This window comes from Notamacropus eugenii, chromosome 5 (genome assembly GCF_028372415.1).
Source record: "Notamacropus eugenii isolate mMacEug1 chromosome 5, mMacEug1.pri_v2, whole genome shotgun sequence".
NCBI lineage: Eukaryota > Metazoa > Chordata > Mammalia > Diprotodontia > Macropodidae > Notamacropus > Notamacropus eugenii.
The window spans coordinates 289,544,987-289,617,075 of record NC_092876.1 but is presented as its reverse complement, the minus strand read 5'-3'; positions in this window follow the sequence as shown (position 1 = coordinate 289,617,075).

Here is a 72,089-nt window from a genome sequence, read left to right as displayed (position 1 = left end):
AAATGAAGGCTGGAAAATCGCACATAATGACTTAATCACGTAATTAATCTGTGAGAATGAATGTCTAATTTCTGCCCATCTCTATTTCTAGTATTCAGAGATTATAGCCTGAAATTAAGAAAAAGAAAATACTATTATTTTCTCTGTCTTTAAGTATCTTGAAAAGTGGGATGTCAATAACTTCAACCCTAGCTAAGACAGAGGATAAAATTAAATGTTCTTGTGACTTCATTCTTTATGTAGAGGAGTTATTTAAATGTTACTGTAATTTATTGAAGCACTTTTTCCATTAGAATATTCAGTGTTCAAAAGGTCGGTATGATTTTTACATACAATACTTTAAATATAAATTCTTCAAAGTGATCCAACAAGCCTGATGCTCATAAGGTTCTGGGCTAAGAACTGAAGATGTGAAGACATGATAATAAAATAATCTCTGTCTTCCAAGAGGTTACTTTCTCTGAGGGGATTTTATCACATAATTGGACAAAGTACATCTATGATAATTTGAGGAGAGAGAGAACAGAAACAATTAGAGTACTGCAGAAAGGCTTCTCCTAGATGGTGGCACATGCATGGACTGATGCTAGAAGGAAGACAAGAATTCTAAGAGCTGGAGCTGAGTCTTGAGGGCATTCCAGGTATGGATGGAAGGGACTTGAGGGCAAGAGTAGAGAGGTAACCTGTAAAAATACACAAAGGTGGGAAATGGAATGCTGATCTGGGGGGGAAAGCAAGTAAGCTAATTGGGCAGAAACAGAGTCCAGGAAAGAGATTAATGCGAATTAATCCAAGAAAGATAAGCTCCACAATGAAACCCCCACCTAGGTCTCAACAGTGCTTTAACTCTCTATATAAAGTAGTGAGAGAAAATCTTGTTGTGAAAACTTTAATTGTCCAATTAAGGACAGGATGCCCTATGAGGTGATCTCACAGAGGTTAGTTTGTTCCCTGTGTACGTGTGATATGAAAAAAAAAAAATGACTTTGGTACCAAATTACCTGCATTCTTAGATAGCTCTAATGTGATTTGGATTTTTTCTTAAATTCTAGCTTTTGATAGTTTAGTAATAAAAGACTCTATGTTCCCACTTTGTATGTCTCATGCCTGCTATTGCAAAACTGAAAATTCTTTAATTGAACTGTATATGCCATGGGACTATAGACAAGGAAGATTAAAAAACAGGCTGAAAAACCAAAGGGCACATTCCTGAAAATGAAAAAATATATATAATATATATTAAAAGATTTCAGGAAAACATTCACACTGATGGAAATTAATATGAAGAACAGACTGTCAAAGTTAGCTGTAGATTACTACCATTTTCCAAACAGAAAGACAGTAAGGCTACCAACTTTTAGAGAGGTAGAGAAAATGTTACCTTTTATTACTGTCAAATGCAGCAGTGAATATAATGAGAGACTATTGAATGAGCTTTTTTTCAATAATGGAATTTTAAGAACATTCATTCCCTGTTGAAAAGAAATTAGAAATATAAGGAAAAGGTACACACTCTGTATGTATTTACTTCATATAATGAATGAATTCTCCCTAGAAGAGATGACCTTTCTTTCTATTGTCTGATTGTCTGGTAAAAAAAAAAAAAAAAAAAAAAGGAGACCTAATAGTGTACATTTAGATTATAATGAAATGTGGAAAATTACATAATTATGCTTTGTCATCTCAGGAAGCTTCCCACTGTTTCGGGGCATACAAATTGGCATAGATAAGGGGAAATGTAAATGGGGTGGGAGATAAATTCCAATAACTTTTTGTGCTTGGTTACTTGGGAACCTAGTTGCTACTGTCTTATTGTGTATTCACCACAATGTGACCCTGTAACACATCATCAGACTTTGTGTTCTTTGCATTCAGAATGAGTACTCTGCCTCTGCAATGGGATAATTCATAATGTTTGATGACTTTGAGAAGATAGTGCTTATATGTCCTAAACAAAATGGTTAAGCAGGCCCAGGTGCTCTGGGGAAGGGTTTCTTAACCCTGTTGTGTCATGGACCTCTTTGGTAGTCTGTAGAAGCCTATAGAATCCTTCTCAGAAGAATGATAAAATTAATTGTATAAGATTATGTAATTATCTGACATAATTACATAATATAATATAATTATGTAATAGTATATAATTATAAAATGCATTATATAAGATTGCAAAGTAAACAAATTATTTTGAAATTTTAAAAATGTTTAAAAACACAAGTTTAGAAAAGGGAACTCCAAGTTAAGACCTTATGCCTTGGGATAGCTAGGTAGCACAGTGGATAGAGCACCAGCCCAAGAGTCAGGACGACCTGAATTCAAATCCAGCCTGAAACACTTACTAGCTGTGTAACCCTGGGCAAGTTAATAGTCGCAATTGCCTTTCCTTCCGCCCCCCCACCCCCACCCCAAAGAAAGAACTCGTGCCTTGTACAGGTGAATTAAAGCACATATTTAATTGGGATGGCATTTAATATATAGATTAGTTTAGGCAAAATTTTATACGAAGGAAGATACTATCTCCATCCAGAGAAAGAATTGATAAACAGAGGCATATAAAGCACACATCTATCAAGTGTCTACTATGGACCAGGCCCTAGGCTAAAACTGGGAAGACAAAGACAAAATAAACCAGCCTCTGATCTCAAGAAAACTTTATTGTATAGGTGACAATATGTACATACAAAATGGATACAAATTGATGACAGAGACAGCACCAGAAACTTGGGGGAATCAGAAAAGATGTCATGGAGAAGGAAAAGTATAAGCAGAGTCCTGAAGCCAGCTAAGGGGAGGTGAGATGAGGAAGAAATGTCTTCCAGATATAAGGTTCAACTAGTGTAAAGGCACAAAGGTGGGAAATGGAGTGCTCCTATTTGGGAAAGAGTAATAAGGTCAATTTGAGTGGATCAATATATAACAAGGATAGAAAGGTAGATTGGCAGAACAAGATTGTGAAAGACTCTACATACCAAACCAAAAACTTTATATTTGATCCAAGAGGTAATAGGAAGATGCTGGGGTTTATTGAAAAGAGAAGCCAATGGTCAAGCTTGCAATTCAGAAAACACACTTTAAGGGCTATGTGGAGGACTGATTGGAATAGGGATTAACTTCAGGCAGGAAGGATAATTAGTGAGTTCTTACAAAGTCAAACTGAGAGGTGATGAGGGTCTAAATTAGGGAGGTGGTCATGCAGGTACAGAGAAGAGGAGAGATGCAAAAGTTGTAAAAGTAGATACAACACGATTTGTCTACTGATGAGTTATTTGTGGTAAGTGAAAGTGAGAATTTAAGAATAACACTGAGGTTGGAAACCTGGGGAACTAGAAAAATAGTGGAATAAAATGGAATAAAAAATAAAATAGTGGAAAAATAAACAAATGGAAATATGAAAGTTCAGAAATGTGGTTGGGTTTCAGGAGAGACATAATGAATTTTGTTTGGATACGTTGCATCTGAGATGCCTACAGAATTTCCAGTTTAAAATGTTCAATAATTAGTTGGTGTTGAGACTATAGCTCTCTTATACACACTGGTGTACTAGTTTAAAATGTGGTTAACCTCATCCTCATTCTAGACTCTGTGACTTTCTGAATATGCCCTAAGATAGCACTAGAATTTTTTACTGTTGTTGATTCATTTTAAGTTTCCAGTGTACTAAAACTCTTAGATCAATTTCACAGGAACAATTTATTTGTTGTCCAGTGATGCCTACCCAATACAGTATTTATGAAATTGATTTTTTAAAAATATATGTACTAGTATTCATTTATTTGTGGAAGGGTGGCAGTGATTGTGATATAGTTCCAGAAATGCCAGACAAAGGTCATCAGCAACAATTCCATTTTTCTAGGTGGTTAAAGGAAGCTTCTAGTTAAACTCTATGGCACTGGTGTTAGTAAGGAAGGTTATCATCAGCAATTTGTCCACTTTAAAAAGAAAATTAGGTTCGTCTAGCATGACTTGTTCTTGGTGAAACCAGTGGGTTTTGTGTTATTGCTTGTTTGTTTTCTTTTGTTTTGCTTTTAGAAAAACTACTTCCCTTTCTAAATATCTTAGACTTTTTCATGTTATGCAAGGCTAGTTTAGCAACTTACACTTTGAATACTCCAGTTTTTTTTTCCTTTTATCAAGAATTTAAATGATATTTGTCAGCTGCTAGTCCTGAGGAAACATTTATGTTTCCCTGGTCTTCTGAAGGTCACTGATAGTGGCTCAGTAACCACCTCTGTCAATTCCTTCAAAACTATAGGATGTAGTTTGTATGAGCTTGATGACAAGATCATTGAGGATAACTTCACTTCATCACTTCATCAATTATCTTGCTCTCCAGTTTCTTATTACCTATATTTATCCTATTCTTCTCTGTCCAAAAAAAATTATATTTCCAAACTCCTATGGATCTATGATCTTATAAATTTCAGTATTCCCTCAACATGGCAAATCACAGTCCAACCAGGTTTACCCATCTTTTTCAAAACAGCTCCATATTCTCTGACTAATCTTCCCAAAGTTCACCTAATGTGTTTTCTCAAGTTCTCCGGATATTGCAAGGATACCAATGGAACATACCAACATGCATATATTAAGTATTTACTATTTCCACAAACTGCTAAAGTGTGGAGAAGAGAGAAAAATTTTAAAGTCTTGTTTTAATTGGAAAGATAATATATATGCCTGAATACACAGTATAAATACTGAATAGACAGAAAGTAACATTAGAGAATACAATAATAGCAGCTAAAGGCAGCCAGAAAATGCCTCCTATAGGAGGTAGTACTTGAAATGAGTCTTCCAAACAATATAATAAAAATTGCAATTTTAGTCAAACTAAAGTATATATTCAACACTATCCAAATTAAATTATCAAAAAATTACAGAATTAGAAAAATGAAATTCATTTGGAAAAAAACAAAAATCAAAATATCAAAGGGAATAATAAAAAAAATGTAAATGAAGGAGGTTTAGCAGTACCAGACCTTAAACTATATCATAACGCAATAATTATCAAAATCATCTGATACTAAGAAATAGAAAGGTAGATCAATGGAATAGAGTAGACGTACAATTTACAGAAGAGATACACATAACATCCTTGTATTTGAGAAGTAAAGGGCTTAAGATTTTGAGATAAGAAATTATTTGGTAAAAACTGTTGAGAAAAATTAGTAGAAACTGGGCATGGACCAGTGTCTTACACCACTTATCTAGATAAGGTCAAAATGGGTACATGACCCAGATACAGAGATTGTATAAGAAAATGAGAAAAACAAGGGACATATTATTTAACAGATGTATGGACAAGTAAACAATTTATGAATACATAAGAGATAGAAAGCAAAATTAGTTCTAAAATGGATAATTCTGATTACATGAAATTAAAAATGTTTTGTACAAATAAAACAAATATAGCCAAGATCAGAAGAAAAGTAGACTTGTGCGGGGTGGAGTTATAGAAAGTTTATCAGATAAAGGTCTCATATCTAAATCTCAAACCTATAAGAATATGAGTCATTTGTCAATTATCAATTGACAAATGATCAAAAAGTTTTCCAATGAAGAAATCAAAACAATTTATAGTCATACAAAAATGTTCTAGATCATTGATTAGTGACATGCAAATTAAAACAACCAAGAGACATCATTTTCCACCTAACAGATTAGTTAAAATGATAAAAGGGAAGAGTGACAAATGTTGAAGGAAACATGGAAAAAATTGTGACACTAATTCATTGTTGATGGAATTGTGAACTGATCCAACTATTTTGGAGAGTAATTTGGAATTTTTTTCCAAATTGTTATTAGACTACCTATGTCCTTTGACCCAGAAATACCTCTACTTGGTCTATTTCTGAACATAATTAGGGAAAAAGGAAAATAACCTATAAGCTTTAAAATGCTTATAGCAGCTTTCTTTGTGATAGCAAAGAACTGGAAATTGCAGGGATGCCCATCAAATGGGTAATGGCTGAATAAATTGTGGTATATGATTATGATGGAATACTACTGTGCAATAAAAAATATTAAGTTCAATGATTTTAGAAAAAACACGGAAAGTCTTGCATGAAATAATGAAGATTGGAATGAGCAAAACCAAGATAACATTGTATATAGTAATAGCAAAACTGTTTTAAGAATGACTTTGAGTAAATAAGTTATTTTGACTATTATCAATACCCAAATTCACTACAAAGGACATATGAAGAAAGGTACTATCTTCATGTAGAGAAAGAATTGATAAATAGAAGTATGTATAGAAATGTTTTGTCTAATAGTAACCATCTCTAGGTGGGGGGAGGGAAGAAAATAAAAGAAATTAGCATGATCTTTTTGTTGTATATTTGAAAAGAATAGTAAGCTGTACATGGTAGATTTACAGCTTCATATGCAATCCTCTTTTTTATTGTGGCATACTATAGAAATGCTTGTTTTATTCCATAAATTAAAAATAAAATTTTAAAAGCAAGGAAATGAGTCTTAAAGGAAGCCAAGGATCCTAAGAATAGGAAGTTATAAGGAAGTGTGTTCCTGCCTGGATAACAGTCAATGAAAAAGACAAGTAATGAGATATTGTATGCAAGGAACCTCAGGGAGGATATTATGGCTGGACAGCAGAGTGTGGTGGTGAATTATACATGAGGAGACTGAAAAAGTAGGAAGGGGAGAGATTGAGAAGAACTTTAAATGACAAACAAAGGATGTTATATTTTGATCTCGAGGGTATTATGGAAATCCTCAAGTTTATTGAGTAAAGACATTGCTGTTACCATATACAGTGCTCTCCTGGTTCTGCTCATTTTACTCTTTATTATTTCATGCAAGTCTTTCCATGCCTAAACTCATATGAAGATATGTGAAGACCTATGCTTTAGGAAATCACTTTGGCAGATGAGTGAACAGAATAGAATAGCGAGAGACTTGAAGTAGAAATACCAACTAGAAGACTATCATAATAGTCCAAGTGAGGTGATACAAGCTTGAAGTAAATGAACTAGATCTGAGGTTGTGAGTGAAGAGTCTGCAGAGGTGTTATTAAAAGGAAAAAAAAAAGGAAATTTCAAGACTCATGAAGAAATTGATTACATGAGGAAAGTGAGACGAAATAAAAGAAGATGACATTAGAATTTTGAACCTGAATACCTGGGAGGATCATGGTACCCTGGGGAGCTATTGTGAAGTTTGGAAGAGGGAGAATTTTGGGAGAATGATGACAAGTTCCATTTGAATATGCTGAGTTTGAGAAGCCTATGGGACAGAGGAAATATCTACCAGAGGAAACTGAAGGCAAATAAGAATTGATCACATCAATCTTCCCATGATTATCCACTGTCATCATACTATGCACCCTGAGCAATGAGCCCATCCCTTTTTTGATTTTCCTCTTGCTTCCAATGTATTTTTTTTAATGCCCCCTGCTGTTCTCTGCATTCAGCAGGAACCTTTGCCCATTCTGGGCTTTAGCACTCGAGATATTATTCTTTGAAGAAATAAGTATTTTTGGAACATTAGGATGTCCCTATAGGCATTTTCAAATATGCTGAATTTTCACAAATTCAAGACAAAGAGATTTTGAAATGAAATAAGACTTCTCATAGCATAAAAGAAACTGACATGAAAATGTTGGGTAGAAAAAGGATAGAACTGTCAAGATTTTTACTTAATAAGGAGCAGCAATATGAAAGTGATGTGCTCCTTCTTACCTACCCCCTGTCTTCTTACTCTAGTGGAAGCACTTTATAATACTGACAGATGAGGACAAGACTATAACCTAATTTTGCATAAAGCTACTTCTTTCATAGACTTAAAACACATTAGATCAGGTGCTTTTCTCAAAGCACTGATGTTTAGAGCAATATGTTTGACTGATAGTATTTACACACCAACTTCACACATCAAGAGAGTCTACTGTATTGGGATAGGAGGAATTTGCATTTGAAACAGTTAAAAATAAGCATATAGGAAGTGAATAAGCATTTGTACAATACCTACTATGTGCCAGTAACATATTAAGTGCTTTACAACTATCCCATTTGATCATCACAACCACCCTATGAGGAAGGTGCTGATGTTTTTCTCATCTTACTTTTGGCAAAACTGAGGCAAAAGAGGATAAGTGATTTGCTGAAGGTCACACAGCCAACAAGTATCCAAGGTTGACTGGATTTGAACTCCAGTGTCCGGACTTTCAGCTCAGTGCTACATCTATTGTACATTGTAAATGTTCCTGTGGAAGGATTCTTATTTCCCTCAAATCTCTTCCTAGCATTTGTCCTTTCTTTCAAAATCCCCTTCAAATATAATTTTAAAATTTGATAGATCAATATAAAAAAATTCATAGAGTGATCAATAATTATAGTTAGACTCTCTCCACTAACATCTGTGAACTGATATATCCAGTGAAAATGCAATGGTACGATACATATATTGTACCACTTTAGAATGTAAATTAGTTTACCATAATCCTGCTTATTGCCATAACACCAACGGGCCAGTCATTCTCCATGGGCTACCTTCCCATGGTTACCCTCAGTCAGAACCCTAGCCCTGTGACTGTCCACATACTACCTTCTGTCTTCCAGCTCTTTCCCTATGTCACCATAGTGTATTCCTTCAAGACTATCCTTCTTGATGCAATGACCATCAAACCCTCATCTACCTTTGAGCTGCTGAGCTCAGCTTCCATTCAGTATGGGAGAAGGGGAAAGGGAAGGCTTTTTACAACATGGCCTTGGTGATGAGCCCTGCAGAGCTGTTGACCATGGAGCCTGGCCTAATTTCTGCCATCCAGGCTGTGGAGTGGAGAGTACTTCTAAATATGGGCACGCCATCATTTAAACTGATCCTGCTCCTGACCTGAGACTGAGAAGCCTGAGGTCAAAGCACTCATCCTGGAGATTGAGTTGAGGACTGAGGAGAAGGTTGTGGCCTAGGTAGAAGAACACTAACAACAGGGGCACAGCATGGGAGCTTAGCACCAGGAGACTCATTCTTTATTTGGGATTTTAATGGCTTGTTCATTTTTGCCACTGTCTTCATTTCCACATATGATTTTTGTTTTGTTTTGCTTTTCCAATTAAAAAAAAAAAACTTTATGTCTTCAGTGAAGCAACATTAGAATGCTAAGTCTGAATTAGACCTAAAAGATAGTTCGATCCAATTTCCTCACTTTATAGATGAGAAAACTCAGAGGACACTTTTCCAAAGCCATGCCATCATTTGGTGACAAAAGCGGTACAAGAAACAAGGTATCCATGGAATAATTTATTACCAAACAAGAGAGAGAGAACATTATGAAATACAAACTGGATAATTTTGATTATGTTAAATTTAAAAGGTTTTGCACAGACAATGCCAATGAAACCAAGATTAAAAGGAAAGCACAAAGTTAGAAAACAATTTTTGCAGTCAAGGTTTCTGACGAAGGCCTCATTTCTAAGGTATATAAAGTACTGAGTCAAACTTATAACAGTACAAGTCATGCCCCAAATGATAAGCAGTCAAAGGATATGAACAGGTGGTTTTCAGATGAAGAACTTAAAGCTATCTCTAGTCATATGAAAAAATGCTCTAAATCACTATTGACTAGAGAAAGGCAAATTAAAATAACTCTGAGGTACCACCTCATAGCCATGAAATTGGTTAATATGAAGGAAAAGGAAGATGATAAATGTTGGAGATGTGGGAAAATTAGAACACTAATGCATTGTTGGTAGAGTTGTATACTGATCCAACCATTCTGGAGAACATTTGAAACCATAACCAAAGTGCAACCAAACTCTGTATACCCTTTGATCTAGCAATAATACTGCTAGGTCTGTATTCCAAAGAGATCATAAAAACGGGAAAAAGATCCGCATGTACAAAAATATTTATAGTGGCTCTTTCTGTGGTAGCAAAGAATTAGAAGTTGAAGGGATGCCCATCAATTAGGGAATGGCTGAAGAAGTCATGGTATATGAATGTAAAATTGTATTACAAGAAATGATGAGCAGGCAGATTTCAGAATAACCTGTAAAGACTTACGTGATGCTGAGTGAAGTGAGCAGAACCAGGAAAACATTGTACCCAGTAGCAGGTAATTGTGCTTAAGTAACCTGCTCAGGATCCACTGCTTGTCAGTGTCTGAGGATGGATAAACTTAGGTCGTCCACTCTCCAGGCCCAGCATTCTATCTATTGCATCATCCAGCTGACTCTAAATGAGAATAATAAAGCTTATACTGCAGCAGTTAGGTGGCATAGTGGATAAAGCACCAGGCCTGGAGTCAGGAAGATCTAAGTTCAAATTCAGCCTTAGACACTTATTAACTATGTGATCCTCAGCAAATCACTTAACCCTGTTTGTCTCAGTTTCCTCATCTGGAAAATGATGTAGAGAAGAAATTAGCAAACCATTCCAATATCTTTGCTGAGAAAACCCCAAATGGGATCAGGAAGAATCAGACACAATTGAAACAACTGAACAACAAATGCTTACACTACCCATGTTGCGTAGTTGTTGTAAAGAATATACTTTGTAGACCTTTGACTTTTTTGGGGGGTGGGGGTGGGGGTGTGTGACTAGATCTGTAAATTCATTGTTATAAGGAACTACCAATGAGGAGTTTTCTTGTATTAACACAGATTGGCAACTATCCTACAATTTACAGTTTCACAGAGTCACCCAGGATACATTGAGGTTATGTGACTTTGCCTAAATCTCTCTACTTATATATTACAAAGCTGAAATTTAAACCCAGTCCCAGCTCTGAGGCTGACTCTTTATCTACTATGACATGCTGCTTCTACAAACTCAATAAAGTATAAAAATTAAACTTTCTGGACTTTTTGGATGGCCACCAATTCCTTCTTTTTAACTGTGCTCCTAATGTGTGCCAGAGTCCTTTCAATGCCCTTCTCTCCCTCTCTCCTTTCCTTTATGGGCATCCTTGCTGCTTTCCAACTCCTGCTTTCTCTCCTCCCCTTGACTCTCTATGCAGCTCAAGCCCTGCTAATTCAATAGTTGCCGCTGTGCCCCTAAATGGTAACTTTCAATATTTTATTAGAAAATGAAATTGAGAGCTGCCTAATGATCCCAGGAGAAGACTCTCCCAGTTCAGGGTAACCTCTAAACAACATTTGGGGAGGCAATTTAATAGGGCCACAGTGGGAGGGGTCTTGCCAAGCACTTGCTGCAGCCAAGGTTTGAAGAGATGCCCATTTTCATTCTTCCTCTTTGCTTTGAGCATAGCTGTGGGGTTAGCAGTCATTTGCTTCAGGTGCAGCTGGCTTCTCACTTTCATTTTTTATTAAAAAACTAACAAGGAGCATTAAGCAGCTCCCTGTTTAATTTCCCATAGAAAAGCAATAGTTTCAAGCAGCCCACTGGTAGAAAGCTATTTCAATGTGCAATTGTGCCAAGTGTATGTGCCAGAGTAAAAAAAAAAAAAATTAATATTACAGGTTAATACCATGGCTTTTTCTTTCATTTGCCAGTGAAACAGCTAATCAGAGCACGCTGGGTTAGTGGAGGAAGAAGTGAAATGAGTTAGCTGGTGAGAAAGGACAGCACATTTCAGCTTTCTTTCAGGTTTAGTGTTATTTGAGTGTGGCATTGGGGCCCTACAAGGGTCCCTGTCCTTTGCCTTCCCCATCTTCCAGATATGCATTACTCTGCTCTAGTTTACCCTTAATATGGAAGTGTTTGTTTCTCCCCAAGCATAATGGTAATTTAAATGATAAGATTTTTCTCATTCATTAATAGGCCCATGTGACCTTCCTGGGTCACAAGGAAGCCTGAACCACTTGAATCTGAGTCACTTGGAGCCTGTGGTGGGAGGCGTTTGCTGAATGGGTGGAACAGGAGGAGGAGAAGCTAGAGTAGAGCTGAGAGGAAATTAGTCAGAATCTAGTAAGAGGGAGGAAGGATGCAGGTGAGCAGGCAGCTGGCTAGAGTGAGTGAGAGAGCTTTTTTGTGATTTTGTTTAAGGGATCTGGACTGTGGGAAGCCTAGCTGGGGAAAAGCATGGGGCTGGTATCGTCCTCTGCATTGTTATTGTGTATAGATTTTTGTTACTATGATGAATTTGGGTTTCTGGTGTCTGAATAAATGTTTTGGTTCTGTCTTCCATGGGGAAAGTTTGTTGGGTTTCATGATTTAAAATGGTGCCGGGATATTCATGGGCATTGTAGGCATTGTGAATATTGCATTGGTGTTACACCACACAGTTCTGCATATCCAGATGTGCTCATGTTTTCCCCTACAGTAATTAATTGCTATAGGAACCTGTGAAGGCCAAAGAAAGGAGAATTTTTTTTAAGTTTAATAGCTGGAAGGGAATTTAGAGTTTATTTATTCCAGCCTCCTTACTCTACAGAGGAAAAAATGATGTCTGTAAATGAATATGCTCAAGCTTATTCAGGAAGTAAAGAAAGATTCAAATCTTAGTCGTTTCATTTGAATTGAGTCCTTTCTGCACCAACCAACCTCTTCCACATCACAAATCAGAGAATTTTAGAACTGGAAGGGACTTTAGACATCTGCTAATGCAACTTATTCATTTGATATATGAGAAAGCTCGAGAAGTTAGCTGATGATCACATACCTGGTTAATGGAGAACTAGGAGTCATTTATTGCTAAGCTTCCACTATAGCATACTACCTCCCTGAACAATTGGGATGGAAATAAATTCTTAGGAGAAAGTCTTCTGCTTTAGGTTTAATAAGGCCCTCAGACTCTCTGGATAGTCAAACCTAGGTTATCACTTCCGTAATGTGCCTACTCTGCGCTATTTTTAGCATCTTGTCACTGTGATATTTCCAATGTCTTTGGCATGTCTAGAAAACTATTCTATATAAATCCAGATTTCTATTATTCTTTCTGCTTTTTTACCTTTCTTCTTTCCTCCCTCCAAGTCTTTCCCCCTTCCTTTATTTTTCCCCTTCAGTTCTATTCACTTCCTTTCTCTAATTGTCCTGATCTTACCACTGTACTCACATTGTTCTGGAGGAGAGAGTAAGGCTGTTGAGTTTGCACAGCCCTGCTTCACTTAAATACAATTCATTTGCAAGTCAAGGTGTCACCTTCCTGACATTACTGGTCCTCTTCAAGAACTACAGTCAAACAACAACAGTTCTCTTGCTTTAGGTAAAGGCTTTCTCTCATCAGGAAAGGCTGTAAGAAATGGATGAGTTGTGATACTTTTTGATGAGAATGAAGAGTTGTCTAGAGAAGCTGCTCCATGAACATTTTTTAAGTTTTGCAAAGCCAGTGAAAACCATAATGCTCAGAGGGTTTATAGATAAACTATGCCCAAAGAACACTGATTTGCACAGCTATGTCAATGGGAATACTGATCACTCTCCAGCCATCCTGATGAATATCTGGTTACTGGATTCAGATGACTCTGGAGGAGAAGTGAGGCTGGTGACCTGTACAGCCTTCCCTCACTCAAAACAAAGTCAAGTGCAAGTCATGTCATCATATCTCTGATGGCATGGTCTTTTTCAGCAATGAAGGACAAACACATACACTGATCAATGAGATCTGACTTCTCATTGTGACCCATTATGCATAAAAAGAACATAGCACAGAATTATAGAATTTTAGAACTCAAAAAGATCAGGAGAAAATTTATACCAATGGCCATTTAGGAGATGGAGAAACTGAGTGACAAGGACATGAAATGGCTTATTAAAGGTTATAGTCTCAAAATCTCTACAGTCCCTAGGACTGTAGTCTAGGACTATCGTCAAAGCTCTCTACAATACTAACTTGCACCTTGCTTCCAAAAAACGGTAGTATGTTTATGTTTTTTCTTGACTTCACTTTTTTAAAAAGGTACAAGTTTTAGAAGCAAGGATTGTCAAAGGGAAGCAAGACTGAAGTACCTGAGAATTAAATACCAGGAGATCCCAAGAAAGGACATGTGGCTGAATAAAAATAAGACCAAGGCAATGAATATTCTCATTTTGTGCTTTTGATACAAGTTGAAACCTCTTGCCAGAGTATCTTAGGATACCTAGTGGGCCCCCAAAGCATTAATCACATTGTTATCACAAATAAGATGAAGGATAAAGTATGTGAGTATTAACAGATTCCTTATCTTTAAAGCAAGTAATTTCTGCCATCAGTCACTACAGAAGCATCACAAAAGGGCTTTCTGACAACTAATAATGTTATTTGCAATAGAAGACATGAAATTTATATTAATGAATGAGTGCTTTTAACCCAGATCTTCAGAGCATTAAGTTGATACATGAGATTAGGAATTTTTTTTTTCCAGTATTGAAGTTAATAATACTATATCTGGTATTGTTGTTGTGTTTATTTTTCATTTTCGAAGAGGACCAGGACATCAAGATGATGACATGACTTTCAGTTCACTTTGATTTGGATGAGGGAAGGCTGTTCAAGGTCACCAACCTCACCTTTTTCTCCTGTGCCATCTGGGTCCAGTAGCCTGACATTCATCAGGATGACTGGATAAGGCCCAGGATACAATGGGAGACCCTGGCCATTTCAGGCTAAGGTCTTATAGTGTTCTCATTTTGACTTTTTATGTTCCCCCCTTTCCCCAAAAAGTTACTCAATTAGGTCAAATTAGGAAGAAAAAAAGTCAGTTTTATGTCCTCTTAGAAAAACTGCTTATAAAAATCTCTAAATACTGAGGTGGTATCCAGTCTTTCAGTCCTTGTTCCTCTCTCAAGCCCCCAACCTTCCCTGAACTCCTGTAACATTAAAGACAAAATTATCTGTAATAGATATGTATATGAACTCGATTTCCTACACTGCTCAGAGCAAGTGAGTCCCATGCTGGGTTAGGGGGACACCTGGCACAAATTCTGATTTCCTGAGAAGCCTCTGCCCCCATAGGAAATTTTAAAAGACCCACAAGATTCTTGTGCCTGAGTTTGGTGTGGAAAACAGAGACACAGAAGGTCAAAATCTGACCTTTAGCAATGATAGTATGAATTTTTCTGACTGTGTTCCTCTCCTGCTATGTGAAAGATCAATCAACTGATTTATCAACAAGCATTTATTAAGTACCTGCTACATGTTAGGCACCTTGCTAAGTTGTGAAGATGCACAGATAAAAGGGACATAGTCTCTACCCTTGATGAGCTTATATTCTAAGGGAGTAGATACATATGTAAGTATGGGAAATGTAATATATATGAATATGTTGTAATTTGGGAAGGTTGTACGCTAGCAGTTAATGGGGGGATGAGGTTTCATGTAGAAGGGGCCACGAGCTGAGTCTTGAAAGAAAACAAGGATTCTTATAGGTAGAGCTGAGGAAAAAGGGTATTTTAGGCCTTAGGGACAAAGACAGAGACAGATAATAGATGTGAATGGACCAGCAAGTAGGTCAGTATGGTTAGAGCACAAGTTTGAGAAAAGGTATGATAGAAAAGGGAAAGAATGAAAAGAGGAAGGTCATAAAGAGGTCATAAATGTCAAATTGATGAGTTTATACTTCATCCTACTGGAAACAGGGAGTCACTGGAATTTACTAGCAAGGGGTGTCATGATTGGACTTTCACTTCAGGAAAATTACTTTGACAGCTGGATACAGGATGGAATGGAATGGATTTACATTTGAGGCAAGAACACAAAATAAGGGTTATTTCTTTTTTCTGTGCATTTTTAAATATTTTAAATTTTTCTAATTACATGTAAAAACAATTGTAACCTTCTTTTTAAGAAAATTTTTGATTTCCAAATATTTTCTCCCTCAGTCCCCTCAAGCCTCATTGAGAAGGCAAGCAATTTGAGATGGTTTGTACATGTGCAGTCATGAAAAATTTATTTCCACATTAACCATGTTGAGAAAGAAAACATTTCTCTAATCAACAATGATGTGGAGCCTTTTCTCATGACAACAGACAGCTTTGATTTCTTTTTCTGAAAACTTCTTGTTCATATCCTTTGATCATTTATCAATTGGGGGATTATTCTTTGTAGATAGGTAGATAGATAGATGATAGATAGATAGATAGATAGAGAGAGAGAGAGAGAGAGAGAGAGAGAGAGAGAGAGAGAGAGAGAGATAGATAGATAGATAGATAGATAGATAGATAGATAGATAGATAGATGGATGGATGGATGGATGGATAGACGGACAGATAGATATAGATATAGATATAGTATAGATTTGACTCAGTTGTCTATATGTTTGAGAATTGAGGCCTTTATCAGAGAAACTTACTGTGATTTCCCTCCTGTCCTACCCAGTTTTCTGCTTTTCTTCTAATCTTGGCTGTATTGAATTTGTTTGTGCAAAACTTTCTTAAATTTAATTTAATAAAAATTTCTCATTCTACTTCTCATAATGCTCTCTATTTCTTGTTTGGTCATAAATTATTCCCTTATCCACAGACCTGACAATTAAGAAATTCCATGCTCCCTGAATTTGCTTATGATATCACAACAGGGAATTATTTCAATAGGTAACAACAGGTTATTTTAACTAGTAAAAAAGTGATGAGTGTCAGTATTAGGTAGCTTTTTCAGTGGTTCTGCTTTATGAGTAGAAAGGAAGAAATATAAGTGAATGGAAATGTAAAATTTGACAATAATTTGGATATATGGAGTGAATAAGAGTGAGAAGTCAAGGATGACACTAAAGTTTTGAACTTCAGTGACTGGAAAGATGGTGATGCCTATAATAGTAATATAGAAGAAGAGTAAGTTTGGGGAAGTGGAGTGATAATGAGATCCATTTCCAATATGTTGAGTTTGCCTTTTGGCAATCCAGCTATTTGTCCAAATAGCAATTGGTGATAAGGAATTGGAGCTTGGTAGATTAAATAGAGATGGATAGAATTGAGTCATATGCAGAGAAATAATTAAACCCATAGGAACAGAGGGGGTGACCAAAAATAAAAAAGCAACAACAATAATAACAAAAATAAATATTTTTCTTATGCTTTAAGAATTGCAAACTGCTTTAAACACATTATCTCCCTTGATGAGAGAGGAGGAAAAAAAAAGGAAGAGGAAGAAAAGGAGGAGGAAGGAAAAAGGGAAGGGAGCAGGAAGGAGTCTCTACCCCCTACAAGCTTACTTTCTACTTAATGGGTTGAAGGGAATATTTATCATCCAAGTTCTTTGCCATTTACCTTGCTATTCTGTTTTAATTAAATGCCTTTTTTTCTGAGCCATTTGATGTGATCTGATGCAGAGATGAATCAGTGAGGGCTCAACCCATAGCTGATGACTTCCAAAACAAAGACTTCTCTGGACCTAACGTCAAAGGTATGCTACATATATATATATAGAGAGAGAGAGAGAGAGAGAGAGATCTATCTATATACATAGATATATATGTGTGTGTATATATATATACAACTTTACCCTTGATTATTTTTAATTGTATTCATTGTATTCTTTGCTAATTGTTTCATTTGAGCAACCATTATCTCCCCGGAAAGGTTGCACACATATTAGTTTCAGGATAGCATCTTTTACTTCTCTTTTTCCCTCCAAACACCCAGCATAAGATATAAAAGACATATCTAAAAGGCAGATTGAACAGCTATGCTGAAGTAAATGCTAACAACTTTGCATCAAACTTAAAAGCCAACTATATAGCAAGCAAAGCAGAATATATGTAAAAGATGATTTCTTTATGAGAAACTTACCTATTCATGCATAAAGCTTTGTAAAATATTGGTGCTATCCACAAGATGTTTCTCATCCTTCTTTCCTAAAGTACTTCTCTCCAAATTTTTTCTGGTGTCCTATTTCTAAGGAAAAATCTTCCTCTTTACCTTCCTCCATAGCATTGAGGCTGCATGTCAATGAGACAAATTTTGCTTCAACTCCAGTCATTTTCAGGCAATTCATTAATTTAAGTTCTGAACGCTCAGACTGAATTTTTACCGACAATTTGCCCAATCTCCTTTCTCTTTCTCCTCCATGTGTAGCATCAAGTAAGTTGAAGTTACCATCATCTCAACTAAAGATTTTTTATTATTATTTAATGTATTATAGATATACCAATAACAATTTCAAACTAATTTTGAGTATCTAATTTGGCATAGCTACTATATGCAAACTGGAAACAGTATTATATTACTGCTGCACTTAGAATGAAAATGACTTGGGAAGTTTATATCTCATCAGATAATTACCGAGTTTCTTTCTAGTTTTAAAATGCCATGAGACCATGAGAAAGTGTTCATTCTCCCTATGCCAACCTACCCCTGTGAACATATAAAAAAAAATCTCATTAAGCCCTATAAATATATTTACTCAGACTGCTCTTTCTTTTTAAATTAAGCCTTTTTTTTTAGTGCAGGGTTCTGACTGGAGAGGGAAAGGGACATTGCCATTTTTTCCAGGTAAAATTCCTCTCTAAACCCGAGTAAAGTGGATTTTTAGTGGGATTACTGACAGAGACTTATTCATCCAGAGAAAGTCCATAGGATAACTCTAAGTAAACCAGCATGATTTTTGTATTTAGTGCTAATAGTAATGAGGTCCAATTTGGCTAAGTAAAAACTCAGTGGGAAGATATATAGACTCCTATCACTTTATTCTCTGGGTTTTTTCCTTCAATTTTAATTCTTTTTTGTGAAAATATCAAAGAGAAAAAAAGTAGAGGTAAGTAGGGAAAAGAAACAACATTTTGAACAAAGAAAGATGAGTTCAAGATTCAACAACAATATAAAAAAAACAGCGTTTTAGTGTACATTTAGAGAGAAATATTAAATATATGTTATATTTTACAAGCATAAGAAAATTTATAGTCATTTTTATTCGTGAGAAACAGTACGGTATAGTGCATGAAGAGCTGGCTTTAGGATCAATCAGACCTGGACAGAAGTCTTGCCATTGACCTGTACTGTCTGTGTGACCTTGGACAAGTCACTTTACTTCTTGGTGCTATAGCAGTCCTCTAAAGCTTTAAGCTACAGCTAAAGTGCTGATCCACCCTGATAAAAGAAAATACCTCTATTGGTAGAACTCCTCACTGGGTAGTGGGGACTGAAATTAATGAAATCAAACGTCTGGTTTATCTATATATAAATGTTATAAGAAGAAAAAGAAACATGGAAAGCTACATGAAAGCAAAACAAAAATCAAACAAACCAGAAAACCACATTTTCTTCTTAACATTTTATTTATTTGTACTAGTAGAAGTAGAAATAATAATACTAATTCAAACATAAGTAGCACTTTAAAGCTCAAAAACCATTTTTCTAAAAACAAAGTTATAGGCTAGAAAGTGCTATATAGATACTGGCTATTATTAATAGTAGTATCAGAAGTATTAGTATTTTCATTACATGAATTAACTGATTGATTCCATGTGTCTGAGTATAGACTTGAATTCAAATCTTAATACTCCAAGTTGAGTACAGATGCTCCATAAATTTTCCATTATAAAAATCTGAAATTAAGGAGTTCTAGATTTTAAATGGTTAACCATTAGTTTTATTCCTTGGCTAGTGAGGAAAATTCTCTCACTCTCAAGATCTTTGTTAAAGTTTCATGTCTTGGAACTTAATTTTCTATTATTTTTAATGTCCTAAGGAGGAACGTAATGCTATCTGAATTTGGACGTTGTCAGAGGAGGAGTGGTAGGTTTTCACAGGGAGCAGGGTGGGAGAACACCCTTGAGGATTATCAGTCAAAGCATACTCCAATTAAGCTCTACATTGCCTCAGAGTCTAACGAAGCTGTATAAAATTTTACGGCATTCCACTGACCTGCAGCCTTTACTTCAATATTCTGAAGCATCCATGATCACATCAATGTGGGTACCATCTCCAACAGTCCACTTCACAATCTGCTACACTTTTAGCTAGCTTAAAAACTCATCCTTCAAATATTTCAACATGGTGTTGCCTCTAATATGGATTGTACCATGGAAATGACACTGAACTGGCAATCAGAGAACCTTTGTTCCGATTGCCCTCCTGCTGCTGTGTGATTTTGGGGAAGTCATGTTCCTGCTCTGAGATCAGTTCATTGTGATAGAACACTTTAGCTACTGGTTATGGAGTTCATAGCCTACCTCTAATGCTGGTACATGTACGCTGTGTCCTCCATTAGAGTGTGAATTACCTCAAGGAAAGGGCCATTTTTGCTTTCCTTTTGATCCCCAGCGCACAGCTCAGGATCTGGCACATATAAATGCTTAATAAATGACTCTCATTGATGATATTGATGATAACATGTGTGCATCCTTGCCCAGATTGCTTAATCTCTCTGGTTCTCAGTTTCTTTATCTGTAACATTAAGGGGGTAGACATAGGGCTTCGGAGGTTCCTATTAGTTTTAGATCTCTGATACTATGAGCTATTATATAACCTCTTAGGTCCCTTCAACCTTCATATTTATGGTAAAATATTTTAAAAGAAAATTATTTTCTAAAAGGATTATATAATTCATGAGAGACTCTCCCACAAGTAAAGGTGTTAAAAAAAAAAAAAAAGAACACCACTGAATTAACCAACTGTTAGGAAGGCAGAAACTATTGGAAAAGGCAAGAATTTGAGGGGATATCAGAAATATCACATTGTGAGAAGTTGATAGACCTGACATCAAGGACTATCTAAGGAGAGAAGGTAGACCTCCAAGTATTCAGGCACTAGGAGCACTCTAAGGAGTACCCAGTAATAGCGTCAGGCTGAAAAGTCTGACTTCCAGGAGGACTTTCCCCTCCTGTTCATCTCTCTACAACACTGGGAAAGTATGTGAGTAATTCTTGATTATTTGTATGTCAGGGTAAGGTAAAGTTTGTCTCACTAAGATAAGAGCTGTCAAATACCCACTAGGTGACCTAGTGGGGTTTGAAGTTCTGAAAATTCAAATTCAGGGCTTAAACCACTGATAGAAAATTCTGAACTATGAACTAATGCTAAATTTCCCAGTGTTTCCATGGGGAAAAGGGTAAGTGTGTGATTATGTGTGTATGTGCATGTGCACATGAATATATGTAGATATATGTATATACATAGACATATATGGTACATATGGATATGTGTGTAAGTGTGTATATATTATATTATGTTATATTAAAATATATTAGTTATATTATATTAAATTATATTTATTACATTATATTAATTATATCATATTTATTACACTATATTATGCTATTTTGTACTATATTATACATATATTATGTATATATATGTATATATATATATATACATACATACATATATATAATTTGGTTGTTGTCCTTCATTCTCAAAGAGGATCAAAATGACATCACCATGGTAAAGTCAAGTTTTAATGTGTCTGACTGTGGCTGATCAGACCAAGATGAGCTCAGAATGCTCTAGTATAGATTGGGCACAGAGAGTCCTTGTGAACATTTGGGGTGCATATTCCAAATCTGTGCATCCTATGTTTCCCTTGTGCTGTTTCAACTCTGCTTTGCTTATAGAGCACAGCACCCTCTCTGATATGGGCATGCCATGCTGAGCAGTACCATTCCAGTGTCTCCCATGTCACAAAATCAATTCCAAAGTTCTTGAGAGAGACCTTGAGAGTGTCCTTGTATCACTTCTTCTGACCACCATATGATCTCCTGCCCCATGTGAGTCCTCCATAAAGTAGTCTTTTTAGCAAGCACACATTTTGCATTTGAACAACGTGGCCAGCCCATAGGAATTGTGCTCTCTGAAGCATAATTTGAATGCCTGGCAGTTTAGTTAGAGTAAGGACCTCAGTGTCTTGTACCTTATCCTGACAGGTCATCTTCAGAGTCTTCCTAAGACAGTTCAAATGGAAGGGATTCAATTTCCTGGCATGGTGCTGGTAGACTGTCCGTATTTCACAGGCATACAACAATGAGGTCAGAACAACAGCTCTGTAGACCTTCAATTTAGTAGTCAGTCTAATACCTCTTCTCTCCCATACTTTTCTTCAGTCTCCTAAACAGTGAGCTAGCTGTGGCAACGTGTCTGTCAATCTCATCTCTGGAGAGTATACTACCAAAGTAAGTGAACTTATCCACAGAATTCAAAATTTCTCCATTTGTTGTGACTAATGGTTCCATGTATGGATGATGTACTGGTGGTTGATGGAGCACCTGTGTTTTCTTGGTGTTAATTAGGACCAGTACCTTTGGAGTGATGGCTGCTGAGCCCTTTTCAGGGCTGCTTTCTACCTTTCTACCTTTGGTGTAGACCACCTAACTCTCACCTGTGACTCTAAGAAGCTGCAGTATGTGCAGTGGCCACACCCCAGTAAATCATTTTGGCAGACAGGTCAAACCAAGTTGAGGTTTACCAAGGGGTCTCGAACCAATTGGTGACTTAGGGGGCTATCTACCCCAAGCATGTGAAGACTTCCCCTGGTAAAATGGGCAGATGAGAACCATTTGTTTGAATGGCCATGAAGGCAACTGAAGCAGGAAATGTGGAGAACTTAGAGCTTGGTTAGACACTGAAGTTGCCATCCTGTGCCATCCTGCATCCTGCGCCATCGCCAGTCTTCTTGATTCTGTCTTGCCACTGGGCTATGATGACTCTGGAGGAGAGAGTGAGGCTGACAACTCCGTGCAACTCTGCCTCACTTAAATCCAATTTACACAAGAATTAAAGGACATCACTCATACCATTTTACTATTATACCTGTCTCAAAGTCCTATGGTGACAGGAAAGTGATGAAGCAGCAGGTGTGCATACACTGGGACCTGTAGCCACAACCCTGCACACAGGCAGCCCAGGTCATAGGGTCTTTTCTCACTGGAAGCAGCAGTGGGACTCAGCAGCCCCCTGGATGTCTGAGCAACCTTTTAAGGATCTCACTGCTCACCTCCTGGTGTGAGGAAGGGAGCTAGAAAAGGTGCCCTAAAGATTGTATGCTTACCCTTCCCTGGCCTGATTACCGTGGCAGGCAGGGAATCCCAATCTGTGGTCAAAACACAAAAAAAATGTACAAAATATGCAAAAACATCTGCAAAGATGATTCAATTCACCATCAGCACATGGAATGTGAGCACACTTAAAGAAAATATAAAATCCAGTAGACTTGAAAGATGAACTGCTCTTGTTACAAGAGAACTCAACAGCCTCGAGTGAAACAAGGCTGGAAAATGAAGGACAGCTTACTAAAGTTGGAGCTGGATACACATTTTTCTGGAGTGGTCAAAGTGGAGGGGATCACCATGAAGCTTGTGTGGGTTTTACAATCAAAACTAATCTAATCATCAGGCTGGTATGCCTGCCAAAAGGAGTGAATGACAGGCTCATGACAATGTGATTGCCACTTGCAGGAAAACACCATGCCACCATCATCAGTGTCTATGCTCCCACCATGACAAACCCTAATAGGTCAAAGAAAAATTTTATGAAGACCTAGAGACCCTTATCATCAATATATGTTATATCTAAACAGAAGACATTATCTAAAGGACACAATTCAACTTTTTACCACTAACAGATATTAGATCTTCCTGGGTGTTCAGTAGGTAGGCTTTCACATCCTTGATTTGTAGATCCATAACACCAAACCCTGCTTTGTGGTGCAGTTGAATATGTTAAGCCTGAACAGCTTGTTAGGAGGAAATCAGTTCCACAGTCCAGTGGTTTTTGGGATTTTTTTTTTCAAAGAATGATGCACAACTAAATCTCACAAAGGAGCTGGCCAGAGGAACGCTTTGGGACTGGCAATTTTATTTCTTGCTATTTTCGTTAGAAAAGGAAGGATTTGGATGGTGTAAGACCCTGGACGGGTTGGTCTATTTAAAGTTCTCTTTTATGTTTGCTGTTCTTTCTTGTTCTTTTCTCCTTTGTGGTCATATGCAAAGGGGCAGGACAAAATCATTCAGACAAAGGGCATTTGTGGTAGAACTTCATAACACCCAAAAATATAGCTGAGAGATCAAAAAAGAAAACTTTATATATACACCTTAGCTTCTCAAACACAGAGTAAAGCTTGTAATGAAGGGCTTTGTTTTTAGGCAAATAAAAAAATCAGAATTAATAAATCACGGTTATAACTTTTGTTCTGCGTCATTTTAATGAACACTTATGTCTGAGCAGGGGAGTGTGCTTCATCCACCAAAATGTGTGACATAAAGTTTTCACTCAGAGTCGAGAGGGTAAAAAAATCAAGTGAAAGAGAGAAGAGGGAAAGAAAATGAGACAGACATGCGGAACACACAGATAACAAGGAAATGGTTTCCCTGGCAACAACAGCACTTTGGCTGGTTTCAGACAAGAGTACAACTGGGTACAAAGCATCTGATTAAAATTTATTGCAGACGAAGGAAATAGTGCAAACGCTAACAGATCTTTAGTGTGTACTAGGGATCTAAACGTGACCATGAGAAAATCATTTGAAGGATTTCTGTCTAATTGAAAATATCTTTTCTGTTCTGAAAGAAAGTCTTGGCCAACTGGGTATGGAAAAAATCCAAATGACTCAAACTGCTTGATTTATAGATTATAGAAATCATAATCCATTATCCAAGTTGAAAAAAATGAATAAATAAAAAAGACCAATCCAACTGGAAAAGTTCCAGTCAATTAGAGGAGAAATTAATGACTCTTCTCTATGGGTTGCTTTTCTTTAGAGAAGAATGACATTCCTCCTTCATACCTGGAATTCTAAAGGTTGTGGTTTTTAATAGGGAAGTTCTAGTAAAATGACTGAGTCAATGGTTCTTTGTAATCCCATTGCCCTTTCATAACCTCAAAACTGCTGGAAATGTACCAAATAAAGGAAAAGAACAAGAACCAAAAAGAAAAGGAATAAAACAAATCTTAATGAGAAAAACTTCACAGAAAAAAAGGGAAAAGAAATGAGCAAACCAACAAACAAAAGGTCTTACTATAATAAGTAAATACTGCATGATTAAAGAAATGGAAAATAATCTAGAATAAATGAATGACTGTGATACTTAGGAGTCCTAAAATGAGAAAAGAATAATTAAAAGACCTCTGAGTGGGCTAGGGACTTAATAAAAGAATAAGAAAAGTGATTTGGAGAGAAAAGAAAAAACTAAACTGACAAGAAATTGACAGGTTAGAACAGAGGGGAGAAAATCTTAAAGCAGTGGGAAAAGAGATTGGCAAAGACAGAAATGTGAAAATGCAGATATACAATAAAAGTCTGCAGTCACTTTTGATTTTGGGGTTTTGTTTTGTTTTTGTTTTTCAACAGAAGATGTACTTGAGGTTTCTACAACCAAGCACCATTGACCTTGAAGATAAAGCTCAGTGTGACCATTTAAGAATAATTGGTCCCCCAGAAAACTACAACGTATAAAGAAGGCTGGATTTTACACACTATTTACTGCAAGAGACTAAAAAACAGTAGCTTCAACTCTTTAGCTTTCAAGACAAAGTGATGATTCATATTTACTTGGAAGACTACAGTCAGCTGTGTTTGTAGGTTTTCAGTAAGGAAAAGACAATTTCCATGTTTTACTTGCAATCTTACCCCATCCTTGCATTAGAGACATCATGGTTGATTGCCACAATGAGGAATACCACAAATTATACAAGGCATGTGAATATTCTAAGTGTTTTCTAGTCTGTATAAGGCATCAAAATGACTTAGTATATGAGAGATTAGATGATAGGTGATAGATAGATAGATAGATAGATAGATAGATAGATAGATAGATAGATAGATAGATGATAGATAGATAGATAAGTGTATAGTTTTCAAAGGTAGCATAATGTAGTAGATGGAGGGCTGGTCATGAAGTCATTAATACATTAGTTCTGACATATCTTGTCTACATGACCACAAAAACAGTACCTTAATCCTGCAGTAACCACAAAGCACTCACTAAAGTTATAAGTTAATTAATCTATTTTTTTATTTATTCATTTAAAATACATATTAAAGCTTGGACTCCCCATTTCATCCAGAATTTAAATCCAGAAACTCCTCAGGAGCCAGATCTTACTCTGTCACAGGAGCTTTGATCTGCTCTGTTTTCAATCTCAGCCAGTTTATTCCATGTTAAGCAACTTGGTGGTCCCTCATTCCCCAAGGCTCACTATAAAATTCCCAACTTAGTGTAGATAATAAATCAGCTTACCCCAATTATATCTCAGAACTCCCATCCCCAGAAAACCCATAAGTCTTAGGTAGCAGGGCTGACCAACATACATTAACAAACTTTTCCCGAATCTATACATTACAAACAAGTCACTGATTTGCACTGACAAAGGAAGTTCCTCCACTTAGAGTTCCTTACCAACACAGTCACATGTCCAGACTCCATCATGTGCCTTGTTGAACATGGCATTGAACTGCTGCTTCCCTTCCTCATGAAACAAAGAACAGACTTCTCCCAGGGCTTTCTTTTTACCAATCTGCGGCAAGAAGTCAAGAAAAACAGCTTCCTCAGCTCTCTAGGTGCTGCCAGAACACACAGTCAAAAATTCAAAGTGGTAAAAGAAATTCCTTTCTGGGGCCCTCAGACTATGAATATGTTCTGTGGGCAGAAACAGTGGAAGGGACATTAAATCCAAAGCAGAAAGTACAGACATAAAAATGATGAGTGTCTAGATTAAGGATTAGAGGGAGACAAGAAGAAGAAAATGACCTATAGAAAATGGAGGTGGGGACAGTGATGTTGAAGAGAAGCCGGTATGCGGCAGATCGGAACAGGGTTAGAAATTAGGAGACAAATGGGAAAGAATAACGAGTTTCAGGGCAATGAGGAAACAATAAACAAGCACCTATGGAAAGCGTAGGTGTCCATGTCAGAATCATCCATGGAAGAAACTCCCAATGAAAAGGATCACCTGCATGGATTCACTGGGCAAACAATGAATTTGTTTATGTAATTAATCAATGCTACTGTCTGTTGTTCTCAAAGACTGATATAATAGCACCATATTGCGGTGCCAGGAAAAAAAGTAAGGGAAACAAATTCTTATAAAGATATTGATAAGAAACTAAAGCTTGCTTTAACATATCAGATTTCATGTCCATGAATGTTTTTATTGCTACTATAATCCTACTTTAGGCTGGCATATACTTTTGCCTAAAACTCATGAAATATAAAGACACTGGAAGTTCTTATTAATGATATCTAATTGTAGTAGGGCACATGTTTTTTTCTTTGCATTGTGCTTTGTGGTTTGGTCATTTTCCAGTCAAGTCCAACTCTGTGTGACCCCTTTTGGGGTTTTCTTGGCAAAAATACTGGAATGGTCTACTTTTTCCTTCTCCATTTCATTTTACACACAAGGAAACTGAAACAAGGAGGAGTAAGTGACTTGCCCAGGGTCACACCGGTAGTGTCTGAGGTCACATTTGAACTTATTAAGATGAATCTACATGACTGCATTCCCAGTGCTTTATCCACTGAGCCACCTAGTGGCCACTAGCTGTAATTGTGCTTGATGGGCGCTTATTTAATGTTTATTGAACTCATCTATTTGCATCATACAACAGTATAAAACCTACAGGAAGTTGTAAGAACTTATGTATAACAAATTGCTCAGTAATAACAAATAAACTCAAAAGCTTAATAGGTACCAAATTAAATTTTTTTTTCTTGATCTCTAGAGCAAGAGTGTGAGATATTATGTGTAGAAGAAACTACCTCCCCCACCAGTGAATTTTACATAAAAGAGTACCTAAGGGTCAGAACATAATTATGATTTGTACACATCCTTGAGCTTCCATTAGTCCCATATTGCTGCCTTGGAGGAACCTCTCTGTAGTTTAATTTCTTTATGTACCAGCTCACACTTTAAAAGCACAGAAAGATCTTTCACTGAAAAGCCCTAGGAAAGCAAAACACAGGTTTTTTTGGTTTCTTTTGCCTCTAGTTCTCAGCTAAAAATAGGTTTTTAAGTGAATTAAAACCTCTACTTCTGAAGTTAACAGTAGCTTTGGAAATACTGAAAAACTTCTGGATCTGATTCCTCACAATAGATCAAGTTTTGGCTGGAAAGGTTTTGTTCTTCTTTAATTGTGAGTGGGTATTTCAAATACATAGAAAAGAGAACCATAGACTCAAAACTAGTATATTGTCTACTTCTGAATCTATTGCTTTCTACCCTAAGTAATAATAATCTAGCGAAGATAATAATTTTTTAAAAATTAGATAAAATATCTATGTTTGTATCAAAGCTCACCTTTTTATGCTTAAGAAAACATTTTTTTTTGTTTTTTCAATTTATTTATTTTTAGTTTTCAACATTCACTTCCATAAGTTTTTAATTTTCTCCCCCTCCTGCCCCAAGATAGTATGCAATCTGATATGGGCTCTACACAAATATTCCTATCAAACACATTTTCATATTACTCATCTTGCATAGAAGAATTCTAACAAAGTGGAGAAACCATAAGAAAGAAAAAGCAAAGTAAAACAAAAAAAAAGAAAATAGTCTGCTTCACTCTGCGTTGCAACTCCATAGTCCATCAAAGGTAACTTTTAATTCTTCATTGTCCAATTCTGTAGAAACATGTTTACATAGATTTCCTCACTAGAGTACTACTAACCTTGGAATAAAGTGAAATCTGTGTTGGTGTAGAAAATTATAAACATTTTTCACTTTGTAAAATTAGCATAACCATAATGGAATCAATTATTTTTTAATGCTAATTGCCTTGCAGTTAAAATCTAATGGTTTAATATATAGTTAATTATTAATGTATTTCCATGAACATCCAGTGTGAAGTCTAATTCAATTCAGTAAGTACCCACTGTGTGTTCAACACCATGCTGACTTGGCTCTGTGAAGAAGTCAAACAATTCCCTGGGCCCTACTTTCAAAATGTCTACAGTTTCCCTGTAGAGACAATAATGCACACATGAAACTACACAATATCACAAGAGAGTATAGGCAAGTATCAAATAATTGGAAGAGACAGTGCTTGCTACATGAATTCAAGGAAAGAAAGCATCAATAATGAGATGGAATTCTCAGGGAAGATTTCATGAATGAAATAAGAATTGAAACTTGAAAGAAAAAAGATTCTGATGCAGAAAGAGGAAGAAAGCTGAAAGTGGGAATAAAGAAGAGGTTAAGGATGGTAATCATTTATTATAATCAAGGGTTCCAGTTGACACAAGTGGTAGATAAAGTTGGACAGGTAGAGTGAAGTCAGATTATCTTTATTATCATCAACACCAGTCAGATAGTTAACTGTTTTAATGAGTAGGGCACATTGTCTTGAGTCCTGAGAGTACAAAGGTAGAAACGATAAACATTTTCTACAATGTGAATTTCTCTGATGTCATGGTCCTCTTTGAAAACAAAGGATGAATACGACCTGTGAGTAGATCGATCGTTTCATAATCCTACATATTCTTTTTTCCTTTATTTATTTATCTTTAGTTTTTAACATTCATTTCCACAAAATTTTAAGTTCCAAATTTTCTCCCCATCTCTCCCCACCCCAAAACACTGTGCATTCAGATTACCCATTCCCCTAATCTGCCCTCCTTTCTATCATACCCCTTCCTTCCCTTATTCCCATCATCTCTCTTTTTTTTGTAGGGCAAGACAGATTTCTATACCCTATTACCTGTATTTCTTATTTTCCAGTTGCATGCAAAATTAATTCTGAACATTCGTTCCTAAAGCTTTGAGTTCCAACTTCTCTCCCTCCATCCCTCCCCACCCATCTGCACTGAGAAGGCAAGCAATTCAATATACTCTATATATGTGTAGTTTTGCAAATGACTTCCATAATAGTCATGTTGTGTAAGACTAACTATATTTCCCTCCATCTTATCCCACCCTCTGTTTATTCTATTCTCTCTTTTGACTTTGTCCCTCCCCAAAAGTGTTTACTGCTAATTACTCCCTGATCCTATTTGCCCACCTTTCTATCATCCCTCCACATCACTTATCCCCTTCTCCCTTACTATCCTGTAGCGTAAAATAGATTTTCATACCAAAGTGTGTATGTTATTCCCTCCTTAAGCCAAATGTGATGAGAGTAAGCGTCACTTTTTCCCTCTCACCTCCCCCCTTTCCCCTTCATTGAAAAAGCTTTTTCTTGACTCTTTTATGAGAGATAATTTGCCCCATTTCATTTCTCCTGTTCTCCCAATATACTCCTCTTTCACCTGTTAATTTCATTTTTTTGGATATCATCCCTTTCTAGTCAACTCACGCTGTGCTCTGTGTGTGTATGTGTGTGGGTGTGTGTGTGTGTGTGTGTGTGTGTGTGTGTAAAAAATCCCTCCAACTACCCAAATACTGAGAAAAGTTTCAAGAGTTACAAATATTATCTTTCCATGTAGGAATGTAAACTGTTCAACTTTATTACGTCCCTTATGATTTCTCTTTGCTGCTTACCTTTTCATGCTTCTCTTGATCTTGTGTCTGAAAGTTAAATGTTCTTTTCAGCTCTGGATTTTTCATCAAGAATGCTTGAAAATCTTGTATTTCATTGAATGAACATTTTTTCCCCTGAAATATTATACTCAGTTTTGCTGGGTAGGTGGTTCTTGATTTTAATCCTAGTTCCTTTGACTTCTGGAATATCATATTCCAAGCCCTCTGATCCCTTAATGTAGAAGCTGCTAGGTTTTGTATTTCCACATTACTTGAATTATTTCTTTTTAGCTGTTTGCAATATTTTCTCCTTGATTTGGAAACTCTTTGGCTATAATATTCCTAGGAGTTTCTCTTTTGGGATCTCTTTTAAGAGGTGATTGGTGAATTCTTTCAATATTTATTTTATCTTCTGGTTTTAGAATATCAGGGAAATTTTCTTTGATAATTTCATGAAAGATGATGTCTAGACTCTTTTTTTTTTTTAATCATGGCTTTCAGGTAGTCCCATACTTTTAAAATTGTCTCTCTTGCATCTATTTTCCAGGTCAGATGCTTTTCCAATGAGATATTTCACATTGTCTTCAATCTTTTCCTTCTTTTGGTTTTGATTTGTAATTTCTTGATTTCTCATAAAGTCATTAGCTTCCATCTTCTCCATTCTAATTTTTAAAGAACTATTTTGTTCAGTGAGCTTTTGAAACTCCTTTTCCATTTGACTAATTCTGCTTTTTAAAATATTCTTCTCCTCATTGGCTTTTTGGACCTCTTATGTCAATTGAGTTAGTCTACTTTTAAAGGTGTTATTTTTTTCAATATTTTCTTGGGTCTCCTTTAGCAACCTGTTGACTTGCTTTTCATGATTTTCTTGTATTGCTTTCATTTCTCTTCCCAATTTTTCCTCCACCTCTTTTACTTGATTTTCAAAATCCTTTTTGAGCTCTTCCATGGCCTGAGACCACTGCATATTTATTTTGAATGTCTGGGATGGAGAAGCCTTGATTTTTTTAGATCTTCCTCTAATGGAATGCATTATTCTTCCTCATCGGAAAGAATAGAAGATTATACCTGTTCACCAAGAAGGTAACCTTCTATAGTCTTATGTTTTTCCCCTTTTGGGGGCATTTTCCCAGCCAGTTACTTGACTTTTGAGTCCTTTGTCAAGAGGAGGTCTGGGGACCTGCAAGTTCTTAGTTCCTCCAAGGTGGCACAATCAAGGGAGAGGAGTTTGCTGCTCTCCTGGCCTGCACACTTGTCTATTAGCAACCACAAGCACTCTGTTCTGCTCAGGATCTGCCTGTAGGGCTCCCTCTCCAAAGTCTCCACCAGCTCCTCCAGGCCAGCCAGCACTCCTCCTCATCCCAGGGCCACCACTCAGGTGTTGATTCAGATCAGCCATGATTCCCCCAGGGGCTTTATGCTGAGGGCTACTAAAATGGATGCTGTGCTGCAGCAACTGCTGCCACCTTGGAGCTACCAGGGCCAGACTGTGTTCCCTTCTCATGCAGGTGAAAGCACTTTCTCACTGACCTTTGAAGCTGCCTTTGGTGTTAGTGGGTTGAAGGATCTGGGAACTGCAGCTGCTGCCAGGGATTCCACGTGCCCTGAGGCACTATTCTTGTCCCTGCAGCATGGCCAAAGCCGAGCTGCGCTCTGCTTCATGGTGGGTGCAATAGGCCTTTCCTGTTGGTCTTCCAGGCTTCCTTGAGGTGGAAATCTCTTTCACTCTGTAATTTTATGGCTTCTGCTGCTCTAGAATTTGTTTAGAGTCATTTATTATAGGTATTTTATGGGCTATGGTGGGGAATTTCTACAGGTCCATGCTTCTACTCTGTCATCTTGATCCTACATGTTCTTTAAGCCCAAGGTTGAAAGATTAAATTTTCAAAAAATATGTTAGAGATTTTTACACATACACATTTCACCTTATACCTATAAGTAAAATGTTTTTGAAATACTTATTTTAAAAAGTTAACATTCTTTTATATAAAATAATAATCAAACTTGAATCTGAGGTCAATTGATATAACCATGGTGACTCCCCATTTCCTGTAAGTCTATTTTTTAAGTTCACTCCATTCAGTGGAAGATAAAACAGATATGACATGCATCTACTACTCCATTTAACATTTTGGATTTCAGCCAGACGTTGTCTGGATAGCTTTTCTTCGGTAACTGTGTTCAGATACCTATAGGAATGCTTGGTAGAAATTGAATGCAGATGACATGGGATTTTTCATAAGCATCTTAGTCTTTGTGCTCATTGCTTTGTTTTACATCATCTTACTGATAAATATACTGAGCTTAAGGAACAACTTATCTTTGCAACCTCATCAATTTAAAAGCTACATTTGACTTAATTAATAGTGAGAGTTTATGGGAAAAGCTTTTATCAATGGGCATTGGTTTCAGATAGCTTGGCCTCTTGAAGAAGATGTACTCTGATAATTGGTCTAAGATCATGTTAGAGAGAAAGGTCACTTTATGTACTTTCCTGACTAATAAAGAAGTCAGGTAAGGTTGTGTCCTGACAGAGACACTTTTTTTCTTTATTGTGCTGATAGCACATATCTCAGATAGAACAGGCCCTAAGGAGCTTATTTTAGGATTTCTGGAGCCCTAGAAGCAAATACTAAGTATATTCATAGAGTAAATAGGCCTACTAACACCCCTGTCCCTCCTGTCAATTTACTCCCAGTGTTCTTTTTTTTTTTTTATATATGGTGTCCTACCCTATAACTACATTGGAAAATTGTTGAATCAAAACTAATAGAAAGTAAGAATGAGCACAAGAGGCCTTGAAGGTAAATGAATGTTCTATTGACAAGGGAAGGAAAAGGAGAAATTATAAGTGTTAGACTGGCAGTCTCTCAGATTTAAAGATGATGCTATTGATTTATTTTATGTAGAACAAGATATTCTGTGTGTTGTATTGTTTTGAGTAGTAGGGTTTAATCATTCTCCACCATCCACAGTCTCTCTAATGTACTATGAATGAAAAAACAGGAAAGTATTTAGTAAGGGCTTATTAGGCACTTGGCATTATTCTAAGCCCTAGACCTTTGAATTGAAATTCAAAAGAGAGATAGTCCATGCCTTCAAGGAACTTACATTTTAATAGATGAAGCAGTAATGCCTGGAGAGAGAGCAGTGGACTAGGAAGGGTAAATTCATAAGGATGACAGGCAGAACCATAGTATAATTGAATAATAGACTCTTAAATTATTTCCCAGGAAAGAGGTGGAAGGAGGATGGGCCACACATGTATCAACAAAAGAAAGATAACACAATCAATACCTAGAGCTGGCTAAATGTGGTGTATTCATACCAATCAGCAAATTTCCAAGGAAGAAGTTTGGTATAGTGGCAAGTATTAAAACCCTATAATGCATTTTAATATATATTTTATTTTTCTACTAGTTACATATTAAAAACAATTTTCAACATTTTTAAAAGTTTTGAATTCCAAATTCTATCCTTCTTTCCCTCTCCACTTTACTTTCCCCCTCCCTGAGATGGCTAGCAATCAGTTATAGTCTATACATGTACAATTATGTAAAATATTTCCAAATTAGTCATTTATACAAGAAGACTTGAATAAAAGAAAGTCTTTATCATTAGTCCTTTGGGATTGTCTTGGAACATTGTATTGCTGAGAACAACTAAAGCATTCACAGTTATTCACTGAAAAATATCGCTGTTAGTGTGATCAACTTTCTCCTGATTCTGTTCACTTCACTATGCATTAGTTCATGTAAGGCTTTCCAGTTTTTCTGGATTTTGAAATCATCATGCTTGGCAGTTCTTATAGAACAATCATATTTCATTACAATCACATACCATGTAATATATTTTAATGCATTATTTTGCAAAATAGTTACATGCATGTATCACATCCTCATTACTTGACTGTAACCTCTATGAGGGCAGGATCTCTTATCTATTTTATATTTACTCTAGTACCTAGTATATTTTTTCTATACAAAGTATATGTATATTAAATGCTAAGTTGAAGTATTACATGTAAATTAAGAGTTAGGAAAGGAATGGGAAATATAGGTAGAGAGGAAGAAAGGAGACTCTCCCTCCTCTTATTATTACTATTAGAAACTCTATACATAATAATAATAATATCCACCATGTATATAGTGCTTTATAATTTTTAAAATACTTCCCTATTTTATTTAATTTGATAGTCATAATACCCCCCACTCCAAATGGATTCTAATCTTAATCATTCTCATTAACCTGTTAAGATTGATTTTGGCGAAACTTTGTCTTGACTTCCTTTCCTTCATTTAGCATCCAGGAATAGCTTCATCACATAGTGAGCTGTGGAGAGATCCAGTTGTGTTGACCTCACTTTTGTATGCCTATGAAATATGGAAAGTGTACCAGGACCATGCTAGGAAACTGAATTGCTTCCATTTGAACTGTCTTAGGGAGATTCTGAGGATCACTTGGCAGGATACAGTACCAAATAAGTCCTTGCTTGAGTTGAACTGCCAGGCATTCAAACTATGCTTCAAAGAGCTCAACTCTGGTGAGTTGACCATGTTGTTCAAATGCAAAACATATGCTTACCAAAAAGACTTTTATGGAGAACTCTCATGGGGCAGGCAATCACATGGTGGTCAGAAGAAGTGATACAAGGACACTCTCAAAGTCTCTCTCAAGAACTTTAGATTTGACTGTGAAATGTGGGAGGCACTGGCATAGGACCGCTCAGCATGGTGTGCCCACATCAGAAAGGGTGTTGTGCTCTTTGAACAAAGCAGAATTGAGACAGCACAAAGTAAACATAGGATGCACAAATTTGGAATATTTACCCCAAATATTCACATGGACTATCTGTGCCCAACCTGTAGTAGAGCATTCTGAGCTCATATTGGTCTGATCAACCACAGTCAGACAAACTGAAATTTCACTTTATCATGGTGATATCATTTTGTTCCTCTTCGAAAACAAAGGACAACAACCAACCAGGACTAGCTTCATCACATAGCTAGTTGTGGAGAGATTCCTATATATTACCACCTTCCCCTCTACTCCTACTTCCAGCTAGAGGCTGGAAACAATTAATTTACTTTCTCTTGTGTTTAGGACTATTTCTTCATCTGTAAAATGAGAGGGTCTCTTTCATTGGCGTCTGAAGTCCATTCCAACTCTAGATCTCTAATCCTATGATTATTTTAGGTAATCTAGTAAAGTAAAACCCTGCTACTTACTATTTGTTTGACCTTAGACAAGTCACTTAATCACTCTAGGTGAGTCCCAATTTCCCCATTGGTAAAATACAGGACTTGGATTAGAGACTCTCTAAGGTTCTTCCCAGCTAAAATCAATGCTATTTCTCCAATTCACTTTCACATTCTATTTTGCACTATACTTGTAAAGATGCTTTATTCTCTTTTCTATTAAACTAGCACCAACAACATTGATAATAAATAATAAACAGCATTTATATAATATTTGGTTTACAACATTTTCTGAATGTGCCCCCTTCTCTCCTTTGACTCTATTACCCATTTTGCTTTCATTCCACTGAGTTTATTCTGTGAGAAACAAATAAAATTCTAAAGGTTACATAAAGACATACTGACATTAAACATTGGTTGGCTTTTTGTTTGGGAGACTGCTGAAGATTGTCTGATTATTTCTCTGCTAGAATAAGATAATATACAAAAGTTGTATGTGAGGAACTTCAGTAATTACTTATAATTAATAAATGGTCACTAATTAATTAATTAACATCCGTATAGGATATGGCGAGAATTTGTCAGCTGTCAAAAGTTCTACATAATAATCCTATTCCTTCCATTAACTAGTTTTGTGTTTTTGACGAGTAACTTTCCCTCTTAGAGTCTCAATTTGTTCATCTGTGTAATGAGGATAAGGGCAGCTAGGTGGTACAGTAGATAAACTGGCAGACCTGGCATCAGAAGACTTATTTTCTTGAGTTCAGATCTGGCCTCAGACACTCACTAGCTGTCTGACCCTGGGCAAGTGATTTAACCCTCTTTGCCCCAGCTTCCTTCACTGTAAAATGAGCTGGAGAAGGAAATGGAAAGCCACACCAGTATCTTTGCTAAGAAAAGCACAAATGAGATCACAAAGAGTTGGACGTGACTGCAACAACTGGACAACAACAAAATGATGAGGGTATTTGTATTAAGTGACATGAAATGTGAACCTCTCCTTCAGTTCTACAGTTCTCTGAATTTATTGATGCATTTATTGATTGATTTATAGGTAATTGTATATATACATACATATATTTGCATATATATGTAAAATTTTCCTCCAATTACATGTTAAAACACGTTTTCTAACATTTGTGTTTTTTTTAACATTTTGAGTTCCAAATTCTACCCATCCCTCCCTCCCTTCCCTCTTCCTGAGATAGCAAGCATAATATACTCCTTGAATAATATACTCTTAATATGTTTTCAGTGCAGTGACACATTCAGGTAAATTAGCAATGAGGAATATAACCCAGAGCTGGAGATAGTTAAGAAGCAATGCTTAACTTAATGTGCACTATATGTTGCAATAAGAAAAATGCACTGCAGTTTTTCGAAGTTGCTCTGAAGCAGTAAATGCAATATACTTGTCATAAGATGATATATGATATAGACATGAGCAAAGAAGCAAATAAGACAAACAAAATGACAAATAAAGTCAGATTTTAGCCAAGTAGGAATGACTCACCAATATCTTATGTCATTCAGTAATAAACAATTCAGCTCAGAAGCCAAATCCCTTCCTCAAGTTGTTACACAGGAGACAATTTAAAAAAAATTAGTTATCATTATAGCTACTACCATATTCCTCTTGTAAGTAGCTCAATATTTTGGATTTCAGGATTTCATTGGAAGTCAGGAGAAATGCTCTCTAGCTCCCCTATACTTTGCCCCATGACCACTAAGCTAGAAAAAGGTTTCCTGAAGAGGAGAATGTCCCTTCAAAAACAAAACAAAACAAAATTTAAATGTCAGCTTCATGTGATAGAGAATTATTATGAAAAAGGATCAGATCAGGATAAAATCTGGAAGGTGGTATAGTAAATCTTTTGCTTTATGAAATGAAGATGATATATAATGCGCTGGCAGGGGAAAAATAGAAGAATCAGGACAGGCATGTAGGGAGATTTGAAATGCTCTGATGAATTACATTCACACTTCATAGTAATGTCTGTATATCCTTCCCCATATTTTCCTCATAAAACCTTTTTATTTCATGTGCCCACTGATCAGATATCACATCCAAAATTCCTGGGACCTGAAATTTAAAGGGCCTAAGGCAGTTGAAATTCTACTCATATCCATTTACAAACTAGTGAACTCTGAAGAAATCCAAGAGAGTACACTTTGTCTAAGAGTTTAAAACAAGGGAATATTTTTTAAAGTTGAAGCTCAGGATTAAGTTAGTAGAAGATTGAGAAGCCATGAGAAATTGAAGCCCAAATGAAAAACAGCTGGACGCAAGCACAATCTATCTTTGTCTGACAGGAATATTCAATGACTCATGGAAATTTTAATGTCTTATTTTTGTCACTATTTGTCTATGTCTTTTTGTTATTTTCTTATAAACTATGTTCATTGTTCCTGCTTACTTTCAGACTATTTTTCTTTCTTCAATTTTAATAGAATTACAGCTTAATCAGATTTAAAGAAATTCAAGAGATCATTTGTTCAATCCATTACTTCAGAAAAAGAGAGTTCCCCAGACAATTCAAGTCATTTCTTTCCTGGATTCTTACAAATGTTCAAAGGCAGTTCTATAAGGGAACCACACGTTTCAGTGCCATGTCTTCAGTGGTCTATAACTTTGTACTTTTAAAAGACTAGGAAACTGACACATATTATATTTTTTCATGCCTTCCCTTCTTATACCATTATTTATGTTGTCCCATAAATGTTCACAGATCTATTGATTTACTTTTTCTCATTTTTAGAATCTTTACCTGTCATTTTCTTCTCTTTTCCCAGTTGTTTTTTCATAATTTGTTTATATGTTAAATCACTGTTACATTTATAATCTGCAGTTATACACTTTCTCCCACCTGCCCAGTGTCTCCCTATTCAAAACCTAGGAGAATCTTTCCTGTATGTATCTTCTAATACTGAGGATCTTCTTTTCATCTATGATCTCACAGCCAAAGAGAGGAAAAGATTTTGAGTGTCAGTCAAGTCAATTCAGTTAATATTTTGACTGATGATTCAGCTTCTTAGATTTTTAAAATTTCCAACTGATTGATAATATTGCATTATGTATTAGAACAATACTGATAAAATAAGACAACAGCTTTAAGTTCCCCAAAATTTTTTTTTAAAAAAAGTTTAAACTCAGTAGCTAATAAACTATAGTCTGTGATTCTGCATCATAGAATATCAGAATCTCTGAAAAATTAAAGTTAAAGGACAATTGAGAGGATCATGATAGGCACAATTAAGCTGCTATTCACTATTAACCAAGAATTGCCCAAGAGAAGAAATATATCAAACATGTCATCAAAGAGATGAATAATAAAGCAATAAAAAAGCAAAAATAAGGCTGACAGTCAGATAATGTGGTAAGAGCCAGGGAGGAGTTCTCCATTTTTATTCATCCACCATCAAGACAATTAGAAGAAGACCCCCAGTATGCTAGATGGATGTTTATGGAAGATAAGTGAGAGCATATGAGTGAGTAAGGAAGAAGAGGGCATGTAACCTTGGAGGAAGGACCTGCATGGTTGATGACTACAAGTCCATTGAGGTAACCTCTGAGGTAAAGTACAAGATGTGGCGAAATATTATTTTATGGACTGCAGCCCAATTGTAAATAAACACATGCATGCAATTTGTGGTTTGGGGTGACTGTAGCCAGTCCCCCAATTAGAAATGGGTTATTGTCTTAAAAAAAACTTTCTGAGTTGGTTATTCTTACTTCACTTGTTTCCTGATAACTATAACTGTAGGTGACTGCTTCTTTTTTACTAACCTCTCCTATGACATTTATTCTTTACATTTTAATTCTTTGTAAATGTTTTATCCATGCAACTAGATTTTATTCTTTGAAGTCAAGGACCCTCTGTCCTATACATGCTTATATTATTCAGAATACTTGGCATAACTGTTTTTATATAGTGGTTACTTAAAAACATCTTTAAAATATTGAGATAATTCAAAATAACTTGAAAACAGGTGGCGAATGAATGTTTATATTTGACAATAATCAGATAAAAGGGTAGCATAATTCCCCATAAAATTCTATTTAACACTTAATTTATTCAAAATGTATTATATTAAGAAAGAATGTTAATAAGTAATCATTTTTATCTTGAATATTAATGCTCAAGAAAAAAAAACGAATTTAGGTAAGGTGAGCATACAAGAAGAGGTTTTTCTAGATGTTGTGAAGGAGAATTTGAATACCTGTAAAAGATTTCCTAATATTGATGGCATTGGTTATTAAGTATAATCTCATTTGCAAGCATTACTTTTTTGCTTTCATTGAAATGCGTGCAATAATACTAGACCCTGCCTATTCTTACTGACAGCTTTTTGTTCCATCTTTGCTTCTCCAACCCCTCCACCCCAGGCCCCTGCTTTCCTTACTTTGCTATGTTTTCCATAGGGGTAAGCAATGGAATTCAGTCCATTTCAATCCAACTGAACAAGAATATGTTGATTGCCTAGGAGATATTGGAATAACTACAGGAGTGGTGAAGATTTGGCTGCAGATAGGAGGTGAAAATGTTGGAGAAAGCAAAGTTGGGAAATAGGTAGATGCGAAAGAAAAATAAGAGTTAAGCAGAAACAAAACTTGGAATTATAACTAGGTTGCGTAAGGTAAGACAGAGACTAGAGAGATGCAACCATAGGACAAGTTTGGCCATTAATAAATTGATTAGCTGAAATATATGGGGAAAGGTGAAATATCTGAATGAAAAGTCATAGGGGTTTTTGAAGGGGTATCCTGAATGTCTTAATATGTAGGAGAGAGGTGATTGGCAGGAAGCAGTATCATGTAGGAATTGCTATAGTAAACATAATGTTTTCTAATTTTAAGTGCAATCTTTTATTATTCAATCAGATTAATAAAAGGATCATGATTGCTGATACTGGTGTTTTATATAAAATCATAATGTCCATATTGAGACATTCATCCTGTGAGTAAATACAGGAAGACTACATACACCTTTATCTGGGCTCACTCTCACACTTAAGACAATGAATGAGGGTGAATTAAAGTAAAATAAATAAATCATTAAGCACAGCTTTTGCATATTTCAAGTCTTAAGAGATTCTTACACTTTATACAATAACAGAAAGCTGAGTAGGAGAGGCAGGCTCCTAAAGACATTCGGAATTCAAAAGGCTAATGTTTATAAAGAAGTCAGTGAATGAAACTGAATCACAGAAGATAGGCAATAATGAGGGAATTAAAAACAATGAGAAATGAGCAGGGCCTAGGCAGAAAGGAGTGGACTACTAGTGCTAGGGTTGGAAGCTCAATTCCATGTGGACAGTCTCGGGCGGGTAAAGGTGGGAACTTCTAAATCTTAGAGTTCTCACGAGACCCCCCCAGGAAACGGCTGGGAATCGAGGTGAACCGAGCTATCTCGTGTATTTCCGCCTCTTCCCGTGAGAAACGTGATGGGAGAGAGCTCTCCCCGCCCTCGAGATTGTCCCGGATTGGAGCACACCTAGTTACCTAACAGGCACGGTATTCAGATGCAAACTATGCCGCTGCAGAGCTTAAGTAGGATCAGGAAAGCCTGAAAGCTCTCTTGGGCGGAGGGGCGCAGAGCGGACAGGACAGCAAGGCTCCGCTTTTCCTCTCTCCTCTCTCCCCTCACCCTCTCTCCCCGCTTGTACTTCTACTTCCAATCTCTTATTGTAAGATCTTTGCCTCCTTGGGAGATTCTCTTTCCCTCCTAAGGAAGAATTCCCCTACACTTGTAACTAGACCCTGAAATAAAGCTCAACCCTTGTTCGACTCTGGAACGTCCTTTCTCTCATACGAGCATCCGGTTTGGCCAACCGAAGACCTCGGGAGGTGAGGTAAGAAGACTCGGGTAGCCCTCAGGCCTCTAGGCCTGGCATACTAGAAAATCTCATGATGAAATATCAACTTTCCATGGCCAATGGGAGTCATTCTCAAGGTTTTATAGGGTGGGAATGAGAATGACAATATGAGGTATGACTTGAAAGTGATATAAACTATGGTCATTGTAGTGCTATCTTGGATTCTTCACAAAAAAAGCTAGTAAAAAAAAGGTGGTAAAAACAAAAAGCTGAATATAATGGGCCAAAAAAGTGGTATATAACTGAAATCCATGCTTCTGCTATACAAGAAGACTAAGGAGGATGTATTGCTTGAGCTTAGGAGTTCTGAGCTTCAGTAGATCTAAAGCCAATTGTATGTCTGCACTAATATAATGTGTGTGGCACCAATATAGTGAGGCCCTAAAGAAGAATTAATTCAGCCAGGTTAGAAATGGAGCAGGTAAAACCATTCATGATGGTCAGTAATGGGATAGGACCCATAAGTGAATGCTTGGGTAAGATAGGGAGATCAACTCAACATGCACACACACACACACACACACACACACACACACACACACACACACACCCAGAAAGTGATGATCAAGGGAATCATTCGAGTTAATAGAAAAGACCAGAAATATGTAGCATTTTGTGGAAAGCAGTAGTCAACTTTGGTCATCAAGGCTTTAGAAATGTGATAGAATGTGACTCAAACAATGAATAGAGGTAAGTTGTTAATAGGAACAAGAGCCAGGAGAAAACACCTCCCTTATCTTTGCTATATTGTTCTTAATGTGGTATCAAGACATAAATGAAGAAATGTTACATGGACACAGAAACCAAGAGAAAGACATTGTAAGTAAAAATGTACCATCCATTAAGGAGCAGTAAGGATGGTATGTGTGGGCAATTGGGCTACTCATGACATTTCTGTCTCCAACAACAACAATGAATCTGATTGCAGAACACGTTCAAACCCATTTAATCTTCCTGGGTTTCTAAAGTATAAAATTACAGTCCAAGTTGTTCAGTTTCCCTGACTTGACCTTGGCTTTGTATTTTCATGAGTCTGTCTACAGGAAGGTATTAGATGCTAAGGATAGAGGAAGGTGGCACAGGAGAGCCTTGATTATTCCTGGGCATCGTGTGTGCTTTAGGAACTTGACAGTTCCAATGATGACAAGGGGTCAGGTTACAGTAATAGCTAAGTCTTCCCTTCATGAACAACCCAGCTTATATTTCAGTTGTAGGGTTTGTTCTCATATTTTAACCCAGTCATCCTAAGGGTATGTTGGAGATGCTCAGATGTGAAAGAGAATAGATAAATACCAAATTACATAATTAGTATGTGAAGTAGAAAATTGGTATTTGCTATTTGCAGTAAGACCTAGAATGAAGAGATTAATTTGAAAGTGATTTTAATTTAAAAGTACAAATGGTAAATAAAGGAATATGGATATAAGATCTATAGTGAAGCAGAAAATGATAAGAGCAACAAGATCTTTGGGTAAGGATAAGACTCCCATGAAGGCAAAAGTCAGTGCTACAGAAAAAGGGCATGAAAGACAAAATGAAAATTATTAGAGATCAGTGCTTTGAACATTAGTTGTCAGAGGACAGGCAATGGAAAAGAATATGATCAAAAAAACCAAAAGTGAGAGAAGGTAAAGATGATCAAGAGGGGTTTGAAGGCAAGAATTAGTGGATATGGCCAGGAAAAAAATGATTTGGGCATGACATTTCTGCCTTTTGATTTACTTGAAATCTGATTACAGGACATGAAAAAATGATTTTGGAAAGAGAAATAAAAGGCAAATAAAATATTTTACATTACTGATGAGTTTGGATGTAAAGGGAAAGAGTAAATGGAAAGTTTAGATATAAAGGGGAAGCGTATATGGAACACATGCTGAACTTGAAATCAGGAAGACTTGGGTTCGGGTCCCACTGTCAACACTGATTAACCTTGTGTTCATGGACAACTCACTTAATCTCATCCGTAGCTTTTTAAAATGCATAGTTTACTATCTTACATCTCCCAGGAATTTTCATAGAAATAATATATGAAAGTTTATTTTTTTGAAAAACACAAAGCACTATATAAATGTGATCATATGTTCATAAAAATTTTAAAAGAGTTAAATTTGGTGAATTTTTGTTATTATTTGTTTACTTATTATGAAAGACAGATTTCAAAATGCTAATAAGTAGTAGGAGGAAGAAGGAAAAGGAGAGATCAAATGTGAACCATGGAAAGGACACAAGGATGGAACGTTTCTCAGGTAGAATGACAATGCAAGAACAAATGGAGGTGGATGAGTCAAAAATAGAGCAGAAAACTCATGAGAGGGAACTAAAGAAAAATATGATAGAGTTTATGAGACAGTCATGTATCTTTTCACTCAAGTGTCAGATGAAGTCATTCTCTCAATTGAAAATGGAGCAAGAGGCAGGAGGTCTTTAAGGAGTTAATTGAAGACCAAAAAAAGAAAAATAGTCTGAGATAGTGTGTAAACAAACTATTAAATTCTAAAAGTAGTAAAAATTATATCTCCTAGGACAGCTTAAGCTAACATGACAAGTTTATGATGTAGGCTGTGTATGAAAATATATCATTTTAACTAGATGGATAAGTCTTGATGGTGCATGGAGATAAAATTAATTCCATAGATAGTAGGTTTTTAATTTTTAAAAAATATTGAAGCAATATGATTATATATATAATACATACATATGTATATATAACTATGTCTATATCTATCTATATATATATATATTCATCTAATTTTACAGAAATATTTTTCACCATCAATGAAAAAGTAAGCTATGTTCATGTCAACATAGCTAAACACCTCAGACAGAAAGAGGTTAGGACTAGTTCGCCTTTGAGCAAGTCCTTGACTATTTAAAATCAATACACCCAGTGAAAATTAGTTCGTTTCTATATAACAGTTGCAAATAAAATCAAAGAGGTTTTTACTTCATATCTTTCCTGTACCCAGCAAAAGACGAAACACTAAGAGGAAGGATTAGAAGTAGCCCTGCCCTCGAGGAATTGTTACTGTTACCAGAGACAGTATAATATAAATACTTGTGAATTTAATTTAAAATTCACTTTTCCTAGTTACTTGAGTACATTAATAGTTAATGGCTTTCTCAGAGAACTAAATGTGAATATAGCTATTCTCTTCCAAGTAATCCTAGTGAACTGATGAGGAATGGAGGCTGTATCATACATACCTTCACCACCCTTGCCTGCCACCTCCCGAAGACCTGACCCAGCACATATTTGAAAAGATATTTTACCATCCTTTCTACTAGATAAGAGCTTAAATTTAATTACAGTAAGCCTAAAATTATAGCTTTTGGGAAAGAGTCACATACTAAATTCTGGTTTATAGATAACCATAAAATTGAAAAAGTTCGTACTTAGACCCAACCTAGAACTGACTTTTAATACCAGAAATGACTGGACAAACCACCACAGATTAAGGTAAAAGGCAAAAATATTTCTCTCATGGGTTGCTGTCTCTTTAATACTGGTGAACAATGTATTGCTGCTGTTTGTTACATCCAGTACTGCAGGAAGCCTGGAGAAAATGCTTTACATTTGTAAATGGCAAAAGTAATTTGGATAGTTAAGGACAATTCAAAATTAATTGGCATAAGTACCAGCCTATTTTAATATTTTCCAAATTACAATATCTTAGAAATAAATATGTCCAGTTCACCTTTGCTCAGCTTTCTGTCATACGCTCTTATACGTGTTCCAAGACAATAAAAGCCAATTATGTTTTTTTTTCCCTTTTTCTTTTTCCTTTTTATGGTTTTGAAGAGCAATTTAGAATATCATTTGAATACTTCCTCCTTTCTATACTTGTGAATCTCAAATGCCTTGAAAATTTCCAAAGGTCTGAACATTCGGGAGGGTGAGGAGGAATAAGGATGTATGATACTCAATAGGAACTGAAGCAAATCTCTGCTTTGAAAAAAATACATATATTCTGAATGAAATTAAAGGAAAAAAATTGTCTCTGGCACATAACTCATTCTTTACCTCCCACATCAATAGCTACCTCATTCCAATTCTAAATCGTCTGCCCATATTTTCCTACTCTTAGTTGTGGAAATCCAAAGACATAGAATTTTAGAGCTGTCAGAAAGGAAGGTAAAGCAGAACTTTTGTGTCCTCTAAGAGTTCTATTTAATATGTCCACCTCTACTCTCTTTATGCACTTCTCAGACTAAAGTGACAGCCACATATACTGTAGAAAAGTAACTTCTCTCCATCAGTTCTTTCAAACTAATTTTGAAAACTAATTTAACTTCGATAACATTTTGGGAGTTCCTGCCTTGTGCAACACTCTTCAGAGGCATTTTGGGATGACTCAATGGATCTGGGACAGAGAAGTGGTGTAATGGATAGAGTGATGAGCCTGGAGTCAGGAAGACCTGAGTTCAAATTCAGCCTCAGATGTTTACCTGGCTATGGAACTCATCACAAGTCATTAGACCTCTTTAAGCCTCAGTTTCCTAATCTATAAATGGAAATAATAACAGCACCTACTTCCCAGGGTTGTTGTGACAATTAAAATGTCTGTAAAGAGCTTTGAAAACTTAAAATACTATATGAAATACTGCATTATTATTACTATTATTAATGAAGATGCCAGTGGTTTTAAAGTCCAGTCTTATTTAGATACTTAATAGCTGTATGATCCTGAGTGTGTTCATAGGAAAAAAAATGGATTAAAATTGCACCAACAAATGAGATAATACATGTAAGGTGCTTTGAAAAACTTAAAGTGTTCCCAAAATAGTAGTTATTCTTATTAAACAGGCAGTTCCTCACTACTCCTTTAACATTTTATCATTTAGCTATTCAGCATTGTGTAATTAAGTCCTACACTTTGCTTCTCAGTGCCTTTATCTACAAAGAATTTTCACTAGTGCTTCAACAGCCAATGACAATAGATGATACAATCTTGATCTGTGTTGTCAAGATCTTTGACTGATTTGATTCAGCATAGAATGTAGTCAGTCTCCTGCAGTGGGTAGAGTGGTGATCCAATAATCTCCTCATCTAAAAGTAGAGAATCTATGTTTTAGGTGGGTGCTATAAAAAGATAAGGGGAAAAAAGTTTTTCTTGAGCTCAATAAGCTCTATCAGATGTATAGTCAAAACAATGCTGACTTAGGTTATCAGTGGCCATGTTATTTCTAAAGTGTCTAGATTTAATGTACCCTTTGTACTTTTCTAGGCAGAGATGCTATATTTGGGAAGCCAACATTGGTAAGAACTATAAGGTTTGGGAAAGGGTTGAGACATACAGAACATGTTCTTGGCACAAAAACACTTGTGATTTATGTTGAGAAGTAGAGTAGTTCCCCAAATGGACTCAATGAAATGGTAAGAGATCTGGACACACATTTGGCGTGCTAATTCCCAATCTGCTGTATAAACTTTAGGGAAAAATTTCACCCATGGTATAACCAATCCTTAAATTTTCTGCTAATGTGATGAAATCACACCGTACACAAACACAGAGAAGTGTAACATGTCAGCTAATTAAAAAGGCTTTCAAGTTAATAAAAGCACCCTCTATCACTCTCTATCACAGGCACATATGGAAAAATCCTCTTGAAAATGTACTTTTTATTCTCTTAAGGAGAGGACAGAATTCACTCTAAGAAGAATTTTGATTATTTGTGATGAATGCCCCTGGGGAGTGTTACCTACAAAATTTTTTTTTTCAGGGAAAAAATATGCTTTTTCTCTGTGCCATATGAGTCTTATTATTCCTTGGATTTTTTTGTTTTGCTTTTTCTTCTAATGGAAGAGACTGTTTAACCAGCATGTCCACGCCCAATTTGGCTGCATTTTTTCAGTTTACTTTTGACTTAGTCACATATAAAATTTCTATCAACATCTATTGTTATGTTAAAATATAAACTGCGAAATATCAGATGGAATTGTGAAATACCAGAGGCTATGATGACTAGTTAAATAGCAGGGGAGCTTTGGTATAATCAGTATTATTGTTTAAACAACAAGAATTTGAGGAACTTTGAGGACTATCCAACTTCTCCATATTTCAGGTTCTTGATCTCTTTGCCTTTTTTGTAGACTCAAATGACTCAGTGATCTTAACTCTTTACACCTTAGAAAGGCAGAGGTGATAACGTTGCAAGGTCAGGGTAGGTAGCAAGATCAGGTGGAAAGAAATGGGCTGGGATTCAGGAGACTTGAATCTTTGACTCATCCCTGACTGTAACTAGCCATAGCACTTTAAACAAACTTTGACCTTTAGCATTTCACATTTCAGGGACAAGACTCCACATAGGTAAGAAAGTGGAAATGTAGGTGAGGGACAGAATGACTATTTGTCTTTAAAACATTCTGGGGGAAGAAAATGCATTTAATACAATATCCATTAAAGATTTTGATGCCTGTAATCAAGTAAATAAGATAACAACTATATACAGGCAAGGGAGGAAGCATAGCCATAGTTCTGAAAAGACCCTGCTAACACAGCCCTGAAGATCCTGTCATTTTGTAGTGTGTTATACTTTATATTTGATTTTGCTTCTGGAGTAAAGTAAAAAAAAAAAAAGTTGATCCTAAGAGCATTGGTTTTAATTTCTACTGAGCACATGTTTCTCCTAATTACTGACCTGAGGTATTCTGGCCCTTCCAAAAATACAGATAGCAACCCATCCATATCTTCCCATCCATTCTATGCCTGCCCATCAGTTAACCACAGGGAATCCACCTAGCAAACAGGGACAGAGACTTCCTCATATCTTGTTGACAGCTCGAGATCAGTGAAGGAAAGGGGTTGTTCACTGGTAAATTGTTCTCCTTCCTATGAGACCAGCCCAACATCTTTTGGTTTGTTCCTGACTCAAATCTGATCTCAGTTTCATTAGTTGCTGAATGAGGATAGCAATAGCACCTACCTCTTAGGCTATTTTGAGAATCAAAAGAAATAATCCTAATAAAGCACACAACATACTGTCTGACACATAGGGTGCTTAAGAAATGTTTCTTCACGTCCCTTTTCCCTCTCTCCATCGTGTTACCTAGCTGCCATATTCCATGATTCATCATCACACAATATCGTAGTAAGAATATTGATTTAAAATATAGTCTGTTATTTCAGAGACAATTTTGTATTATTAAAATAATTTTATGATTTCCCTAAGTAAATTCGGTCTGCTTTTTTCTATGAGTTCAATTATGGGTTGCAAGAACAGTTCATTTCCATCCATTGTTGTGACTCTCTTCCTCTCCCACATATCAATGTAGCTATGTAGGTAGATATATATCTGTATATATATATATATATATATATATATATATATATATATATATATATATATATACATACATATATATGTATGTATGTATGTATGTATATATATACACATATATATTGAGTATGTATGTACATGTGTGTACATACACACATATATACATTATATATGCATATATGTGCATATATTCATCTAACTGCTTATCATAATGTAACTTTCACGGTACTTATGCTGAATTGATATGTGAGCACCTTTATTTATTTGTTTGTTTGTTTTAGAAGTCATCATCCAGTTTTAGGGAGAGGAAAATATATTATCCATTAAAATACTTTTGTCAGATTCAGGAAATACCACTCAGGACTGGAATGGTGATATCAATGAAAATATTCATTGAATTCTGAAGCCCTGAAAGTGAGAAATGCTTTATAAAATGCAAAAAAAATACATCATTTAAAAGATGAATCAGTCTGCTGTGCTTTGCATTATCTCTATTTGAAGCTAATACTTCAAGTGACTATCCCAGTAACATCCTTATCCATGTGTTCCAAGGGTTTTTCTTTTTTTTTTTTTTGCACTATTATAGAAATCATACTGATCCTTCATTTTTAAATTTGTTTTTTGAAATACTGAGATACTAATTTACAGTATATTTAAGAATGGAATTAAACTCAAACTACTGTACTGGGATTTTCTGTTTAAAAAAAGATATACTTTTATATAGTGTCTTTTTCTCCAAGAGCACAAGGGGATCTATATCTCTGGTAAAAATCCACATAAGACAAGAAAGGATACAACGTCTTCTCAGCAATTTATCACTTTCCCTTTGATGGAAAACCCTGCTTTATAAAAGAAATCTCAGAAAGTGAAACAAAGCATTCGGCTTATTACTTCATCACTTTATATAAAGAAGAAGTCTTTTACATATTATAATTTCAAAGTCTCTGTCTATATACAGAATAAGTCTCAGAAATTCAAGATTAACAATACTAATCGAAATGCAAAGAAATAAATATATAATGTAATTATCCAGTTTAAAGTTTAAAAAATTTTGAAGGTATTTCTATGTGAAAAATCTATTCAGACATTTCTTAACATGTCATATTATATAGAGAAATGAGCACCATTTTTTCTAGTGCTTTCACTGCCCAGCAAAATATGGTTTTCCATCATGACTTTATAACCAGGCACCATATTTTTAACATTGCCATTTTTCTTCTGATTATTGTATCCCATTATGAATCACCTTTGTTGAGGGATGGGGGGATCGGAAGGGGAAGAAACTTCCCATTGAAAAATATAAATTCAGGCACCTGAAATATACTGCATTCTGAATACAATAAAAAACAATAATCTATCTATGCCAATTTGAGATATCTTTGACTGTTTGGAACAGAAATATTGAGGCTTTGGGAGAGATCTATAAAGCCATTATAGCAGTACATCCAAAAAATGGTATGCTTCAAAACCAATAAAACCTTTCAGTATAAGCAAGCAATAATTGACAGCAACACATATTGAATTATCTATAAAATACTCTGTTTTTTTTTTTTTTTTTTTGGCTTATGGGATAGCAGAGGAGATGTAATAGACTACAAAGTTGTTAGGAAGTACTCTCATATTGCACAAATCAAGACTTCTAATTAGAATTGTCAATCACTGATTGATTATCACCATGAGGCATAACGGTTACCGCAGCCTCACAATTGCACTATCTTAAGGGTACAAAACACAGCATTCAGCTCTCAACTGTCAGCAAGATTTCACTGAATGAAGGTCTCTCCTATCACTACAGTCTGTTCAAAGGCCCTTCTGAGAAGAGAGATGGCATATTAAGCTCCAGAAGATTGCTTTTTCAAAGAAAAGATGTACTATAGGAAGATTGTCTCTATTTTAATTGATGGGGGAAATCACATGGCTCCCAGTACCCCAGTGTACAAAACTTTGAGACATTTTGTTTTATGGCTGCTTGACAAATCCTACTAAAGATTTTCTGTTTTTTTAATCCTCTGCACATATACATTTTTATGATGTGTTTATAACATATATACGTACATACATGCATGCAATTACACATATAAATGTATTGTTTATATGTACAAACACACATACATACATATTTCTCTTTTTAGGTTAACATCCATATGTCTTTGGGTTTCAAAAGTGAATTTCTTCATGTAGAACATTATAGTACATTTTAAAAGTAATCATTTTATTCAATAATTCTTAAATTATGTAATCTAGATTGCCTATAAATGCGAATTATGTATGTTTATATATATATGTGTGTTCATATATGATGCACAACATAAATAAAAACAATTTCTTTGATTCTCTTGTTCCTAACTCCTCCCCATAAAATTTATCTGAACTTTTTCTTTAAATGTCTAACTATAAAGTATTGCCAAATTTATATTTATTCAAGCTATAGTGTCTTGATTTAGGTCTTTAAAAACAGGCCTTCCATTGTTAATCTAATAATACCTGAAGACATATATTTGTATTTTTCAGTGAAGAATAAATTTAATCCCATTTCAAAGTTTTGTTCTGTTTTTTTTTTCTAAAGGTCAAGTAATTTTTCCAATAGTTTTTTTTTTTTTTTATGTTGCTATTAAGCTTCTTACTTGACTTCAGTAGATAAAAAAAGAATCTGATTTAGATACTCAAGGGACAGTATACTGATGGCCACCATGGTTACAGGGTCTTTGTGTGGAGAGCTGATCTGATCTGCAAGAAACTTCTATTTCCCTGCAAGAGAAATCAGGAGCAATTCATTTATTTCTTTGATTTCAGGGACTTTTTTTTAAGACCATCTGTGAGCAGTGGATAATACATGTCAACTAAGTACCACATGGGAATAATGTGAGGATTAATGAGATAGAATATGTGAAGCAGTCTTTGGAACCAAGATATAAACAGTATTAGGAATGCTTTTCAGAAATCATTAGAACTGCAAACATTTGCATTGGTCTCACCTATATTTGCCAGTGTCAATCTCTCCCCTTCCTAGTAATCTCCTGGGGCCAGAAGAGATATTGCCTTTAAAGAAAACGCAATTTTCATTCAAGTGCATCATTCTCATATCTAAGAATTGAACTTGTTACCTAGATGCCCACTAGGTTAAGTTCAAGATTTTCATCTTGACATACAAGAGCTTGTGTTAATTTACTCTCCTTGACCTTCTCATCTTTATCATCTTCTATACTTACCAGCATAATGAAATTTTTTTTAGGTCTGATGAAGCTGTGAAAATGTCTAATGCAGTCTCAAGATGAACTTAAAATCTATCGTCCAGTATAGATCATTTCACCAGGTTGGCTATGGGTTGATTATTTTGTTTTAAAACCAAAGTAACATTTAAAGATCATCTCTTAAGTTGTAGAGAAGTTGTGATCTGTACTAGTGGAGAAGGTGATAACAGTTATGATATATTACAGATCCTTAATAATAATACTGGTATGAATTGCTAGTATCTTTGACATTTCACACACATGACTTAATCATTCCTGCCTCCATGCATTTGCCCATACTGTGGTCATAAGCAACCGTCTCTCTTATTAAAAATTCTATTTTCCCTTTGACACTTAATCAAAGTTCTGTCTCCATAATGAATATTTCCATAGTGAAACTAGATCACATTTTGATTTTAAATGAGTTTTATTGATTCCTTTTGTTTTTACATCACTGACACTTCTGAATCTACATCTCTTCATCCATATCTTATTCCTCTCCATTCCCTGAATTTCCATTCCCAATAAGAAAGGAAAGCAGTCGAGTAAAACTAATAACCTAAATGTTTCCTTTTCTAGTTGTTACTTTCATTTTCCTCCTTACTATGTATGTTCAATTGTGAAATTACTGGGTCAAAGGACATGAAAGATTTGTCATTTTTTCTTTTACAGTTCCAACTTGTTGTCTAGAACAGTTGAAACAATTCTCTGCTCCACCAAGAGTATAATAAATAGTCCCTTTTATGGAATTTCTTCAGGGTTCTTTTGTGTTGATCTTAGAAGTCTTATCTTTATGACTAAAATATGAAGACTTTGAAGTCATGGATCATATCTTCTCCTCTTTTTATATCCTAAGTGGTCAGTAGCATAGGACTGGGCTCCCTGTAGACCAGATCCTTCATTCTTTTCCCACTCTTGGGTATCGAAAAGAAATCCAAGGAATTCAACTTACTTTTTGAAACCCTAGATGCACTGATTCAGTTCTGGAAATGATCAAGAAATCTAGATCCTCTAAGGAAGGTCTAAAAATTAGGTTCAGTCTAGGTTTCCTAGAACAATTTTACTCCAGGGTATGATCAACCTTTGAACTAATAATAGAGCTAAAACTATGATTTTTCATCCTCCATATATCTGCCAAATTATTCTTAACCAAAGATTTTACCATCTCACACCCTGGTTCAAGAGGCTTTAGTGAGGACCTTTTGATGCTGAGACAAAACACCAACACCTCTAACTTTTATAGACTTTTAGTTATTAGCTCTAGCCTACCTTTCTAGGTTTATTGTAATACCACTTCTCTTCTTATATATCATGTTCCAGTCAGTCTGATGTATTTGCTATTCTCTGTGCATGACATTCTATTTGTCATTTCTTTGCTTTTGCACTGGTTATCCCCTGTGCCTAGAACATATTCCTTCCTCACTCTTTAGATGTGTAGGTTTCTTCAAATCAAATACCACATTTCTATAAAAGGCATTTCCTTATATCCTCAATCCTTACCACTTACCCCCATTTCAAAAAATTAATTTGTATTGACTATGTATATGTGATGGGATTAGCATTTAATCACTGTTGGAGATTAGGGGGTCATAAGAACTGTCAGAGGGGAAACTGAGTCCACAAGACATTAGTTAAAATCAAGATGAAGCCAATTCGAGGTTGGGAAACAGAGCAAAATTTTGTGTGAATTCTCACATCTTTGCCATTCTCCAATGAGAATCTTATAGGCAGTTTCCTAGAGAGAGACCTCTGGTCTGAATTTCATCAGTCTTTCCCAGCAATTGTTCAAATATTCTTTCCCATTTGGATATCATTTCAAATTCTAGAATACTGACAAAGAGGCACAAATAGATGAAGATACAAAGAATTGCTGGCAGAGGAAAGCTTCCACCGTCCAGTAATGCTTTTGCTGCCCCTGCTTAGGCTAACACATCTGAGATGTTCTCTACTATGACTGTGACCAATCAGAATTGGCATCTGGACCTGGATTGAAGATGTAAATTGCCAGTAATAATGGCAGGGATTACCACTGTCCATGTCAGTGTCAAAAGGCTGAAGATGATCAACTGCCACGGAGTTTAGAATAGTACCTGCTTTATCAACTGATTGAAATAGGAGGAATGATAAGTATCAAAGAGTTTTCAGTCCATGCCACTTTGCAACTTAATTTCAATTCCAGCATCACACACAGGCAACTCTATTCTCCTAATTCTTCTCTCCATGCTCTTAAGAGTACTGAGGATGATCAGAATGTTCAAACACACTGTCAGGCTTCAGAAGTCCTTAAATACTTCTGTTTTTCCTTTGCAATGTTTTAATAAGTTATATAGCTACTAAAAAGGTGAATCATTCAAATGCCATGAAATTATGTTGACCAACAGAGTTCCAAGACAAGAGGAACACTAGTAGTTGTGGCTATGGGGAATAGGAGCCCTTCCTGGGTAAAGACCAGACAGAGAGTAGACTAGGAGAGCTGAGACTATATCTTTCCCAGGATAACAACACCTTGGAAGCCTCCCAAACTTGAAGACCTCTAGAATTAGCTGTAAAAATAGCAGCACAAAAAAGCCTGACATTTGATGTCACCCCCCACCCCCAGGTGAACAGAGTTAATTTTTTACATAAAGTTCAAAGTGAAAAAAATAAGCTGGGAAAATGAGCAAACAACCACAACAAACGTCCACAAAAGGCTGCTATGGTGGCAGGGAAAAACCAAAGCATAAACTTAGAAAAGTCAACAGTGTGAAACATCTACAAACAAATCCATAAAGAAAAATGTAATTATCCTCAAGGCCAGAAAGAATTCCTGGAAAAATTAAAGGAAGAGATAAGAGTAGTAGAGGAAAAATTAGGGAAAGAAATGAGAGTGAGGCAAGAAAATTATGTAAAAAAGAGTTAACAGCTCAGTAGAAAAAAAGGTATAAAAACACTGAAAAGAATAACATTAAACTGAATTGGCCTATTTTAAAAAAAGAACAAAATTCACTGAAGAAAAAACTTAAAAAGCAGAATTGGCCAAATGAAAAAATGGTACAAAAGTTCACTGAAGAAAATAATTCCTTAAAAACTAGAATTGGGCAAGGAGGACATAATGATTCCATAAGACTGCAAGAAAAATAAAAGAAAGTCAAAAGAATGAAAAAAGCAGGTGAAAATGTGAACTGTCTCAATGAAAAACAACTGATAAAAAAAATTTCCAAATTCTGGAGCTCCCAGGTCAAAAAGGAAATATTGCAAGCAGCCAGAAAGAAACAATTCAGATATCATGGAAGTTATAGTTAGGAGCACACAGATCTAACAGCTTCTATGTTGAAGGAATGAAGGCTTGGAATATGATATTCCAGTGGACAAAAGGAGCTTGGACTACAATGAAGAACAACCTACCCAGCAAAATAGAGCAAATTCTAGGGGGTGGGGGGAGTGAGGGGAGGGGATGCATACTTAATGAAACAGAGCTCCTCTAAGAATTTCTGATGAGAAGACCAGAGCTAAATAGAAAATTTGACTTTCAAATTCAAGAGTCAAGCGAAGTAAAAAAAGGTTAACATAAAAGGGCAATCAAAAAGATCTCAACGAAGTTAAATGGTTTCTATTCCTCTATGGAAACATGATACCTGTAACTGCAAAGAACTTTATTATTATTTTTTAGTTATTTTTCAGTTGTGTCTGACTTTTCATGACCCCATTTAGGGCTTTCTTGGCAAAGATATTGAAGTGGTTTGCCATTTTCTTCTACAGTTCATTTTACAGATGAGGAAACTGAGGTAAATAGGGTTAAGTGACTTGTCCAGGATCACATAGCCAGTAAGTATCCGAGGACAGATTTGAACTCTGGAAGATGAGTCTTTCTAACTGCAGGTCCAGAATTCTATTGTGTCAGCTAGCTGCCCCTTATCATTATTAGAGAAATTAAAAAGAGTCTGCATAGATAGAAGGAATGTGTGTGAGTTGATTATGATCCACCAAAAAAAAAAAATAAATGAGTGAGAAAGAAATGCATGGCATAAGAGGGAAGGGAGAGCTAGATTGCAGCAGATTTTCTCACCTAAAGGAGGCAAAAGAAAGAACTTTTGTAGGTACGACAATGTTTGAACCTCATTCTCATCAGAATTGGTACAAAGAGAGAAGAATTATATATACACATACATATATTTTCACACACATACAAATACATATACACATGCATATATGTGTATACATATATATGTATATTATGTGTACACACACACACACACACACACACACACACAGATATACACATACACACTCAGTTGAGTACAGAAATCTACCTTACCCAATAGGGAGAGAACAGTGGAAGAAGATAAGAGATCCTGGGAGTAGGTGAGATGAAAAGGATGTGGGAAGACTCAGGAGGCAGTGCTTAAAAGCAAAACACTTTTGAGGAGGGATAGGATAAAAAGAGAGACAGAAGGATAAATGGAGGAGATGGAATGGAGGGCAATGCATGGTTAGTGAACATAATTGTAAATGTGAATGGAATGAGCTAACCAATAAAATGGAAAAAGAATACATTGGAAAACAGAATCCCACCATTCACTGTGTGCAAGAGACACACTTAAGACAGAAAGATACACACAGAGTTGAAATAAATAAAGAGCTGGATCACAGTATATTATGCTGTATCTGAAGTGAAGAAGGCAGGAGCGACAATCATAATCCCAGACAAAGGAGAAGCAAAATTAGAACTAATTGAAAGAGATAATCAAGGAAACTACATTTGGCAAAGTTACCATAGATAATGAAGCAATATCAAAAATGTTTGCAGTAAGTTTCTCTGATAAAGGTCTCATTTCTCAAATATATGTGGAATGAAGTTAAAATTTATAAAAATAAGAACCTTTCTTCAATTAATAAATGGTCAAAGTATGTGAACAGGCAGTTTTCAGAAGAAATCAAAGCTATACTTGTATGAAAAGTAGCTTTAAATTACTACTGATTAGAGAAAAGCAAACTAAAACAACTCTGAGGGACTACCTTAGAACTATGACAAATGCTGAAGGAGATGAGGAAAAATTGGGATACTAATGCACTATTGGTAGACCTGTGAAATAGTCCAACCATTCTGGAGAACAATTTGAAGCTAAGTCCAAAGAGTTTTAAAGCTATACATGTCTTTAGGTTTAGTAATACCACTGATAGGTCTGTACCCCAAAAAGATCAAAGAAAAAAGAAAAGGACGTATACGTACAAAAATATTTTAAAATCTCTTTTTTGTTCCGGCAAAGAATTAGAAATTGAGTGGATATTCATCAGTTGGGCTACATGAAGTACTATTGTGCTATCAGAAATGATGAAGGCAATGGCGGTTTCAGGAAAAAGAAAAAACATGACAAAACCTATAGGAACTGATGCAAAGTGAAATGATAAGAACTAGGAGATCATTGTGCGTAGCAGCAGCAACAACATAATGTTCAATTGTGAAAGACTTGGCTACTGTGATCCAAGATACTTCCCAAGGCCTCATGAAGAAAAATTACTACCTTCATCATGAGAGAGAAGTGATGAACTCTGCAAATTAAAGTATAATTCTCACTTTATTTTTTAACCTTTTTGAGTGTAACGTGGCTAATATGGAAATGTTTTGCCTGATTTCACATGTATAATTGATAGATCTTTTGTCTTCTCAGTAGGTGGAGGAAAGGGGGTGAGGTAGGAAGAGAATCTAGAACTCAAAATTAAAAAGAAAAAAATTTTAAAAATCATAAGAAATATGGCAATTAAAAAAAGATATATTGATCAAGTATGATCCCAGAAAACATACATGAAAATGTACCTCTCTATCTTGTTTGCAGACTGGTGATATTGAACATGAAACACTAAATATAATATTGAAGTTATGTGATAAGCTGATTAATTTTTTTGAACTTTTCTCTTTAAGAGAAAACAAAACTTTATTTTAAGGATTGGATTTTGGGGAAGGGGAGGAGGAAGAATGTATTTGAAAGTATAGGTTATATAAAATGATAGTATATTAATTAAGAAATTTAAAACAATAATGATTTGAGTCAATGAATGAAGTTGGTCAAGCAAGAACAATTTTCCAAATGCAAGGATAGGAAATTGAAATTATCATAATTTTAATGTCAAAATGAAAATTCCATTTTCTTTGTCCATATCAATATTGAATTGAAGCCGGTGCTCAGGAGACACAAACTATATCACCTCTGACTGATGGGAAGAGAAATTGTCTTAGAGTTTGAAGACAAAGAGCCTTCTGAGAGAACTGGGGAAACTGAAACTTTCTTAATAGAGGCCTGAGGGCAGCACCACCTAATGGCCATATTACGTGTTACACTTCGTAAATGATTAATTGCTAAACTACTTTTCTGTATACTGAAGAAAATAAGAGAACAGGTTAAATGTAGACTCTATTGAGTCTATGGCACCACCCAGGGAATATGTAGTCCAAGTTAGCTGTTATATATGTCTTCTATTTTTGTTTTTTGGGGTTTTTTTTTTGTACATTTTCTCCCACAAGTAGAATGTAATCTGCCTGAAGGCAAGTGCTCTTTCATTTCTGTCTTTGCATTTCTAGGCTCTAACACAGTTATAAATAACATACTAATAAATAGTCAGCCCAGTATGCTTGAATTCTAGGCTGAGTTCATATTATTCTAAGCTGCTGCCAGTCATTTTCTCATAAGATCAGAGCTTTAGACTATAGAGGTTATCGAATTCAACCTTTTCACTTTACAACTGAGAAAACTAAGACCCAGAGAGCCTAAGTAATTTGCCCAAGATCACACAGCTAGTAAGTGTCAGAGGAAGCATATGAACTTAGATAAGCCCACCGATTCCAGAAAGAATTGTACCAAAAAATGCAGAGATGAATTCATAAATGGCTACACACTTTAGTAATCTGACTGTGTTTCCAAGATCATTGTAAGTAACCATTAATTATTATTGTGCAAAGGGCAAGTACTGTACCTGCTCTGTAAGTATGGTACAATCTACTGTCTTAAAGTCAATAATCCGAACAGATCAATGAAGGCTTCTTCTATGTAGACAGAAGAACAATGAGGAGGCAACATGGTAGAGTGGAAATGGTATTCAAGATTTAAAATCTTCCTCCCACATTTAACACTTATGACCTGTGACCACTCAGTAAGTTACCTCACCTCCCTGAAATTGACTTTCCTCAACTTTAACATGAGAGGGTTGTACAAAATGACAGAAAATTTCTTTTATCCCCAAAGCTATTTTCTTATTAAATAAATTCCTAGTACATCAATGTTTTTAAGTGTCCCTTCTGATTCTCTTCTTGGCAAGTGTGCATATTCTTCTGACAAAAACTGCAACAGACCCTCCACTTACATGCCTTTCCTTTGTCCTCCTAGAAGTATCCTTCTAAGAATACTTAGTATATCTTGGGAGAGACTACTAAAGATCTAGAAAACAATATTCTTATCACCAAAGTCCTTAGCACTGACAAGTGACTCCATGTCAGAAATTGATATGATTTTATTAATGGGAATGATATTAAAGGTGATGCATCATCCTCTGTTTTCTTACTTCACACTTAAGGTCATAAAGCTTTTCCATCTGACTTGCAGATCTAATCTTTTGTGTTGTCTCCTCTGTTGCATGGTGAGCCTCTTGATAGAAGAGATGATCTTTGCTTTATATTCATAGTCTCAATGTTGCATAAATAGTTAATGTTTATTCATCGGTTTTTCTTTCATTATCTTGTTTATATGTAGGTAGAGGGTTAGAAACTTTGGAATAGACAAACTCAGTGGCAGGAGAGGGTACAAGAGTAACATAGTCAAGAGGACCCAAGACAGAGAAGACATGGTAATGAAAGAATTTGTTGAGACCTAGGAAAAGGTTAATTTGATTTTGGTATAGTTAGCAAAGGAAGATGATGATGTTATATTGGGACAGAAAAGTAACTGGTCCATTAACATATTTATTTCACTTTGGTAAACTTCCCAGCAGAAGAAGAGATTTGAAGAAACTCTCTGAAGACTGGAAAAATAGCTAGCAATTTAATTTCCCAAGTTAATTACAAAAAAAGCTAAATCATAAAGCCAAAGGTACCTTCAGACCCCAAGGGAAACATCTTTGGTATTTATTTACCTTGAACAATTGATGGCCCATAAGGTTCATGTCAGCATTGGTCTATTGTTAAAAGTCAGGTATAATACATGTATATCATGAAGCTGAAAATTAGTATCATATAAGTACATAGGAAAACAACTAAATATAGGAAGAAAAAAAAATCAGCAGATGTAAACTTAGCCAGTTGTGGAAAGGCAAGTATTTCAGGGATGAGATCCATCTTGCCATGAATAATGTTACCCATGTGCAAGTTATAACAAACTAGCTGCCCTTTTCCAAAGGGCTCTGTATTTTTGAACATAACATCCCATTAATCCCTATGTTTGTTTGGTGTGCCAATGCAGAAGTTATTACAAGTTAAAGTTTCTCCTACAAGAGAATCCAAATTACATTATTTAAAAGTCATATAACCACTAAGTTACCAGAATTAAGATGGCATTGATTTTTTTTTCAGCCACTATGGACTGGTAAACACAGTGTTTAGCAATTAATGCCTATAACCATACTAAGCAAAAATCAAACTTCTTCCCATATGTTGTGTGTTTCATTCTTGAAGCTAATTCCAAGCATGAAGCCAGTAGAAATTCATGATTTAGTAAATTCAGACAATTACTCTATTTGCTTGACCTTGTTACAATACATCACTTATGTCTTTCCCTATTCTTTCCAGTTCCTTTCAACAGTGAGCCTGTGCAAATCCTAGTCAGTTCCATTTGGGATATGATGAATATGAAGTATGTTCTATATTTGAAGTTGAGTTCAATTTCAGAGTTTACTCAGAATTATGTAATTAACTATTACAAGCCCATTCAAATGATTTTTCTTTTTCTTTTGGGGGTTATGGAGTGGGGTAAGGGGCTTCCTTAGCTCCTATAGTATTCAAAATGTTACTTCAGACTATTCAAAGTTGCTGATTATTTTATTAAACCACCAGCAAATATTATTTTAAAAAAGAAAACTAATACTGGCTAAGTGTGCTGGCCTTAAGCATGCCTCATGAATGGTCTCTTGAGGTAAGAGTGCTCAAGGTCTGGCTCTGAGCTAACCAATAATCCTTCAGCACTGATGCTTGAAAGCATCAGAATCTAACCCATTTAATCAGACACTTTTTAAACCAATTCTTCTATGTCATTTTGTACTCTAAAATGTTCAAAATAATTAAATTTTAAAAAATTTATTAAATACTTACTGTATGCCAAGTACTATGGTAGATGTGAATATAGATATGACAGAACATTTTTTCAAAGATTTTATACCGTCAGAGGTGGAAAGATGCATGAAAGTGAAGATGGCATATGAGAGAAAGAAATAAGTAATATGGACAGATCCAGACACAGTACTATGGGATATTTAAAGTGGAAGAGATGACTTGTAAGGCACAGAATGAATGGGAGGAAAGTAGGTAGATGCTGCTTCATGGAGGAGATGCCACTTGATTTGAGTTTCAGCGGAAAGGAGGGACAGTGAGAGATTTCAGTTTGAGGGAGAGATCTATTTATGTAATGGTTTGGGGGAATCTAATCAAAACATAGAGACAGGAAGAGGGAGGATGAAAATAGGAAATGAATCGACAGTAGCATAGCTCCCTGAAATATAAAGAAAATGAAGGACACATATTATTATTACGTATGTTTTAAACCCATGGCATGTCTTACAACATTCTCCATATTAAGAAGTTTAGAAGGTTAGGAAACTCAACTTTGAGATGCCCAATAGTATTTCTGGGCCCCAAGTTCTCTCATTTGAAACTGCATTAACATTGTGATTGCATTTTACTTAGTAATAGCATTTGGTGATTAATTTTCACTGATATTGAATCTCATCTTGGTGGTATAAAAAATGAAAGACAGAAACTGACATCTCCATTAATAGAAGTCCAGGCAAAATGTTGTGGGTGTGTGGCATAAACTAAAACTCCCTGAGTTACATGGCAGAAACTCACATGATGGCAGCCCAGTGTTGAAAGTAATCTTTTCTCCAGGGGGGTAGTTCAGGAAATCAAAGATATACTATTGAAACCCAGTTCTATTCAATCTCCTTGACAGAATGTTCAAAATTTTATATAACTAAATTGATGTTCCATTACTCAAATTATTATACAATTTCCCTAGCCAATGTTAGGTGAGAAGATAGTTCCTAGTTCTTTCTATGATCACATACAAAATGAGAGACAATGATTATCCGAAAACTAGTATTCTTCCTTACTGAGATAATTTTCATGATTCCATGACCTAGGTCCCATTCTTAGAATCTCTCTTTCTTGTTCACTTGTCCCTCTTATTTGCAAGTGTTCCTGGATTTGTTAGGGAAATTCACATTCCCGTGCACCAAAATTTCAGGTAAACACATTATTTCTAACCTCTGTTCCATTGCATTTCTTTGTTTTTTGAGAGAAGAAATATCATATATAAGCCTATTCCTGTACATTGAAAATCTACTCAATATCGAAAGATAGCTAATGGGGGCTGCAGAAAGGCCTCTACTGGGAGTAGAAGCTGGGACCTGCTAGAGGTCTCCACCCAGACCCCTCAAAAAAACATGTAAAAATGACTCAAAAAGTTCTAGAGCAGCAGAATCCACAAAATGGCAGACCAAATCAAATTTCTAGCCCAGGACAATCTGAAAAGTCAACAGGAAGGGTCTATCATATCAGGCTGGGAGCAGAGAACAGTTAATCATGGGCAGAGATGGAGTAGGCCTTAGGGGACTGAATCTCTGCAGTTGCAGTTTTCAGGCTTCTCAATGCACAAACACGAGACAGCTTTAAAGGTCAGTGGGAAGGGTCTCTCACCTGGCTGAGAGGGGAGCATTGTCTGGCCCCAGGGTGGCAGCAGCCACCATTGAAGTGAAGCATACTTCTGGAGCTCTTCACTTAAAGCGTTCAAAAAGCAAGTAATTGATAGGAAAATGAGCAAATGGGGGGGAGGGTAGAAACAGACTATACATTCTTACTTTCTCAGGGAAGAGGAATTTTCTTACTTCACTGGCGACAAAGAAGATCAAAACATGCAACCGTAAGAAGACAAAAAAGTCAAATCTCCTGCATCCAAAGCCTGCAAGAAAAATATAATTGGTCTTAGGCCATGGAAGAGCTCAAAAAACATTTTGAAAATCAAGTAAGAGAAGTAGCGGAAAAAATGGGAAGAGAAATCAGAGTGATGCAAGAAAATTATGAAAAATGAGTCAACAGCTTGCTACAGGAAACCCCCAAAAATGCTGAAGAAAATAAAACCTTTAAAATCAGACTAACCCAAATGTCAAAAGACATTCAAAAAGCCAATGAGAAGAAGAATGCCTTAAAAAACAGAACTGACCAAATGGAAAAGGAGGTCAAAAAGCTCACTAAAGAATATAATTCCTTCAAAATTAGAATGCAGAAAATGGAAGCTAATGACTTTATGAGAAATCAAGAAATTATAAAACAAAACCAAAAGAATGAAAAACAGAAGACAATGTAAAGTGTCTAATTGGAAAAACAACTGACCTAGAAAATGGATCCAAGAGAGATATTTTTAAAAGTGTTGGACTACCTGAAAGCCAGGATTAAAAAAAAAAAAAAAGCCTACATATCATCTCTCAAGAAATTATCAAGGAAAATTGCTCTGATATTCTAGAACCAGAGGGTAAAATAGAAATGGAAAGAATCCACCAATCACCTCCAGAAAGAGATCACAAAAGAAAAACTCCTAGGAATATTGTAGCCAAATTACAGAGTTTCCAGATCCAGGAAAAAAATATTACAAGCAGCCAAAAAGAAACAATTCAAGTATTGTGGAAATACAATCATGATAACACAAGATTTAGCAGCTTCTACACTATGGGGTCGGAGGGCTTGGAATTCGATATTCCAGAGATCAAAGGAGGTAGGATTAAAATCAAGAATCACTTATCAAGAAAAAATGAGTATAATTCTTCAGGGGAAAAATGGGACTTCAATGAAATAGAGGAGTTTCAAGCACTCTTGTTGAAAAGACCAGAGCTGAATAGAAAATTTGACTTTCAAATGCAAGAATCAGTAGAAGAATGAAAATGTAAACAGGAAAGAGAAACCATAAGAAACTTATCAAAGTTTCACTGGTTACATTCCTACATGGAAAAATGATATTTGTAACTCCTGAGATCTTTCTCAGTATTGGGATAGTTGGAGGGAATATGTGTGCGTGTACATATGTATGTATACATGTATGTATTTATATGTACATATGTAGAGAGGGGGGTACATTTCTAAAAAGGAAAATTAAATGTTGAGAGGAATGTACTAAGAGAAAGAGAAAGGGAGAAACAAAATGCAGTAAATCATCTCAGATAAAAGAGGCAAGAACGAGCTTTTACAATGGAAGGGAGGAAGGGAAAAGTGAGAGAGAATAAGTGAGCCTTCCTTTCATTGGATTTGGCTTCCATACACTCAATTAGGTATGGAAGTTTATCTTACCTTATAGAAAATTTTGAGGGAAGGGGATAAGAGAGGGGTGATAATAAAAGGGATGGCAGATTCAGGGAAGGGGTAATTGGAAGCAAATGCTTTGTTGGAGGGACAAGTCAAAGAAGGGAACTGAATAAAAGTAGGGAAAAATAGTTAGTCTTTTACAACATCACTGTTAGGGAAGTGTTTTGTATTGCTACACATATATAATCTATATCAGATTGCTTGCCTTCTCAATGAGGGTGGGTGGAGAAGGGGAAAGGGAGAGAATGTGGAACTCAAAGTATTAAAAATGAATGTTAAAAATCATTTTTACATGCAACTAGGAAATAAGATATATAGGCAATGGCATATAGAAATCTATCTTGCCCTACAGGAAAATAAAAGGGAAGAGAATAAGAGAAGAGGAGTGGGGTTTGATAGAAGGGAGATGGGGGGAGGGGGAAGATGGGGAAAAAATCTGAAATACAAAATTATATGAAAGTGAAAGTTGAAATCTGAAAATAAATTATTTTTTAAAAATTAAAAATAAAAGACAGGCAATGGGAAAACCTTTGGATAGAGCTGAAACTAGCAATTCTCATATTAAGAAGCAAAGTCAGAAAAAATGCACCTAATCAAAGGTGTGATTATAGATACAGGAAAAAAAAACCCTGGATCTCAGAACTTAAAGCTTTATGAATAAAAGCATTGTTCTTTATCTGTTTTCAAAAGTGGACCAACTAAAGTCTTGACTCCTGAGCAAATTGAATTGAAGTGAGGCAGAGTTGCACAAAGTCATCAGTCTCACTCTCTCTTCCTGAGAAATCAAAGTCCAGTGGCAGGACCAAAGTGAAGACAACTGGTGATGGCCTGGGATTCAGTGGATGACCACAGCACCTGACCAGTCTCTAAGCACTCCAAAACACCTATTTCAGCCACCTTTGTGGCCATTGCAACAAACTATTCTCATCTGCCCATCCTCTTGGGAAAGTCTTCATATGCTTGGTGTATTCTCCTGACATACCAGCAGGTTTGAGGCCTGTCAGTTGCCCTCAACCTGATTCAATCTACCTGCCCAGATGACCTACTGAAGTGTGGAGTGAGAATTCACAGGTGAGAATTGGGTGAACCAGGTAGACACCAAAGGTGAATGAATAGCCCTGAAAAGGATTTAGCAAGTCCTCACGCCAGAGATGCTAGTCCTCCTGAACACCACATATACCTCAAATAAAAGCATTAAATGGTTAAAACACATTCATCAAGTACCTACCCTATGCAAAAAGAATGCCAACAGAAGTGAGATAGTCCCTGTCCTCAAGAATCTCACATTCTAATAAGAGGAGATAATATTTCTTAAAGGGTTCAGCTAGAAACAGATGGAAAGACACTACAGTTATTAGGCTTCAGCAGCTGAACAAATAGCAAGACTCACTGGTCTGTCATGTGACACATCCTGAACGAGGACCTGAAAAAGGATGACAGAAGCTCCAGGACAACAAAGGTACTACTGGGAAGTGAGGCTGCTACTGGGGAGGCTCCCTGTGAGCAGGGAGTGGAATGCAACTGACTAGGGAGGAAATCACCAGGGGCCCACTATTTTGCCCACCTGGTGCTAAACTTAATTTTTTCTACCTATAGAAAGAGGGAAAAGAGAGAGAAAGGAGAGGAGGAGACAGACAGTACCAGAGACCAAAGAGACAGAGACAGAGAGAGAAACAGAGAGACACAGAAAGAGACAGAGACAGAGAGAATAGTCAGAGAACCAGAGAGAGAAGAGAGAGAGAGGAAGAAAGAGAGAAAGAGACAGAGACAGAGAGAGAGACAGGGAGACAGAGAGAGACAGAGAGAGAGACAGAGAGAAGAGAAAGAGGTAAAGAGAGGAGACACAGAGAGATAGAGACAGAAGAGACATAGAGAAAGAAGAGAGAGAGGAAGAGTGGAGAGAGAAGAGAGGAGAGGCAGAGAGAGAGAGGGAGAGAGAGACAGAGAGAAGAGACAGAAAGAGAGGACAGAGGGAGAGAGAAGGGAGAGAGAGGGAGGGGGAGAGAGATAGAGAGAGTGACAGAGACATAGAGAGGGAGGGAGGAAGGGAGGGAGAGAGAAAGAGATTATATATGAAATCTGAAAATTTCCCACCCTGGTTGAATAAGGATGTAAACTTAAGATAATATTTATGAAATAGGTCATTGCAATTCTTGGTTGATGGGAACTTAAAGTTTGAAAAGTTGTTATAGGAATCCTTAACATTTTTCTTTGCACATACACTACTTTTTTTTTCCTGAAAAAAAAAAAAGTATTGCATTCTTCTGAATAATGCTGTAATCTGTCAATATTATATAAATGGTGAAATTTGTAATCTAGAAGTCTTACTAAACTTTTAACATTGGGCAATTTAGAACATGCAAAACTCCTTGGTGTAACAGATGGTTTTTTGATTGATGCTCTAGTGCATAATTTCAACACTGTCGTGTCATTTTAACAAGAAAACATTTTTAAGGAATCCACCAGTTGGCTTGTCAAATTAACATCAGGCACCACTTAAGGTGTAAACCACAAGCATAATTCATGTAGTGACCCATGTGTGGGTGAGGCTCTGCCTTCATAGAAAATTCTCTGGTAGGAGAAAAAAATGGAATATGATCTCAGAACGATGTTATAAAAAAAATCAGAATTAGTCAATCAGCATTAGCTTTTAAAATCTCTGATCAATTAAATGAAGTAATATGGTGTAATTCAAGTAGCTAGGTTGTGCAGTGTATAAAGTGCTAGACCTGAAATAACACCTGAGTTCAAATTCCGTTTTGGACACTCATTGATTGTATTACCCTAGGCAAATCACTTAGTATCTATTTGCCTCAGTTTGCTTAATAGTAAAATGAGGATAATAATTGCATCTACCTCTTGGGGTTGTCATAAGGATGAAATGAGTTAATATTCATAAAGTGCTTAGCACAGTACCTTATACCTAGTGTGTGTTCATCATTCACTGCGGAAGAAGACCATGTCATCAGAGAAATAATGACTTTATTTTGAATGAGGGAATGCTGTGCAGGTCACCAGCCTCACTTCTCCTCCAGAACCATCTGAATCTAGTGACCAGATATTCATCAAGATGATTGGAGATGACCCAGGATGAGGCAAATGGGGTTAAACAACTTGCCCAAGGTCACACAGCTAGTGAATGTCAAGCGTCTGAGGTAAATTTGAACTCAGGTCCTCCTGACTCCTGTACTGGTGCTTTATTCACTGCACCACCTACCTTCCACCTAGTAGGCACTTAATAAATGTTAGTTTTTGCTATCATCGTCATCACTATTGTTTTTATTGATATTATTTCATTTTAAGAACATTTACATAGTCCTATAGTAGCAAAAGTACTGGACTTTAGGGGTAGAGTGCCTACTTTGCTACTTGTATACTTGGAACCACGAGCAAATAATTTAATCTCTTTGACCATTATTTTCCTCATCTATAAAATGTGGATAAATATGTATATAAACATATTGGTAGGTGGCATGTTGACATATATAACATATTAGCATACTTTTTTTATAAAATAGCACTTTTCTTTCATCAAAACTATTCTATGAGTCATATAACAAATATTATTATCACTTTATAGATAAGCAAACTGAGGCTGGTTGAATTTAAAGGACTTGACCAAAATCATTCTGCTAATAGATGGTAAATGCCAAATTTGAAATCATGTCAAGGCTCCAAATCCCACTATCCTTCGGTATCATGCTGCAGTGTTGTCACATCCTACATTACAATATTGTTGTGCAAAAACTCTTTGTGAAAGACAAAATGCTATATTCAATTCAACAAACATTCATTAAGTACCTATTCTGTGCAAGACGACACAAAGATTTTAACATGGACACAATCCATTGGGGAGTTTATGTCCTAATAAGAGAACTATGATACAAGGCAGGATATGATAACAATAAAAGGATAATACTAATATGAACTAATTAAAAATATATTAGCCATAATATTATCATATATAAAATATATATATAGATTGCAAGTAATTTTTTGTGTTTCATGGTTAAATTCCACCTTGAAATGAATTTTATTTTTCTGAGCCATAAAATAAAGCCTCTCCAGGAATTAAAAGACCCCTAGAGTATTTTCTAGCAATGCTTAATGATGTACAATACTAAAGAATTTAGAAATTTGACCCTAGAATTTTAAACAAGACATTGTCACCGAGCCAGATTTAAATCAATTGAAATGACTGAAGGAATAACATTTTCAGTTCACATATTCATAGTTCATTAGGTTTAATAGTGAGCAAACATCATATTTAGAACATCATTTGTATCATCCACACAGTCCCCTCTTTCAGCTGCCAAAGTATTTTGTGTGTTATTTGGTTCTAGCATAGGACTTCAAATTAGAAATCTGGCTATTTCTCTCATTCTCCTTACTTGGAAAATTGTGAAAGCCACTGCCATTCATCTATTTGATTTTATTGTATCTACAGCACAAATAGCTAGAATAAAAAGGGAAGCCTTTTTAGACTGCAATTCTCTCAAAGGCTATTTCTATAGTTTGGGGTTCAATGTTTTTGCCTTAAAAAAACGGGATTGTTGGCTTTCAGTTCTTATCTGTGATAAATAGGAATTCACTAGTAAGGAAGTGAAAAGAATTCAAGATGGATTAACAAAGAGGATAGGGTACTTTATGGATTGTAGGGTCCTCTAATCATTGATGCTGGTCACCTCATTGGTAGACCTGTTGGATATTGTACGTAAGAAGTACCTGTCTTTAAAGGTCTAACCTTTCCTAAATTCAGGGTGTGTAAATACATCATTATATTTCAATATTTTGTTGTAGCCTTCCAATTATCTAGGACTTTTGTATCATAGATAGGTAGATAGATAGACAGATGGACAGACAGACAGATAGATAGATAGATACATACATACATACATACAGATAGATATGTATGTAAATACATTTTCCTTGTGTTCCTATATGTGGCTTATTTTTGTTCTTGACATTTTCTACCTCACATGAAGTTATACACTGGTCTTTTAGAGTCTTCTAAGGGTATAAACTACAGTTTAATGGGAACGAATAGGATTTAATTAGTTGGATAATCAAGCTGTTATATGTCATATATATTATGTTATATATATATCATATGTTAGCTATTATATATCAAGACTATACATAGTATGTATATGCTATAAACATATACATAATTGGATTAACAAATATGTCATATATTATGATACGATATTAAAATATTATTCAAACTGAGGCTACAAATAGCAGTAAGTAAGTAAAAGACAGTAAGATTTTCATACATCAATTAAATCATAGTTCTTACCCTTTCCTAAGACTGGAGGTCTGTAAGTGTGGAACATTGCAAATAAAGTAAACATTCTTTGGTAGTTTGATTGGTTTTATGCATTTTTTTTTCTTTTTGTAATAAAAGGTCTTTATTATAAGAGATGGCTTTCTAGGGTTGAGAAGAATACAGTAAGCAGTCTAGGTAATACAAAAATATAAATGATCAAAAAAAATCTTAATCAAAGCTTGATGCTATAGAGACCCCTTTCTCTTTCTTTCTCTCTCTCTCTCTTCACATACACATGTGCATTTTGTGTGTCATGTAGTTCTAGCAAAGAACTTAAAATTAGAAATCTGACTATTTATCTCCTTCCCCTCTCTTGAAAAATTGTGAAAGTCACTACCATTCATCCATCTGATTTCATTGTATGGAAAACACAAAAGACCTAGAATAAAAAGGGAAGTCTTTTAGACTATACTTTGCATATACACACAAGTGTATATTGCATACACATGCATGTATATATACTTGTACATACATACATATATGTGTAGTGGCATATGTGTGTAGTAAATGTATACACACACCAAACTGCACCTAAACTTATGTATTTGCATGTGTACATGTGTATGTGTATACACACAGCATGGCCCAAAAATTTTGATGCAGGTTTAAGCTTTAATAGCTTTTAAATGTACTAATATCTTAGGGACACTATTTCACTCTATTAATAAGAATCTGCTATAATTCTGAGACATGTTTTACAAAGCTTCCTGGGTATACTAAGTCAGTATGTATTACAAAAGTAGAGGGAGAGCTTGAACTTAGTTCTTTTTGAGGTACCTAGGCAGCACAGCACACATATCCTGGGTTTAGGAAATGTAAGACCTTTAAAGACAGGTACTTCTTACATACAATATCCAACAGGTCTACCAATGAGGTGACCAGCATCAATGACTAGAGGACCCTACAATCCATAAAGCACCCTATCCCCTTTTTTAATCCATCTTGAATTCTTTTCACTTCCTTACTAGTGAATTCCTATTTATCACAGATAAGAATTGAAAGCCAACAATCCTGTTTTTTTAAGGCAAAGTGAAGAAAGAGAAAGGCAAGAATTCAAATCCTGCCTCAGATATAGTTTTTTAATCTTGAGCAAATCATTTTTAAACTCTCTGTATCTCTGGTTTCCCATCTGTAAAATAGAGATAATAATAGCACCTGCCTTACAGGGTTGTTATGAGGATTAAGTGATATAATATATGGAAACAATCCTGCAAACTTTAAAGTCATATACAAATTTGCTATGATTATTAATTATTCTGACATCTAAGAGGCCTTTTGTGTGCTGTTATACACACACATTTACAAATAAACACTCTATTCTCACTACCTATCTGTCTATCTATCTATCATCTCTCTCTCTCTCTCTCTCTCTCTCTCTCTCTCTCTCTCTCTCTTTCTATCTATCTGTCTGTCTGTCTGTTTGTCTATCTATCATCTATCTATTCCTATACTGGCCAGATTCTATTTGCTGTTGTAAATAAGATTATAGATAAGGGAGAATGAGCAGTTGGACACACTTCAAAATCTCTTTCCACCAACTGGTTACAATCGAATAAAAATAACAAATATATACATAGACATTGCCATTTCCTAGTTCCATAGTACCATTAAAGTGGAAAATGCCCATATTAGTAACTTCCGCTGGTGTAGCTCATACTTGAAATGCTTATTCTCTTTGTCCTGGCCTCCTGGCTTCCTCAGCTTTCCTACTTTTCTTGAAACCCTAGCTAAAATGCCATCTTCTTCAGGAAGACTTTCCAAATCTTTCTTAATGCTAGTGCCTTCCTTATGTTGATTATTTACAACTTATTTTGTATATAGGTTGTACATAGTTGTTTTCATGTTATCTCTCCCATTCAATTATGACCTTCTTGTGGACAGACTGTCTTTTGCCTTTCTTTATATTCAAAGTGCTTAGCATAGTATCTGGCATGCAGTAGGCATCTGATAAATGTTTATTGATTGAGTGACTACTCCCAGACCATGACATACCACTGATGAAAAAGTACTTCTCTGCTTTTATGAATTTCATGAGACTCCGAAATATAACCTGTAACAAATGGCCTTTACATGGGTAGGCCTAAGCTGGGGAAAAAGCCCACAGGCTGACCTTCCCTATGACACAGGGATGAGTCTAGTTAGATTACTGGTTTAATGTTACCCTGGATTTTCACTCTGCCCTGTTTCCCATGTACAAGAGGCCTCACATTTTCTGGCTAATGAAGGATCATAAAGGTTACTGAGTGGGCAGCAACACTAGGTTGGGGTGGTAGAGAGAAGAAGAATGACAGAGATGGAGGATCAGTTCCCTGCTGATAAACACAAGGTAACAAGAAATAATTTAACTGAATAGATTGTGGCAGGATAGGGAGCCTGCATCTCTCCAGTATTCCCTCATGCTCTCCATTCTGTGTCTCAAGAGTAATTCTCTAGGTCAA